Source organism: Humulus lupulus, chromosome 3 (assembly GCF_963169125.1).
Source record: "Humulus lupulus chromosome 3, drHumLupu1.1, whole genome shotgun sequence".
Taxonomy (NCBI): Eukaryota; Viridiplantae; Streptophyta; class Magnoliopsida; order Rosales; family Cannabaceae; genus Humulus; species Humulus lupulus.
The window spans coordinates 251,372,796-251,444,884 of NC_084795.1; the positions used below are offsets into that span (position 1 = coordinate 251,372,796).

General features: G+C 39.2%; 2 protein-coding genes across 6 annotated transcripts; both read right to left on the reverse strand.

Annotated features, from left to right (window-relative positions):
• Positions 1-19,639: 19,639 nt before the first annotated feature.
• LOC133823583 (syntaxin-121) lies at positions 19,640-21,317 on the reverse strand. The gene is made up of 2 exons (XM_062256423.1): positions 20,410-21,317; positions 19,640-20,304 (listed from the first exon to the last, which is right to left on the reverse strand). Exons 1-2 carry the CDS (start codon positions 20,969-20,971, stop codon positions 19,880-19,882), a joined length of 987 nt encoding a protein of 328 aa, XP_062112407.1. The 5' UTR covers positions 20,972-21,317; the 3' UTR covers positions 19,640-19,879.
• A 1,128-nt stretch (positions 21,318-22,445) lies between these two features.
• Positions 22,446-41,343, reverse strand: LOC133823584 (uncharacterized). 5 transcript variants are annotated; one of them, XM_062256425.1, is made up of 28 exons: positions 40,948-41,343; positions 40,744-40,838; positions 39,859-39,958; positions 39,088-39,192; positions 38,768-38,930; positions 38,127-38,244; positions 37,946-38,008; positions 37,742-37,822; positions 37,353-37,447; positions 37,112-37,250; positions 36,816-36,902; positions 36,467-36,586; positions 36,257-36,385; positions 36,079-36,176; positions 35,863-35,986; positions 35,369-35,476; positions 35,041-35,182; positions 34,566-34,676; positions 34,321-34,381; positions 34,091-34,166; positions 27,168-27,356; positions 26,919-27,029; positions 26,393-26,557; positions 26,137-26,295; positions 24,027-24,260; positions 23,755-23,928; positions 23,376-23,485; positions 22,446-23,265 (listed from the first exon to the last, which is right to left on the reverse strand). In XM_062256425.1, the coding sequence occupies exons 1-28, from the start codon at positions 41,108-41,110 to the stop codon at positions 22,743-22,745; spliced, it is 3,843 nt and encodes a 1,280-aa protein (XP_062112409.1). In that variant the 5' UTR covers positions 41,111-41,343; the 3' UTR covers positions 22,446-22,742. The 5 variants fall into 5 exon arrangements, with proteins under 5 accessions (XP_062112409.1, XP_062112408.1, XP_062112410.1 ...); XM_062256424.1 differs by having other exon boundaries at positions 37,112-37,262; XM_062256426.1 differs by lacking the exon at positions 40,948-41,343 and having other exon boundaries at positions 37,112-37,262; positions 39,859-39,954.
• Positions 41,344-72,089: the final 30,746 nt, after the last annotated feature.

Here is a 72,089-nt window from a genome sequence, read left to right on the forward strand (position 1 = left end):
AATACTTTGGATTCACAAAGTTGATCCTTGTTCTCTATATGCCCACCCACATCTTGAGGTGTAGAGAACGTCTTGGAAGATCTAGGTGTGAGTACTCTAGCAAGGACAGGAAGATCGAAATACATACGAAAAGATTCAAGGATTCTTGATAGGCTACAAGAGGTAAATCGTTTCGTATTATTTTTCATATACATATTATATATATTGATTAACATATTTCATATTAAAATATCCTCATATAAATTTGTTTATATGAATTTTTTTGTTATATACCATTACCGTAATTTCTGCTGCGCACTAGGAACCGTTCTTAACAATTGGTACTAGACTCATCTTTAATCCCTGCATGTGTTAATTACTGTGTGGGTATCATATGCATTTTTATATTATGTGTAATATATGAATGGATGGATGTTTGTGTATGAATCGTTTATGTTCTTAAGGGTTGGTTTTCATGGTGTTTTTGGGTTAGGAAATGTTCTTAAATTTTCTATATATACAAAAATTGTAAGCCATTTTGGAGCATAGGAATTTTGTAATTTATTTTTTAAATTCTGAAAAAATCTATAATGACCAGAGCCCCGAGCACAAACCCCGAGGCCCAAGTCTCTGCCCCTGTAGCCATGTGCACGCCTGCGCGCCCAACCACCTGCACACCCTAGGCACCCAGCACCCCCGTGCTCCTACACCGCGTGAGCCTACACTCGCCTCTATCCGCACCCCTGTCAGCCACAGCCCAACCATGGACACACCCATTAGGGTTTGTGTCATGCAAAACCTAATGGATGTGTAATTATCCATTTTGGCATGTTTAAGCCCAATATAATTAAAAGTGTTTTAATTATATATTTTGAGTTAATTGTGATGAGTCCAAATTCCAATTGGGCCTCAATAACTTGTTGGGTATTAAAACTCAAAGTTTGATTGTTTTAAATTTGTTTAAAATAATTAAAAGGTTATTTAACTCATAATGGTTAATTAAAATGGTAATGGCCCAAAGACTAAAGAGAAGGTCCAAGATCAAAGTAGTTCCTCTTTATTAGGCCTTAGTTAGTTTAATTATTTTTGTGTATTTTTTTTATTTGCTTGTAATTTTCTAGAAATACCCAAAACACTCAACCCACATTTATTTATTTGCTTGAACATGATTAAATTGTTTAATACTTTATCATGTATAATAACATGCCATACATATTACCCACATAGTACATATTAAGCATGCATTTTTTTAGAAACATGCTTAGGATTGATTATATGTTTGTATTTGATAACTCATATAATTAATTTAGTCTTAATTAGTTAAGATGATAAAAAGAATTTAAAGTTGTTTATTTTCTTATTTAATAAAATTATTTTATTAAATAAAATGGTATTCTATTTAAAAAGGCAAAATAAAATCTAGGGCACGATTATTTATTATGCATAATTGGATTAGTATTTATTAGAATATCATATGGTAAAATTAATTTAGTTAGTTTTACAACCAAATTGAAAAATATTGATTTTGAGAAAAACACAATTTTAAAATAGTGAGTGGGAGAGGGAATTATCACAATAAGTCTCATGGTCTCTATTATTGGTTGAACACTGAGAGGCATAGGAAGGGTCTCGTGTTGCCTCCGTTTACGGCCTCCCTAAGGAAAGTCTTCCGAATATGTTTATTTTATCTCAAGGTTGACTTCTCATATGAGAATAAGATTAGTGATGTATTTCAAGTTTGACCGACCCTAAGGCACACTCTTGAGTTAAGTCATGGATCGAAAAATAATGGGTTACACTCCGAAGATGTATCTAGGCTTTCGCGTGCGACTAGTGCATCTTGACCAAACTAACGGTAATTCATAGGTCAAAAGAGAAAAATGAGTCTTTAATGTACCGAGAGGGGTAGATGGCAGCAGAGGCTCCCACACTTGATGTTGCACCTCAGGAGCCACCCCAGCCCGTGGTGGCAGCTACAGCAGATGGAGAGGTGGTGGAGGAGATGGCCGAGCCAGCAGTGGACCTAGTGGGTAACGACGAGAGCGATTCAGAGGAGATCAGCCGGACGAGTATTCCGATATAGAGTTGGATATGCTGATGGATAGGGTAGATTAGGTTTTGATGTGAAAGTCTTGTTGACACTTTTGTAAAGACTTTGCAAACCTACTAATTTGTAGAACTTTTAAATAGTGGCAGCAGGCGTATGTAGAAACCCCACGCGTAGTTAGGGTTCTCTTTTGTATTTATCATTCTGCTAACTAAAATTTTATGGCATGGTCTGTCATGATTATTTTGTATTACTAGGTTATCGCCTTGAATGCCATGACTATCTGTTTTGAGTTGAATCGTTGTGATTTACTTTTCCTTCTCCTTTCCTTGTGTATGGGAAACTAGTATACTCTAATGTTTTAAAAATTATTGTATAGAGACTTGTGATGTCTTTTAACACTCAAGCTAGGGGAGGACGAGTTGTTAATCCACCAGACCCAGCTGAGAGAGCGGCCGTTGACCAAGATGTAGGTCGTGGCCGAGGCAGAGGAAGGGGTCGTGGTCGAGGGAGAGGCCACGGAGAAAGAACACAGCCTGAACCAAATCTAACAACTCAGATAGAGGATCTGAGAAGGACTGTGCATGAACAAAATATGGCGAATGCTCAAATGTTTGAGGCATTGATGTGAAGATTTTCGGAAGTGCCACACAACCCAGACCCCCAACACCCCCAGGAGGACGTTCTAGAACAATAGGAAGTTTCGGCGCAAGAAGACCCATCGATGGGAGTGAATCCGCCAATGGATGCACCTAGAGTAGAACTGCCAAAACCGATCTCTGAACGGTTTGGTAGGCAAAACCCAACCGTGTTTAAAGGAACTTCAGACCTCGTGATGGCAGAAGAATAGGTCAGCGTGCTGGAAAGGATCTTCGACTTTGTTGAGGCCACCGAAAGAGAAAAAGTGACATGTGTGGTGTATATGTTGAGGAAGGATGCCCACATCTGGTGGGACATCGCTAAGAAGGGGTGTAATAATGTACAGATGGAATGGACAGAATTCTTAAACCTGGTCAATGCTAAGTACTATAACCAGACGGTGATAGATCGGAAGGTGGTTGAGTTCGCCAACCTAGTCCAAGGGTCATCTAGTGTACAGGAGTACGTGCGCAAGTTTGACCAACTCTCAAGATTTGCTCCGATCTGGTACACACTGAAGGGGCATAATACTGTACAGATGGAATGGACAGAATTCTTAAACCTGTTCAATGCTAAGTACTATAACCAGACGGTGATAGATCAGAAAGGGGTTGAGTTCGCCAACCTAGTCCAAGGGTCATCTAGCATACATGAGTATGTGTGCAAGTTTGACCAACTCTCATGATTTGCTTCGGATCTGGTACACACTGAATCCAACCGGGTACGCAAATTCATGAAGGGGTTGAAAAGAGAGATAGCTCATTTCGTGGATACCGGGAAGACCAACCCATATGCTTATGATGAAGCCATAGAATGAGCAATTCACCAAGAGTCATGGCTGGTACAAGAGAAGAAAGAGTCCTATAGGGCTAAAGAACGAGCATATGTCTCCAATGACTGGGGAAGGTACTCTGGTAACCAAAGCGGCCCTTCTAGAAGGTTTGCATACAAAGGCAATAGAAGTGTGGGGAAGACCAATACTCCAGGAAACTCTCGGTTTTCCAATGATGGAAATAATAAACAAAGAATGGAGCCACCAAATTGAAGTTCGAACTTCAACAAACAGCTAAGGAGAGAAAACAACTATTGGCCGCAGTGCAACAAATGCAATCGACGCCACCGAGGCGAGTGCAACAACAACAACTGCTTCACCTGTGGAAAGTCGGGTATTAGAGACAATATAATTTTAGTTTTTAGTTATTTTAAAGCTTTTTATTACCTTTAATATATTATTAATATTTTATTTGATCTAATTTTCAAATTACTGAAACACCTTTTTAAAAGAAAATTAAATGACATGACATATTTTAATGACTAGGTGGTGACATGGCATTTTCTTATTGACGCAGTCCAATAAAAATTTGACATGTGGCAATTTAAGTGGAAAATAAAAGCGAGGTATCTATGATTGTCAATAAATGGTGACTGAAAGTATTTATGTCGTTAAAAAAAGACTTAAGTATTAAAATGCTAATTTTGAAAAACTTAGGTATATACGCTACCAATTACTCTTTTTATTAACATATTCACAATTTAAAAAAAATGTTATTGACTAACATTTGGATTAATTGTTCAATTTAAAATATGAAAGGTGAGTGAGAAAATTATTTTTCAATTAATTTAAATAATATATATTTTATTTTAATAATTTTTAAATAGTTAATTTTTTTTTTAAAAAAAAAGATAAATTTCAGATTTTAGAAAAAACATTACAATCACACAATTTTAGTAACATTATGCAAATAGTGTGGCTATTTAGTAAAAAGGAAAAGTGATACAAATAACAAGCGTAACTAACAGTAAACTTTAGAAGTTTTACCACAAATAACATTTTTGAAAAATATAAGTGATCTTATATATTTTGAGTGTAAACGGTTTGTGATTATTATTTAGTTTTTTAAACCTCGTTTTTTGAGTTTATAATATCATTACCATTTGAAATTTATAATTGTTAAAATGTAACAATTTAGAGTTAGATACTGATTTTTGTTTTATTTGTAACTAAAATCTATTTATACTGCATTGGTTCCTGTTTAGCATTCCAAGAATATAAATAAATAAAGGTTGTTCTTAACAAGAATGGATCAGCTTAGTTCTACTGATTATGTTTTTTTCTCTCACCCTCTTTTTCAATAAGTTTTTATAAAGTTTTAAATTTCTAAATAATATTCACATCTTATTATTATTCTTTAGTTTTTTTATTTAATATATATTTTCATCTAAAACTTTGATAATAAAAAATATATAAAAATATTTACGACAATTTTCACAATAAAATAGTGAGAAAAGATCATATAACCACCCTAAGTATCCATATAACCACCCTATCTTTCAATGAAGTTTAAATCAAATCATATTGTTCGGAATCGCCCATAAAAAAACTGTTGGCTAAGAATTTGAATTTTGATATTTCAATTTTTATGCTAATGTAAAAATTAGGGATATATCCAGCAAAAAGTTCCTAATGTTTTCATTTTGTTGACAAAAGTCCCTTGACATTATGCTTAGGTGTGACTAAAAAATATTAAAAAAACAAATTCAAAAATGTAAAAATCTAAAATAAATAATTTTGAAATATTTGTAATAATTAAATTCCTAAAAAAATTTAAATATAGTGAATTATTAATTACTAAATCAACAAAAAAGTTCTACAGATTATTTAGCCAATTTTTATTTTGTTAGTTTACACATTAATAATTTAAAATATATAATTTTTTTAAATTATTTATTTATCCAAAAATAATTATTTAAGATCACAGCTAAAACATAATATTAAAAACTTATTAAGAATATAAGTGCAACAAAGCAAAAATATTAAGAACTTTTCCACTAAATATTTCTAAAAATTTATGGAATTTATAGGCAAGCACGAAACATATTTTGTATAAATATATATATATATATATATATTAAGGATTATTACAAAATTAGAAGCACGTATAAGAAGAATTTCTCATATAATAAGGACACTTCTTTTGTCCCTTATTTGGTTTTGAGGGACTAAATCCTTCAACTTTTAACCATTAGATTAAGCTATAAATATTGTTAGCCATCAGATCAATTTATTTTGTAAAAATTTGTTAAAATACCACACTATCCTTAAAAACATGTAACTCGTTAGATTTTTTTTTTTGTGGGGTCTATTACTCGTTATCAATCAATTGCTTAAAATAAAATAACAACTCTTCCTTCTCACTTCAAAAGACCATCTTTGTCTTCTTATTTCAATCTTTGTCAGCATGGTTGCTGTAACCTAGATAATGCAACTCTAATTTAGTGGACCCAGTCGATTCGCTACTCCACCCAACTGCCAAGTCGACTCTAACTCCAAATCTCCCTTTCCTATTGTGCTCGTTGCCATCAGCCACAAGGTAATGTTTATATTTCTGCTCCACTTTCTCTTGTAGTTTCCAACTCCATGTTATTTTCTATACTAACATTAATAATTTCTTCTAGTGATTGGTGCTCTATTTATTTATACGTTAATTTTTTTAAGAGCATAATCGAATAAGCAGAGGGTTTGATCTTAATACGTGTATAGATAGTGCTAGTTTTGTTATTGAATATGTATATATGGTCAATAGAAGAAATAGATTTTAGGAAAGATTTGAGTTTTTAGTTTGTGCATGTATATTGTTTAATGAGATGTCTTATTGGAGTTTTCCTATATAATTCATCATATCCGAGGTTGATTATTTACTAAAAATATCTCAAATAGAATCCCTGAAAATTTGTGGATGATTTGAAGAACTCTTTCCCTAACTATGAAGGCTTTGTCCATCTATGTCAGGAAGATGAATATAGACTTGTCAGAGTAATGTTACAATGTTGTATTGATGATAAGCTTCTATAGATTCAGGATTATGAATTTGCAGGTGCTGGATGCATGTTTCCCCTTGCCTAGGAAATGAGTGAAGCTAAAATAAAGTTGTTTCTGATTGGAGAGAAATATGTTGATGAACTTATCACTTTAAAGTTATTCTTCATGCATTTGGAATTATTAATAATTCTCTTCTTCCATTTTTTTATTACTGAAATGTGTCCTTAGAATTGTGTGAAGAGCTTACAATAATTGCTCATGGACTAAAGGAAGCTTGGATATCATACTAGGTGATTTCTTTGTAGATATTGTTTTTGTTTTATTCTTGTTAATACTTCACTCTGTTTTACACAAGTTTTGGTCTGGTTCTCAATATATTTATGATTATGGATTTGTTTGCAGTCAGTAATAGCTCTCATGTATTTGGATCAACTACTCTTCTCCAAATTATCTTTATTCTTAACTAGATATTATAGAAAAGTTGAGATGATTCGAGATTGTTGGTACTTAATTAGCTTTTGGTAGTATTGAAGGATGTAACAGCCTTGTTTATATGAATGTCAAAAAATGTCTATGTTGTTTCATCTACAGGGTTTGTTGTTCAGTCTTTGAATTGTATATTGCATATGTTGTCTCTGTTAGAACTAGTTAGTCTTCAGTTACATCTACTGTGTGCTGCAGATTAATAAGTACACGTCAGCTATTGTCGGTTTAATTGGAAAACGTGTTAAATCTTGTTAGTTGTTTGTTTAGTTGATTAGTTAGTGGTTAGGGTTGCTATAAATAGATTAATCTATTCCTAACAACCTAACCTCCTTTCTGATAGTTTGTCATTGTGAGAAAACAGAATCTTGTTTTTCTTTCTCTTTGTTTCTTCTTTCTTTCTTCAGTTTTTGAAGGTTCACCATTGTTGGAGGTGAAGCTTGTTGCAGAGCTGTGGGAGGTTCTGATCTGATTCGAAGGAAGTTCGAATCTGGCTAGTAGAGGGATTCAACTAGCTTGCTCGAGGGGATCTTGAGTGTTTGAATCGAGGGATTCGGTTCACAAGTTCCAAGGGATTTGGAAACTGTTCTTGAGTGGTTATTCAAGTTTTTAGGGTAATCTGTAACTTTTGTATTGTAAAGATGTTGATTTCATTTATGAACTGGTTATTGTAATTAACATTGGATTTATTAGTGAAAGTTACATCTTACCCGATCCAAGCACTAGTCGGCTGAAATTCGTTCCCAGTGCAGATGAAGCTTGTAAAATTCTATGTGTGATTTTACTTTGCTTTAAATTGTTTGTTTTGTTGTAGTAGATCAATTCTTGATTCAAGAAGTTAGATATAACACTTTCAATTGGTATCAGAGCCATCTGGTTCTATGAGAAGCAGTGGTTCCCTAGGCTTACTATAAGGTGTTTTTAACCTAGTGTGTATTTCACTCGGTTCTTGATTCTTTTTTTTCTGCATTTATCTACTATTGAACTTTCTATTGCGAATAACCCTCTTGGAGTTCCATCTCGAAGAGTGTCACGAGTTTGTTTGTCTCTTGTATGATGGAAATGTTCAGGGAAGGAGGTTCTACTAGTCGTCCACCCATGCTAAAGGGGGCAAACTACCCTTACTGGAAAACGAAGATGAGAGCCTTTCTCAAGGCAGTGGATGAAAGAGAGTGGATGGTTGTTGAGGAAGGTTGGATCTCACCAAGGGAAAGAGAGGGCGAAATCGAAAAAACCAAACCAATGAGTGCCTGGACACCTGAGGAAATTGAGCTGGCTAACTACAATTCCAAGGCCATTCATGCTTTGTTCAATCCAGTATCCACCAATCAATTAAAGGTGATCGCAAACTGCGAGGTTGCCAAGGATGGTTGGGAGAAATTGAGGATAAAGAACGAAGGTACTGATGCGGTAAAGAAGTCTCGGCTTAGATCTCTTGCAAAGGCATTTGAAAATCTTTTAATGGATGAGGATGAAGCAGTTGCAGAATTTCATGCTAAACTCTGCGACATCTCTAACGAGTCATATGCATTTGGAACGGTTACACGGAACAAAGCACGACTTGTTGGTCAGGGGTTTAAGCAGGTCGAAGGTATCGATTTTGACGAGACATTTGCTCCAGTGGCTCGTCTGGAATCAATTCATCTCTTGCTGGCTGTTGCATGTCATCTCAAGATTAAACTTCACCAAATGGATGTCAAGAGTGCCTTTTGAATGGAGTCCTACAGGAAGAAGTTTATGTCAAACAGCCTCAAGGTTTTGAAGACCCACAGTTCCCCAATCATGTGTACAAACTCAACAAGGCTTTATACGGGTTAAAGCAAGCTCCACGGGCATGGTATGACCGTCTTACTACATTTTTTATGTCACATGGTTTCTCTAGAAGAAATGCAGACAACACCCTGTTCATCAGGTACTTAACTGAAGGTATATTTGTGGCCCAAATATATGTGGACGACATTATTTTTGGTTCAACTTGTGCAAGTGAAATTCCTAAGTTTGTTGACCTCATGACTAGTGAATTCGAAATGAGCTTAATTGGGGATCTTAGCTATTTCCTAGGACTTCAAATCAAACAACTAGAGACTGGTATTTTCATTTCTCAATCCAAGTATACCAGAAACATGTTAGAGAAGTTTGGTCTAGGAAACTCTAAGCATGCCCATACACCCATAGGCACAACTACTAAGTTGACCAAAGATGAAACTGGAGAGTTTGTAGATCCAACTCTGTACAGAAGTATGATAGGAAGTCTCCTCTACTTAACTGCCAGTCGTCCTGACATTAGTTTTAGTGTCGAACTGTGTGCCTGATACCAAGCCAATCCTAAACAATCCCATCTTACTACCGTCAAGCGAATTTTTAAATATTTAGCTGGAACAATAGATTTAGGATTGTGGTACTCATGTGATACCACCATGTCCTTGGTTGGTTATAGTGATTCTGACTGGGCTGGCAGTTTAGATGATAGAAAGAGTACGTCAGGGGGATGTTTCTTTGTAGGAAATAATCTAGTGTCATGGCTAAGCAAAAAACAGAACTCTATCTCTCTTTCCACAGACGAAGCTGAGTATATTGCTGCAGGTAGCTGTTGTACTCAGCTAATTTGGTTGAACAAGATGCTCACAGACTATGGTTTTTCCCAAGATTCATTAGTCCTCTTCTGTGACAGTACAAGTGCAATAAACATGTCAAAAAATCTGGTCCAACACTCAAGAACCAAACATATTGATATCAGGTATCATTTTATAAGAAATATGGTTGAGTCTAAGCTGTTATCCATTTCTCATGTGCCCACAAATGCACAACTGGCTGATTTATTCACCAAGGCTCTTGATGCAAAAACCTACATTCATTTGAGAAAAAGTATAGGTCTCTGTACCGTCTGAGAGTTCTCTTGTTTTGTCTGATCACATTTTTTTTGTCTATGGCTCACAGTTTTTGTCCCCTGCAGTTGTGGTTTCTGGTTTATTGATTCGGTCGGAGTACATCCCTCACTTGCTTATCTAGACAAAGAACTTCAGCCGAGTTCTTCCCAGCTAAAAAGGCTACCCTATCTAGATGCAATGGGAAGAGCTTCCTTTCAGTAAATATGTACCTCGGGTAGTTTGCTCCTTCCACTTGGTACATGCTTGAACCTAAGGAGACGGCTACATCTCTAGATAGGAGTGAAAGCCGTGGTTGGTTGATCTTGAAAAACTCAGAGTGAGCAAATAAAAAGAGTTGTTTTAAAAATTAAAAAAAAATTCAATCAAGAGTGAGTGAGCTTTCTGCTTTATGTGCATCAAAGCTCACATGAGGACATCTTCACACACACATGAAGAATTCTGGTTGATGGTCTTCTGTTTGCAAATCAAAAGTGAGGTATGTGCCTTGATCTTCTCATAAAGCTAAGCTGTCCTATGTTGCTTGGGGTTAATATTGTGATGTTTATAGCATTCTTGTTTGTTCCTCAATGAGCATTCTCATATTGATCAGGCATGCAATTTTTTTTAACAATGTTCCTTTTGCATCAATGGTCTTTGTGTGAGTCATCTGCTTAATTTTTGGTTAAGATACTCAGCTTGGATCTATAATAGTCTCATCTGTCATACACTAATATCAATTTTTTTATTGAGTGTGAGTCCATTTAATTGAGTTGCATGAGTGCCTTTAATTCTTTTTGGGGAAAGCTGTTAGTCTGTTGAGTTCTAAAAAAAAAAAAAAATTTATATTTTAATCAAAGGAAAAGGGTAAATGAGTAATTTCGTTTTTTTTTGTTCACGCCTATATCTTTCAAATGTCTTTTTTTTTTTTTGCCTCATCATTTGTGTTTCAAGTCTGACCTTTCTTCTTCTAGTTTTTTTTTTACAAAAAAAAAATGGTGAAAACAAAAAATGCCAATCGTCCTTTTCGGCCTTCCCCTCCTCCGGCGTCTTCTCCGTCACCGTCCATGGCCATTGTTCCTGTTCAGCCATCACCTACCGTGTCCAAGTCATCCTCGCGTCCTTCGTCATCATCTCCAGTACGGCCACCCTCACAGTCGACCTCCTCCACCACTGGTTCGCCTCCTCCACCCAAAGGTATGAGTTCTCCAACTAGTTCGTTTCCTAAACGTTTTACTAGGTCGTCTCTTGCTTCGTCCAGTCCAGCCACCCCACTATCCTCATCCAATCCCTCCAAACCCTCCACATCCAAACCCACCCCATCGTCAAAAAGAAAAACCCCTCCGTCTTCACCAAAGTCTCAGCCTAAACGACCTAAGCAAAATTCTAGGGATCCAGGTGCCTCCTCTGTCCCTCCAACCACCTGTACACCTGTACACCATCGTCAACCTACCCATCCTTTTTGCTCGGACCATAAACTAATGCGTTATAGGGATGAAGTTTCTCAGAGAAAATTGTGTTTTGAATACAATGTTGCTATTGATGATTTTCCCCTCCATAAAGCCTTGATAGAATCTCGGGGGTGGCTCAACACTGTTACCAATCTTAAACCACCATGTCCTACACTTGTCTGTGAGTTCTATGCCAATATTGATAAAAGGATCATTAGTGAAAAGAGTGTTCTCAAGTACCGAGCCTACATTCGGGGTAAACGTTTTCCTTTTTCCCCCTCCATTGTGTCCAGGGTGTTGTCTGTTCGAAAAGAGTTGTCTCCTGACTTTAATCATCAATTTACACCATCTAAGCTCGAAATGGGGGTTGCTCTTTCTGGTTCTGATTCATTTGAATGGGGTAATGGTGATCTGCCTGTTCCGGCTCTATCTCATTTTTACAAGGTGCTTCATCACATTGCCTTGAATAACTGGTTTCCAAATACTCATACCACTTCCATCACAACTGAGAATGGTAAGTTCCTATTTGTTGTTGGTACTGGGGTCTCTATTGATTTGCCTGCCCTTATTTTTGGAAAGATTGTGGACGCTGCTTTAGCCATGGGAACAAGGAATGTTCTCCCGTTTCCTTGTCTGGTTCATCAAATTGCCTTAAGAGGTGGTCCGACACTGACTCTTCATGAATTGCCTTCAGCTGTTCCGTCGTTTGGAAAGTCTTGCAAAGCTCTTAAGTCCAAACAGGTTCTGCCTCCTACTTCATCCACTCCAGATCCATCTTCTCAACCTCCAGTCGCATCTGGAAAAACGATCAAAGGCCTTGCTCCCTCCAGTTGGCAAGTCCAATTTGTCAATCGGTTGGAAGCATTTGAGAAGAGATATGACGAAGATCAAAAATGTCTGGGGGCATTTGAGGCCTTCATGTCTCAGATGGTATCTTCTATTCGAGAGATTGTATTGGTGCATCTGTTTGGGTCCAAGGCATCTCATCCAGGGTCTGTTCCTCATAATGAGTCTCCTGTGGTCCCTAATGCAGCTCCAGTTGCTCCTGATACAACTTCAGTGGTTCCTGATGCAACAGTTGTACAAACTCAGGGGGAATGTGTTCCACCTCCATCTGCTACTGTCCATCCAGTTGCACATACTCAGGGGGAGTCATCTCATGTTGCTCCTGCTCTGGATGATGTTCCTGCTCCAGCTACTGCTTTTGCTCAAGCTCTTGTTTCTCCAAGTGCTGCTCTGTTTGCTCCAACTGACAGTATACCTACTCTATCTGCTGCTGATGTTCCACAAGTTCAGGGGGAGCTTTCGTCAGAAATCACTCCAGCTGCTTTGTCTGCTGATGGTGTTCCCAAAGTGTTTCAGAGGCGTGTTCCTAAGACTCGTACTGGTAGAAAGAGATATGATCCCTGAAGGGGGAGAGTTTGGGAGTTTCTGTTTAGTTGTTTCTGCTTAATATCATATCAAAGACTGTTTTTCTTTTTCTTTTGTCTCTCATCTTGCTTGGATTTATTTTGAATCATTTCTGACTGTGTTAGTTTTATTTGTGCAAGATTGAGATATTATGGGTCTGTTGGTAGTTTTTTTTTAGTGTTGCTTTGTTTGTTGTTTATCAGTGATCATATTTTGCCAAGGGGGAGAATGTAACAGCCTTGTTTATATGAATGTCAAAATATGTCTGTGTTGTTTCATCTACAGGGTTTGTTGTTTAGTCTTTGAATTGTATATTGCATATGTTGTCTCTGTTAGAACTAGTTAGTCTTCAGTTACATCTACTGTGTGCTGCAGACTAATAAGTACACGTCAGCTATTGTCGGTTTAATTGGAAAACGTGTTAAATCTTGTTAGTTGTTTGTTTAGTTGATTAGTTAGTGGTTAGGGTTGCTATAAATAGATTAATCTATTCCTAACAACCTAACCTCCTTTCAGATAGTTTGTCATTGTGAGAAAACAGAATCTTGTTTTTCTTTCTCTTTGTTTCTTCTTTCTTTCTTCAATTTTTGAAGGTTCACCATTGTTGGAGGTGAAGCTTGTTGCAGAGCTGTGGGAGGTTCTGATCTGATTCGAAGGGAGTTCGAATCTGGCTAGTAGAGGGATTCAACTAGCTTGCTCGAGGGGATCTTGAGTGTTTGAATCGAGGGATTCGGTTCACAAGTTCCAAGGGATTTGGAACTATTCTTGAGTGGTTATTCAAGTTTTTAGGGTAATCTGTAACTTTTGTATTGTAAAGATGTTGATTTCATTTATGAACTGGTTATTGTAATTAACATTTGATTTATTAGTGAAAGTTACATCTTATTCGATCCAAGTACTAGTCGGCTGGAATTCGTTCCCAGTGCAAATGAAGCTTGTAAAATCCTATGTGTGATTTTACTTTGCTTTAAATTGTTTGTTTTGTTCTAGTAGATCAATTCTTGATTCAAGAAGTTAGGTATAACACTTTCAAAGGAAATATTGAAAATAAAAGTGCAATTAAAATCACTTGTGAAGTATTAAAGTTTTTTTTTACACTTTACATTAAAATGGATGTACCCTTGGACTCTGAAGAATATCATCCAAAATGTAAGCATATTCATTCCGAAGATCTATAAATGAGGATGCAATGTTTAGGTATAGTTTGTCAATGATATTTGATGAATTATATATATGTGTTAGTTTTAATAAATTATGCATGTGAGGTAAATACGTAATAAATGTATAAACAATGTTTATTATGTTATTTAACTTCTTATGTCTTTTTTTGTTTTACTTTATTTTGAAATAGGGCTGGTCATGGATGTGTGTCTTAGTTGTGAGCAGTAAAAAAAATGTCATACATACATGCTAGGAACTTTAATTGTTGATCTCACACAATATGTGCATCGACAGTGACTTGGTCTCAAATGATAGAAATGATAGAGATAGATATTGCTAAAAAAAAATGTGGCTTATCTATAGAACATTATTGAGAACTTTAATTGATCAATACAACTTATTTATGAGACTTTCATTTAAAATTTTGAATTTAATTTAATTTGTTATTCCAAATTTAAATTAACTAAAATTTGTAGCTGAATTAGAAAATTAATCTTAATTAAAATTGACTAAGTTTCTAATAAATTAAACTTCTTTCTAAATTCAAATCAATCAATCACATATTCTATTTCTACTCAAAATAAAGTTGATTCACAATTCAACCAATTATGTTTTTAGAAACATGTTTTTCACATACTAAATTTATATTCTTATTTCAAAATCAATCATTTTAAAAAATTTCTAATCACGAATCAATCAGATTTTAAATAACTTTAATTATTTTGCTCTTTTTTGTAGAATTTATTACCCATAATTCATATATTCAAACAAAATTTTGACAACTAATTAGTTTTTTTATTAGTATTCTTTACTAATTAGTTTTAATATAATATATAATGGTAAGAAAAGTTTTAAATGAATAAAAAAATTATACAAAAATATTTGTTTTCGAAATTATATTTTTATTATTTACGTTTTAATTTTTAATTTGAGAATTGAAGTGGTACATTTAAAAATAGTTTAATTTAATCTAAATTGATAGGTCTTTATTATTTAGGTCAAAAGCCTACAATCGGCGTCACTTTGATGTAGTAGCTTACGACAAACTAAGCTAACTATAGAGTATTTTAGACTTAATCAACGGTCGGAATACCACCTGTGGTGTTATAAGATCAACAATCACACTTATAAATAATGTTCTTGTTGACTTTAATGGTCAAAAGACCCCGATCGATATCAATTGACACCAATCGCACCCCAATTTAGTAGTTAATGGAAACCTTAACTAATTATGGGGCATTTTGGATCTAATCAATTGTTGGATTGCCACCTACAGTGTTCCAAGATAAATAGTCGTACTAATAAAGAGTGTTCATGTTGACTTAAGTGGTTAAAATGCTCCGATCAACGTCAATCGCAACCAATCTCACCTGAGGTAGTAGTTTATGGAAACCTTAGATAATTATAAGGTATTTCCCTAATCAATAGTCATATTTTAACGTCTTGGTTACTCCAATACCGTTACTGTGAACTTTAAACCGTGCTTAACTCGCTAAACAAGTCATTTGGTTATAAACGTGCATCTAGGTGTTATTAATAGGCTAAGGTGAAAAATCTTGATAAAAAAGAATGAATATATTTTATTTAAAATATAAAACCGTACATGGGCCCATAAAAGCGTTTACAAGTTATTTACAATCCAAAATGGTTATTACAGTTGTAAACCGCCGACCTAAGCGGCAAAAATAAGGCTAACCCCTAGTTCCCCTGAGAAACACCTTGGTCGTGGTGGTCAAGCGGCCGCATATGTACACATCGCCACCTAAGCTCTCCACTCAAGGCTGGGTGAGCTTTTCTTTCCCTTTACCTGCACCACATAGCACCCGTGAGCCAAGGCTCAGCAAGAAAACTTATTACTGCATGTATACAATATCAATTGATGATTATGATAATCATACTGGGGCTTGTAGCCCTAATCAAACACGTGAAGATCAACAAATGATTATGGTAATCATTCTGGGCTTGCAGCCCAATCAGATAAGTGACTATTGAGTCACACATTGTGCAGGTGTGTGACAGTCAGAATCCCGTGATCCGTAAGGGGAAAGACCGGGTAAGCTGTGCAATCCCACACCACCTGGGGAAGGTCAAGTGTAATGATTCTAAGACTGTGTAGGTATGGGACTACACAGTTGAAGAGGGCTTAAATGGATTGATGGGTACTACCTATATCAGGAAGGTGCATCTTCTTTTCGGTAGCCCATCACTTGAGAATTCCATGGTTAAGCGTGCTTGGCCTGGAGTAATCTAGGGATGGGTGACCCTGGGAAGTTTTCCCAGGAAGTGTGCGAGTGAGGACAAAGCACGCTGGAAAGACTTGTCTTGGTTTGTAGGGCCAGTCGTCATTCCAGAAAGCAGCCATAGTGACGTGGGGCGTCACATAATGGTATTAGAGCCTTGACCTAGCCGGAAGTGTGGCCGACGGGGACGTCGGGCCCGTAAGGGGGGGTGATTATGACAGTCAGAATCCCGTGATCCGTAAGGGGAAAGACCGAGTAAGCTGTGCAATCCCACACCGCCTGGGGAAGGTCAAGTGTAATGATTCTAAGACTGTGTAGGTATGGGACTACACAGTTGAAGAGGGCTTAAAGGGATTGATGGGTACTACCTATATCAGGAAGGTGCATCTTCTTTTCGGTAGCCCATCACTTGAGAATTCCATGGTTAAGCGTGCTTGGCCTGGAGTAATCTAGGGATGGGTGACCTCCTGGGAAGTTTTCCCAGGAAGTGTGCGAGTGAGGACAAAGCACGTTGGAAAGACTTGTCTTGGTTTGTAGGGCCAGTCGTCATTCCAAAAAGCAGCCATAGTGACGTGAGGCGTCACAAGGTGACTATTAAGTCAACCTCTAAGGATCTGTTCCCTGTATAGATGACTAATAAGTCCATCTCTAGGGTTCTGCTCCTTAAATAGATGGCTAATAAGTCCATCTCTAGGGATCCGCTCCCTAAGCCATGTGACATGTCGGTCACCTTAGCCTTTTGGCTCTAGCTCTAAGTAACTAGCATTTAGACTAGACAAGCGCTTTTGTTTTCATCGAACTTAAGGTCGGTCAAGCATTTCATGCTTATGTTGATAATGCTAATGTCGATTAGATCTAATCTTTTCAGCTTGCGTTAAACACACTAATACTGTTTTTGACTCATAAGTCAATACCATATGACCAGTGCTCAATACTACTATTGAACTTGACTAATAAGTCACAACTTCACAATCAATACTGACACCATTGCCGTTTCTGACTAATAAGTCAATACCATTCACAGATAAGCAAGACTGCTAAGCATTTAATATGCAATCAATGTCCACATATAGAGCACTCAACATGCCTCATTAATAACCATGCATGTCACATACTGGGTGCAGTTTTCTTACCTCTGATTCGAGTGTGAAACAAGTTAAAAACGACCATTGAGAACGATCAATCATTTGATCCCTTAGCGGTCACCTAGTCATAACCAAATATGGAGTTCCATCAATAAAATCAATAATAAAAGGATCATGATCTAAACCTCGCTCCCGGGACATTGAATCCTACTAACACGGTTAATAAATTCGATCCCGAGCCTTAAGAATTGAAACCCCGAGCCAAAAACCCTCAAAAGTACCCAAAATAGTACCCTGGAAAAATAGGGTAGCGCTACAGCGCTGCCCCCTAGGCACTACAAGCAGAGCTGCCAAGCCCTGGACAGTGTTGTAGCGCCCATCCCTCGACGCTGTAGCGCCAGAACCAGGGTGTTTCAGCCCTGGTTTTTCCCCTTCGAGTTGTCCAAATTCCAAACTTCAAAATTTGACTCTAAACGTCAACCAAACTCACAAATGAACCCAAAGAACCAATCAATCTTTCCTAAAAACTTCATTGAATTCTCAACTATCCAATCCAAAAATTCCAATTGAAAAACAAAACATAACCAGAGATTTCATGGCTAAAATCTTACCTCAAGCTCAAGATTAAACCCTCTTCAATGGCTGAACACAATCCTAAACCTTCAAAGCTTGATTCCCTAGCTTGAATCCTCAATTGGAGCTTCAAAATTCAAAGGAAAAAGAAGAAGAAAAATGATCGAGAGGAAGAGGAGAAACGTGCTTTTTTTTTTGCTGCCTAGGCTTCCTTCTATAGCTTTCTAGTTCACATATAACCTAAGGTCAAATGACCAAAATGCCCCTAGGTTAAGTAATTTCTTTTCAAAGCTAGCAAGGGCAAAATCGTACTTTTTCGTCTATCTCGTTAATTATAATTAACGCCCTCCAATTCCCGTTATTCCCAATATTCTCAAATTCTAATAAATCATATCTCATTACCCTATAATTTTCGGTAATGTACTAATCATCAAATTACCCTGAAACTCGCCCCGAGCCCGGAAATTAACCATGTTATGACCAAACCGCTAACTTACATTCAAAGATCGTCTCATGCCGAATAGCTCGAACAAATCCACATTATAATGTGATATCATCAATAAATTACCAACATGCATGAAAATATACAAATATGCCCTCAACGAGCCAAATTACCAAAATGTCCTTATAATGAAAAGTGGACCCACATGCATGCATTTATCATCATATAATTCACATAATCATGCATATAATCATTTAATGGCATAATAAATCAATTATGTCCCTCCTAGCCTCCTAATCCAAGCATTAAACCTCATTAAGGGTTTTGGGGCATTACTCATATGCTCCAAGATCAACAATCACACATAAAAAGTATGTTCTCGTTGGCTTTAATGGTCAAAAGTCTTGGATTGGTGTCGATCGATGCCCATCTCACCCCAAAGTAGTTTTTTATGGCAATCTTGGGTAATTATGTGGTATTTCAGACCTTAGATTTTCAACTACTATGAAAATATGTTATCACCGTGATTTTATTATGCACTTAACGTACAGATTAACCAGTACTATACTATTGACAATGACTATGTTACGTAAAAAAAATATCAATCACAAGAAAACTAAAATCAATTAATGCTAAACATGCAATCATCTAATTAATCTTATTTTCAAATATGTTAGCATAAATAATTAATGTTAAATATTCAACCATCTAATTAATTTGATGGTCAAATACCTTGGTAAAAATAATTAATGTTAAACATTCTACTATTTTTTTGTCCATAAACATCTAATTTATCTTATTGTCAAATACATTGGTAAAATTAATTAATACCAAACATTCTACTATTTATAAAGCTTTTTTTTTTTAAAAAAAAATCTAATTAACCTTATTTTCAAATACTTTAGCAAAAATAATTATTATTAAATATTCTACCATCTATAATTTTTTTTAAAGTACCACTTAAAAATTAGAATACACATTTCTTATAACTCATTAACCATAAAATATATTCTCAAATAATTCAATCATTGCAAAACTAAAAACATAAAAACAAAATCAAATCTGTCCAAAAAAAATTTAATGCAAAACACAGATACAAAACAATCATAATATATCAGTTTTTATTACGTTTTATTAATTTCGTGTTACATAACATATTATTTTACCTACATGAAGATTTATTTTTACATAAGTCCCAACTTCATACTAAATTAACTATACACCCCAACTCATACATTCAATTACACTTATGTTCCTATATTCAATCACATCAAATATATTAATTCTATCCGTTCTCATAACTAGTTAGAGCAAGTAAACAAAATATTCCACCAATTTTAAAAATGTGACATTTGGCCAAAAATTGAGTCCGACTTTTAAGGAGTGAGGGAGTGAAGAATTTCTCATATAATAAATATATATTTATATATAAGTAACAAATCTCATGAAAGAATACACAAATAACAACACAAAAAATCCAAAATTCCAAATATAATTACAAACAAAAAAACATAAAATAAACTCTACTATGAGAAAAGAAAAAGAGGCATGTAACGTAATAAAAATAAATAAAAAGAAAAAATAATAACAATAACAATAATAATAACAGGCTAAGTCTAAGACGAGGAATATACTAAGATGCAGCGCGGAGTATGAAAGGAAAGAAGACTCGCATGGTTGACTAATCAGCGTTGGCCAGGAACTGGAGATGGAGTGTTTTGACCGCCGCCGCCGCCGCCACTATTGCCGCCGCCCCAATTCCATGGCTTCAAACTGAGAATCACAATCAAGATGATGATCAGCAATAGAATAATGGCGTAACATGTCCATTTCCGGGTATTCTTCTGGTGTTTCCTCGCTGTCTGCAACTGCTGTGCTCCCGACCTCACGAACGAATTGGCTCTCGCCACGTGGCTCTCTATATCGTCCAGCTGCTCTCCCTGAGCTTGGACCAGAACTGCCATGTCCAGAAACACCTGGTGGAGCTCTTTCAGATTCTTCTCCATGTCCTTCACTGCGTCGTGACGCTCCTGGATCTCCTTTATCGTGTCCAGAACCCTCCCTCGTCCTTGCTCCTGAATTGCTTTTTGCAAAAACGTCTCGCTTTCCCCTGAATCCAATCGTGGAAACAAATTATGAGTTTCGAGTTTTGAATTATGGTTTTTGATAGAAATTTAATGGAGGATTGAGGATTTTGATTTTTTTCTTCAATTACCTGTTGAGATGAGAAGGTCAATGGTTTTCTCGTCAGGATTTTCACCGGTGACAGTGAAATAACGGCGTTGAACGGTGTCTCTATACTCCGACGAGATCTGTTGGCGTAAAGTGTTGAAACTCTCCATGGAGTCTTTGAGCTTCTTACGGAGCCCGTTGACCACGGAGGTTCTAGTCCGGTCCGACGAAGAACCCGGTCCACAACCAGGCACGCTCCGATTGGCGGCGTTGGCTCGGTCTAGGGCTTCGAGACGAACCTTGATGAGCTTAGCCTTCTTAAGAGCGAGGGAAACATCGGAGTCCATTCGAGATCGAAGGTCTTTAATGGCTTTAGCGTTGTGAAGAGTCTTGCTCTGTTGATGAGAAGAATTAAGATTCTCATGAAGCCTCTCGAGTTCTTTAAGCTCTTCCTTGATCGATTCAACATCTTCAAAAAACTTATCGAGATTGACTCCATTAGTAGCCGCCGTGGCCGATGAAGACGACATCTCAATCACGTGGTGGTCCGGCGAGGGGTCCTCGTTCCGGAACCTAGAGAAGGAGCCTGAAAATAAATCATTCATATTGACAAGAGGAAGAAGGATAGTACAAATTGGACGAAATGAATGAGAGAATTAATGGACTGGGGGGTTTTGATGGAGAATTAAAGGGTGGTGTTGTTTGGATGGTGAGAAAATTTGGGGGGTCGAGTTGGTCAAAGAAGGGTCGCTGGTTTGGAGTTCAAATACCTAACCCTGACGAAGAGATTAAAGAGAGGGAGGGACCCAATAACACAGTGAGAGAGAGAGAGAGAGAGAGAGGGGAATGAAAGAGTCAAAGAAGAGAGATAGAGAAGGATGAGGGTAATGGAACTTTCCGGGAAAGTGTGAGAAAATAAAAGAAAGGAGGGAAAGTTATAAATTGGAAAGTTCCATCCTTCTTCTCCGTGTACGCGGGTTTCCATGCGTATACGGTTGCAACTTGTAACTCGGGTTTTTTTTTCATGTTAATATTATTTTAATATCCCTTTTTAAAACTTATTTTGATGATTAAATTTTTCAAAACAAAGGTACACATATAATTTATCAAAGTAATGACTTTAGTTACAAGTAAAGTCATTTTTAAGCAAATAGTCATAGCTTAATAAAGAAAATTGAAATTTTTATGGTTTTTTAGTTATGAATATGTTGATAACTTGATATCATGTTTTTTCTTCTTTCTTGTTTTGAATATCAAATGACTGATTGCATTTTGAGAAAATAAATATTGTTGGAAAATGACTTGCGAAGTATTTATGAGACTTGGTCGTATGTAATTGGAGTTCTCTGATTATTTTTAATAATAATAATAAAATAGTTTTTAATATATATTTTGCAAATTACGAATTTTAATATTTTTTTCTAACTGAATCGTTAATACTTTCCGGACTAATCTTAATATTTACTATTTAACCAGTGAATAATATTTGTTAGGGAGTTAAAATCATAATGCAGAATGCGGATATGAAAGGATGGGTGTTTATTAATTGAGATACTAAATCTTGATAAATGAGATAGTTGATAATTAAGATACTTTTAAACTGAAAATGGCTTCGTTGACCCGAAGCAATATTGAGCTGGATAATAAAGACATCGTTAGGTATTGAAGCGGAAGACTACAAAAATATTTCAACACGATGGCTTTTTAATCCAACCTTCATAAAGATAGATGTGAAATAAATATATAAAATATTATGTTCTTTTTTTCTTTCTAAAATACAGTGTTTGAAAGTTGACACCATTCTATAAAGTACAAATTTCAAATTCAAGCGGACGAATAATTTTTTTGAGAAAGTCGTGGAATTCGAATGAGAGATTCCTTCAACTTCTCCACATATCTTGCTATAGCAGTTGAATAGGGAAAAAAATATCAATTTTCGTTTGACATTATTTTCAATAAAATTTTATATGCACCCAATTGAGTATAAATAATTTCAAAAAAATATAAACCCGGTAAAAAAAAAAAAGGATAATAAGATTTGAAATTACTTTATTTTTTAGAAAAATAAATATTTAGTCGTGTCTAATAAACGTTTACAAATTTAAGTTCCAAAAGACAACAATGCATGAATCGCATTCTGCCGTGTGATTACAAGAGGGGAAAAAATGTTTAGAGTAAAATCTATCCAAAAATGGTATAAAAATTATATTAATCTTCATTGCTCTTATTCTTCAATTGAGCAGGACCAAAAATCAAAATCACCTCCTCCTACAGATCCTAACCCTTTTCATAATTCCTAATGTTGTAAAGAGTAAATTACACATAATAATTTACAGGATAGGCAAAACAAAACAAAACAAAACAAACAAGTGAACCTCAAGCAGATTGGAGCACGGTGAGATAATAGGGATACCCCTGGCATGTACCTGAAGAATCAACATTTTTTTCACCATTGGGCAGTAGAAGATTCCAATGCAACTCATAGTTTGAAATATCATATGTCCCCGATGAAAATACAGAAATCTGAAGGGGAATATCGATCGTTGACATGGGCTCGATACGGACTCTAGTTGAACTTGCAGCAGACCATATGTATGGAGAAACAGATTCAAGAGATGGTGGTTTTCCAGATTGAGTTGCAAGGACATCAGATGTGACTTTTATGTCAGTAACTAGTGAGACATCGTGCCAACCTACTTGATTTTCATAAGTTGTAGCTGATGTTGATTCATTTGAATTGCCACTGGAGTCGTGATTGCTTATGCGCACAGATGCAATGGAGTTGGATGAGTTGTATATTGTCATACTTAGTTTAATTTCACAAAAGGATGCAGAGAAGTTGTGATATAATGTTCGAGGCCCATCTACGTGCCACGATATAGGGCTTCTGCTTGCAATACTATATATAAACCATAAGAGAGAGAACATCAGTCTTCTTAAGCATATTCAATTTCAGATATATTTATGTATACATATAACAAAATCCTTAATTTTAAAACTGGAACTTGCCTGCAATGACATGAATGGTGAGAAAAAAGATGCGATGGATCCGGAATTCCAGAATGAGGATCGCCCTTTAGCAGCTGAGAGATCAATATGAAGTCAACTGTTGAGTGGCTCTGTTCAAAGGTAAAAATAACGATTAAGTCATGAGGGTCCAAGCCAACATAAAAATGTTAAAAAAGAAAAGGCTAAACCACTATTACTAATGTCACATCACCAAAGATCGTACTTTGTTTGCCTCTATAGATCCACTTTTGTAGATCACACAAAAACCCAAGTACGGATAGCACAGGGCTCAGACTATTGATTGATTTGAAGCAGTGATGATGATAAAGATGAAAGGGAATTTGTGCTCTAACTACTGTGTTAGAATAAATTTGTCAACCTGATGTGAAATTTCCTGGTGCATTCTTTCACAATTGTGGAAATCAGCCAGTGGAGAGCTTGATGTATCAAAAAGTAGTCCAGCGCTACCCTGAGGACCCAATCCGACAACATTTCCAAGAGGAATGGAAACAGAAGATGTCTTGTCCTCTGAAGTCACTGTTTTCCTCTGATCCTGGAGCCATCGAAGTGATTTTATCCACAAAACTTTTCACCAACCTTAAACATGAAAATGAAACTAAATTTATCGTTAGTACCAAGTACTATACTAACCTTAAGCATGAAAAAACAAGACAATGATTGACCGGCCATTAGACATTGTGAAGGAAATTCAGTATGAGCAGGCTGAAGCAGGGAGATTGCCCAGTTTTCTCCAACAGACGATAACTGATGGACCTGAAAACTGTCTGCACTGGTTTTGTTGATAATGTCCATCCGCACAAGGAACTCTTGCAATTTTGACGGGCAAGGACTGACTTGGAATGCGATGTCTAAGGATGGCAATACCTATATTGACAAATTTAATATATTACCAGCTATTAGGTTTATATTAATGTAAAATGTCCACACAATTAGAAAAGGGAGTAAATTCAAAAGAAATAACATCACAAGAATACTAAACACTCAAAATTAATAAAACAATATTGGAACCTTTTAAGAAACGAACAAAACAGAGCAAGACATCTTCAAAAAGCACAAACATAATGTGGACCAAAAAAGATTTGCTGGTTTAAGATATTCAGCAATGGTTTACCCAAGACATAAATTCTATTTCAAGTACCAATTTAAACTAACACAAAATGCAAGGAAGATAATTCATTGTAGAAAATACAATTTCAATTCATAAATCTTAGGAATAAAAATATTTATTCTGTTTTATTTTTATAGGTATTTCAAGTTGTAAATAAAAAGATAATGAATTGATTTTTCAGATCCTAATCGTTAAGTTTTTCCTTGCTATATGTATCCATGATTTTTAGGGAGTGCGTTTTATTCAAAGGAGGCTAGTGCCGTATGATGAAGTTAAATACCCTCTGGTTTTCCTCACTGTTTTCATTCCTACTTTCTTTCTATGGTACAAGAGCAATCCACCTATGGTGTACCAAATGGCAAAACACCGTGTAGCCACCTCAGAAATCTCAGATGCATCCTCCACTGAAGAAATTGTACTATTTCCAGTAGTAATGGTAATTTGAATACCTTAGTTTTGCCAATCACCGGCAACTAGTTAACAAGCTAACTACTATTGTGTTGCTATAAATCTGCAGCAAAAGGAAATGTGATAATCTCACCGGAATTGTGAAGGCACATCACACCAAAAGAATTGGAATTCAAAGCCAAGAAACTGAGAATATCATATCAATGCCTTGGTTCCTCTCTCTTCCATGACCAAAAAGAGGCTAGTGAAGATTTTATGATCTACAAAACAAGCAACGAAATGTGGGATTCTACCAAGGAAACATACTCCGACAACAAGAATACCTTGCAACTCTTGGAGGTAAAGGGTCTAAGTGATCTCAAACAAGGAGAATTGACTATCACTCACTACTTAAACAAACTAAATTGGTACTGGCAGCAACTAGATCTCTTTGACAGTAAAAAATTTGGTTGTTCAACCAAAGTGCAGTTAAAAAAACAAACAAATAAAGGATTTCTGTATTCTTGTTTGGCTTTTAATAAGAGTTTGGGTGAACTGAGAGAAAGAATACTTGGCATGAAACCTAATTCCTTCAATCCGAGAAGTTATTTCAGAAGGAGAGAAGAAAGCATGAAGAAGGTTATGGTGGGTAATCAAGGAGACAAGGACCATCAGACCCTAATGAAATTTCAGCTCTTGTCATCACCATTTGTGGACTCAATACACCTCGTGACAACAACCATGATAGCATACATCACGATTGGACTACGCATAAAAAAAGAGTTGAACAAAGAATCATGAGCCTGATTCATAAAACTATGCATCTTCAAGTAGATGATATTCTCACAAAGGTACTCCGAGAGTAAAGTTTGAAGAATTAACATCCAAGTTTGTAATAATTAATATCCATTCCCACCTTGAGGGGAGTAACAAATTTAATACCTATAATTTAGTAAATTAAAAAAAACTATTATGTTTTAATTCAAACAGCTATTTCTGTAAATAAAAAGATGAGGATTTGATTTTTCAGATCCTAATCTTTCTGTTTTCCCTTGCAATATATTCCTTTTTTTTTTTTATTTTAGGATTATTCCTTGTTCAAACAACACAGCTAGTGCCGTATGATTCCCTAGGGTATTAGTGATAAAGAAACAATATCAAAATAACAGAGCTCTCTCTGTTCATTCTATTTTCTTTATTCATGCTATGACATTTTCATCCTATAGCAATGCCAGATATAAACACCTGCAAATTATGATGCATGGCAAGGGTGCGGTATCTCATAGTGCTTGATGTATCTTCTATCTCATAGTATATGGTTATGTATAAGGAAATATTTCCAGGAACAGCAGCCCGAAACCAAAGAGGCCACAATAATGGTGTTTCCCCTTTGATAATTGTGTCCTGAAACAATGAGAGGAAAAAAAACATAAGATCAGAAATGTTGGATTCGTTATATGATAAAGGTAAGACAACAGAAAGGAAGAGATTGGATACTGACCTCTGGAAACAGAAACACAGGTTGAGACGTGTTACCAGGATTAGGTTGTATAGAACTTTGTCCAGAATTTGTCTTCATTTCCAAGCAAGCAGGAAATTCCACATCCAAACTTTCCTGACTCCCAATATTCAGAAATCTTGGATGACTGACCTTCATCTTCAAGTTCTGCCAGAACATCACATCGCATTAAGAACTGCATACGTTTAGAAAAAGACTAACATGCACGTAAAATTTATCTGTTAGCCCAAAATATCGACAACTGCATAAACTGCACTATGCATGCTGCTTCAGAGCACACTAGCTAGAATTTCTGGCAAGTACAAAGGAGTATGAATGTCCAAATCACAACTTCCCAGCAGAGACTAGAAAACACAATTTAAAAGCAATTCCAAACAAAAAGCTCGGTGCCCCACTTCCTGAATTATCAAGAGGAATGGGTCTGGCCAAATAAAAGAAACCTGCTAGAAACTACCAGCAGATAGAGAATTGAAAAGAAAAGAAAAAAGGTTATTGAGTGTTAGTTTACTTTAACAGCAGATTCTGATTGATTTCTCAACTCCAGTACAAGTTGTTGTACATCTCCTGCATACACACTTGTGGGTAATGGCCGAATGACGCCCTCAAGTTTTGGTAGACTCTGAACATTGAAAAGAATAAAGTAAAAAGAAGTCAAGCCAAATCATTTCAGGTAAACCTTTTCTTTTTTCTTTTTTGTTATTATTGTTGGGAGAGGTCTTAACAGGAGAGGGTTGAGACTGGGAGAGAAAATATGCACCTTGATCACCACAAACTTCAGGCTGTCATCAGAAGAACGGCTAGCACTCCGTCTTCTTCCCTTTGAACTTTTTTTCTTGATAGGATATGACTCAAAATTATGAAAACCAACAACAGCACCTGACAGATTCCACCTTATGCCAACAATGTGTAAAATCCCTTCTACTGTTGGAGTAACCGTTAGTTGCACCTAGAAAGTAAATATGAGCTGTCAATAGACAGAATTAATAATACTTGTAAACCAAAGATGCTGTAACAGAGAACATACATAAAATAAATCATGTTCATGGATTAGTAAGGCATCCTTTAATATATCATTTATACACTAATGCTTCATTTGGTGAGTAGAATATTGCATTGGATTGAGAAAAAAAATGATTGAATTAATTCTTTACCATGAGAAAATAAATTAGATAGAAAGTTACAATTTTTTTTTCTTTTTTCAATATGAAGATGGAGGGTTGGATAGAATAAACTTATTCCAAATTTCTCAATGAGACAATTATAGGTTTTCAAAATTTTGATTGGTTAGTATATAAAGATAGATAGATGATAGACCTTCCCTCACTTATGTGTATTCTAGGAAGCACAAGAAGAATACCAGTGGGGTTGCAGCAGGGGATAAAAATTAAGAGTCAGTTATTTGGGTTGAATTAGAGTATGGGTGAGTGCACCGTATTTTCCTAGTCCTTTAGAATAAATAGGCTTTTCCTAGTCCTTTAGAATAAATAGGCTGGTCCGTAGAGAGGAGAGGTTGTCAAGTATTTTGTAAGGTTTAATACTTGTTTGGAGAGAACCAAGCTCTCGAAATCTCGGTAATCAATACAATTCAGAATTTTCTTCTACCCTTTTCTTCTTTTTTCTACTGTGTTATGCTATTTTGACAGGAACTTCCTATCAAACAAATTGGTACCAGAGTCGTAGGATTCAATGGGGCCAAAGAAGGATGCTCAAGTCGACGTGATGGAGGAGAAAATGGAGATGGTTCAAGCGGACCTCAGGCGAGAAATCACAGAGGTGCGATCAGAATTTCGGCAACTTCCCAGGGATATCGACCTGATGAAAGAAGATGTTCAAAAGATTCCATCCATGGAGAAGAAGCTGGACTTGTTAGCAGGCCAGATGTCTGAGATATTCCAGCTACTTCAATCACAAGTTCGGCCATCAATGGAGGCCACTGCTGCGAGTATAGATAGGGAGAAACAGGCTGAGGAAGGAGAGTTCCATCCCAAGTCGGCTCGGGCATCACCAAGTGTTCAATCGGTGCCGAGAATGACTCCTACAGCAAATCCATTTGCTCCGACGTATGGACGAGATTACCGACCGCCGAGAATGGAGCTGCCCTTGTTCTCAGGAGACAACCCCGATGGCTGGGTGTTTAGAGTGGAGAGATATTTTCTTCTGAATCACTTAACTGAGATTCAAATGTTGGAGGCAGCCATTATTGGATTGGAAGGTGATGCTCTCACTTGGTTTCAGTGGGAAAACAAACGGCAACCGATTGGTTCTTGGGCAGTGATGAAACACCAGCTGCTTTCTCGGTTCCGGGCGATTCCGGTGGGCTCGATATAAGAGGAACTTCTTTCAGTACGGCAAGAGGCGACGGTGAGGGAGTACAGGGTGAAGTGGGAAGCATTGGCGTCTCAGGTCCCCGATGTACCCAAACATATTCTGGAAGGGAGTTTTATCAAGGGTTTGAAAGAAGAAATTAAGGCTTCAATCCATATACTACAACCCACGGGCTTGGCCCAAATTATGGAAACAGCCCAACGAATAGAGGAGGGCCAACAATTTTTTAATGCAGCTCAGGTTACGTCTCAACCCACGAAAAGCCCAAACACTAAACCCAACCTTAGCCCACTCACCTCCTTCAGATCCACGACTAACCCATTTAGCCACAAATCGTTTTCCCCCGTTTCATCACCTTCATCCATCGCATCATCTTCTCCGACCACGGTAACCACCAAACCAACCTTGCCAACCTTGCCGTCCTCCCTTCGCATGTCTGAAGCCGAATACAATGACAAGAGAGCTCGTGGGGTTTGCTTCAAGTGTGATAAAAAATATTATCATGGGCATCAATGTGAAAAAAAATCCTTACAAGTCATGTTAATTACTGATGAGGAAGACCTCAATACGCCTACCGATTCCCCGCCAGCGAGTCCGGACTCAGAGGAAATAATAGCGACTGAAGAAACGCTAGCCATGTTATCACTTCATTCACTAACTGGTTTCTCATCCTCTCATACCATGAAATTGGCTGGCCGTATCGGACAGCGACCAGTCACAGTATTGATAGATAGTGGGGCTTCTCATAATTTCATATCTATGGATGTTGTTTCGGCCTCTGAAATACAAATCACTACCACTTCTTGTTATGGAATCTTGCTGGGCACAGGTGATAAGGTTCGTACGAAGGGGATTTGTGCTCAGGTTGAATTGGATTTGGGGCCCCTCAAGGTAGTTACTGATTTTTTGCCCTTGGAACTTGGCAATATGGATGTGGTTCTTGGTGTCAAATGGTTGGAAACATTGGGGAACATCCAAGTTAATTGGAAAACCATGGTGATGAAGTTTCAAATGGGCGGAGCGTGGGTCACTTTACAAGGGGATCCCAGTTTGTGCAAGTCACCAATCACTCTCAAGGCTTTGTTTCACATGGTGGAGCAAGAGGGTTATGGATTTTGGGTGCACCTTGGCGTTTTGGCAGCAGCACCCCCGGAGCTAATCGAGCGTCTACCTCAGGCCGTACTTGACCTTCTCGATCGGTACAGCTCAGTTTTTTCTATGCCATCCGGGTTACCTCCGACACGTTCCCGAGAGCACTCGATTACCCTTCAAGAAGGGGCTGGTCCGATTTCGGTACGTCCATATCAATATGCCCACGCACAGAAAGATGAGATAGAGCGGTTGGTCTATGAAATGCTTCAATTTGGTATTGTACAACCGAGTACAAGTCCGTTTCCAAGTCCGGTTCTCTTGGTGAAAAAGAAAGATGGGAGTTGGCGATTTTGTGTCGATTACCGGGCCTTAAATAGAGAGACGGTCGCTGCTAAATTTCCTATCCCCGTCATTGATGAATTGTTAGATGAATTACACGGAGCTCAAATTTTTTCTAAGTTGGACTTGAAGTCCGATTACCACCAAATCCAGGTAGCGGCTTGGGATGTAGAGAAAACAGCTTTTCGTACGCATGAACGACACTATGAGTTCCTTGTCATGCCATTCGGTCTCACCAATGCTCCGGCGACATTTCAAGCTCTCATGAACGAAGTATTTCGGGACTTTCTACGAAAGTGTGTGCTGGTGTTCTTTGATGACATCCTTGTGTATAGTGCATCCTTGGAGGAGCATTTGCAACACTTAGAGCAAGTGTTAGCCAAGCTGCAGCAACATCGCCTTTATGCCAATCAAAAAAAGTGTCTGTTCGCTCAATCTCAAGTGGAATATTTAGGCCACATCATTTCAGCTCAAGGAGTATCAGCCGATCCAAGCAAGCTGCAAGCTATGACTAGTTGGCCAGCCCCAAAATCCATCAAAGAGCTACGGGGATTTCTCGGTCTCACTGGTTATTATAGAAAGTTTGTTAAGGGGTATGGAGAGTTAGCAAGACCTTTGACAGATCAGCTACGCAAGGATGCCTTCTGCTGGTCCCCAATAGCGCAAGAAGCTTTTGACAAGCTCAAACATGCCATGTGTTCCGTGCCGGTGTTAGCTCTCCCTGATTTTTCAGCACCATTTGTGGTGGAGGCTGATGCTTCCGGATCCAGTTTAGGGGCTATTCTCATGCAAAATCAGCGCCCAATCGCCTTTTACAGCAAGGCTCTATCCCCGCGGGCGAGCGCAAAGTCAGTTTATGAGAGAAAGCTGATGGCCATTGTGCTCGCAATTCAAAAATGGCGTCCATACTTGTTGGGGCGAAGGTTTTTAGTGAGTACGGATCAGCGTAGTTTAAAGTACTTGCTGGAACAACGATTGGTGGCTTCGAAGCATCAAAAATAGCTAACAAAATTGCTGGGGTACGACTTTGAGATACAATATAGGCCAGGATTAGAAAACAAGGCAGCAGACGCCTTATCTCGGATTCCTCACGCACCTGCCCTTGCTGCCATTTCTGTTCCAAGTGTGGTGTCTATTCTAGATTTGCAAGCTCATATTGCTTCCGATCCTATGCATGGCAAGGTGGTCCAGGATTTAAACTCAAGCCGCGATGGTGGGGGGTATTCGTTGCATCATGGCGTTCTTCGCTTTAAAGGGCGGCTGGTTTTGCCCTCCACTTCACCATTTATTCCTTTGTTCCTTCACTAATATCACAGCAGTAATATGGGAGGACATTCGGGTACTTTCAAGACATTTCAGAGAGTGGCCGCAGACTTGTATTGGCCGGGTATGAGGAAGGATGTCCAGAAATTTGTTGAGGAATGCTCAGTTTGCCAACGGAATAAATATATGGCTCAATCCCCAGCCGGGTTACTCCAACCACTCCCTATTCCGGCACAAGTTTGGGAAGATATTTCCATGGATTTTATAGAGGGGTTACCACCTTCGAATGGCTTTGATTCAATTCTCGTGGTGGTGGATCGCTTAAGCAAATATGGTCATTTTATCCCTCTTCGCCATCCTTATTCTGCCATGACAGTTGTTGAGGTGTTTACTCGTGAGATTGTGAAGTTAGATGGTGTGCCTCGCTCGATTGTTTCAGATAGGGACAAGATCTTCCTTAGTGCTTTTTGGAAGGAGCTCTTTCGTTTGCAAGGCACTCTGCTAAAACACAGTACCGCTTACCACCTACAATCAGATGGACAAACTGAGGTAGTCAACTGGGGTTTAGAGACTTACCTCCGCTGTTTTGTTGGGTCTAAACCTCGTCAATGGTCTAAATGGCTCTCATGGGCTGAGTATTGGTACAATACTTCGTTTCATTCTTCAGCAGGCATGACTCCTTTCTGAGCTCTTTATCACCGTGACCCTCCTCCATTGATTCGCTTTGAAGCAGCCACAACTCCAGTCTCAGCAGTAGGGCAGCACCTACACGAGCGGGATGACATTCTTTCCCTGTTGAAAGAAAACCTTCAGCAAGCTCAGCAGCGGATGAAAGTTCAAGCGGATCGTAAACGTCGGGATGTTGAGTTCAAAGTTGGCGATTTGGTCTATGTAAAGCTTCGACCGTATCATCAAAGATCGGTGGCCAAACGTCACAATGAGAAGCTCTCTCCTCGTTTTTTTGGCCCATTTCCAGTGCTGGCACGAGTTGGGGCAGCTGCCTACCGCCTCAAGCTCCCACCACAGGCTGTCATCCATTCTGTTTTCCATGTCTCTCTTCTACGGGCAGCACTCAGGCCACAACAGCAGGCTACTAGTATTCCTCCTGGGTTGACAACAGAACTGGAATGGACATTGGAACCTGAAGATATCCTGGATTTTCGTCCTGGAACACACAAGATTCAGCCACAAGCTCTCATCAAATGGGTCAACCTTCCTGAATTTGAGGCTACTTGGGAAGATTTTCAAGTCATACAGAAGCAATTCCCTCATTTCCACCTTGAGGACAAGGTGAGACTTTTGGCCGGGGGTATTGATAGACCTTCCGTCACTTATGTGTATTCTAGGAAGCACAGGAAGAATACCAGTAGGGTTGCAGCAGGGGATAAAAATTAAGAGTTAGTTATTTGGGTTGTATTAGAGTATGGGTGAGTGCACCGTATTTTCCTAGTCCTTTAGAATAAATAGGCTGGTCTGTAGAGAGGAGAGGTTGTCAAGTATTTTGTAAGGTTTAATACCTGTTTGGAGAGAACCAAGCTCTCGAAATCTTGGTAATCAATACAATTCAGAATTTTCTTCTACCCTTTTCTTCTTTTTTCTACTGTGTTATGCTATTTGGACAGGAACTTCCTATCAATAGACATAAATAAGAGTATAGAAAAAACTACAAAACATTGTTTTTAACATTTTTCAAAATAGATAACCAATCAATTTTTTTTAGTAGGTCCAACCTGTTTAATTAATTTGGATTTGTAAAATCATTTTCAAACACTAAACAAATCACACTCCCAAATTTTTGGCTTAATTCTTTCTACTTGCTCTATTATAGAGCCAAATCACATGATAAAGTTTATCCAATCTAATTCAAGCATATCCTATTTTTCAAACATGACAAAGCATTATGTCAATACCATTTATACACTAAAGTGTCTATTGTCGGCATGTGCTTGGTTGAATTAGATTTAAAATATATATATCTTTTATGAATATGAAAAGATTACAATAAAAGAAATGCGGTTGAAACCACAAAACAAGACAACAAAACTAGAATTTTATGCTTGGATAAGTTATATTATGTTCTAAGCATATCTATTTTTTCAACATACAATACAGTTCATGTTATAAGGTATTTATATAAAAATCTAGGACAAGAAAAATCTTTTGTAATTAAAGATCTTAAGACCTGAGCAATATAGAACTTTAAGCAAGCATGTCATAACCTCTTTACAGAGAGTTGAAAACTTAAAATTTGCTTGATCTATGCAAGTAGCTGTTCTTATAAGTTGTTCAGCACAAGTTCTTCTGTTGCCCTTCCTTTCTATTGTTTATTACATGAATGAAAGTCTTATCTGAGCTGAATTTCCATTTATACACATACAACAGTTATCACATTAATCCCATCCTAGAACAGACTTGGAACATATCATAGAAAAATATTTAAAAATAGAAAATGGATTGAAAGATGCATAGGAAACAACTACTGAGAAATGAGAATTGATCAAACAGAATAGACTATCTCCAATAAAAGAAAAAAAAATTAAAATTTAATTGCATTCATACCATATTCTAACAATTTTAGAACATCCACTTCTTTCTTAAAAAACAAACCAAAAAAAGGGGAGGGGGGGTTATTTTGTTCCTTTGCCTCAATAAAGCACTTACCATGATTGTTTTACCTCCTTCTAATGAAAAGTTAACCTTTGACAAAGAAAAGGAGGAATCATTTCGACTTGTTTCCCTGCCAAAAGAAAACAAGAATTCTAGCTTCACAAAGTAAACATGATCTGTGAGGAATTACCAAGATATAGAAGCTTGCTAATCAGAAAACATTCAAGGTAAGAACTACATAATTACCCATCATCGGTAAGAACTATAAAGCTTGAAATACATACCTGCTGGTTATCTCAATAGATTCATCATTGTTCTGAACCTCCTGTGCTGGGCTATTAGCATCTGCATCAGCACAAACTGTTTAGCTATTCTGGTTAACATAATTACCCTTTTTTTTTTAAATTGGGCTCCTCGCCTAACTCCTTACAATATTTTTATTTACCAACTTTTACTTATGAAAGAAACTAAATAAATAAATAATAGTGAACACACAAGAAGAAAATAGGCAAACATGAGGTCCACTTACCAGATGTTGTCTCATCTGAACTTGTGGAAAGCTCACACATCAGGGATACACTAGATACAGTTATGGGAATTTGCAAAGGATTTTTTAATTCAATATCAACCCTCACTGCTTCTGCAAAAGGATGAGGGTGCATAACAAGCATCTATTAGATAAATTAAACAAATCTGTACAAATACCTCGTTTGAAGGCATACAAAAAATTAAGAGAAAAACAAGATTTCTCATTCAGCAGAGTTTACATAAGATTCTAGCAAAAAGACTTCAAACCTAAATTAGTCTGTTAAAAAATATGGAGAGAGAGAGAGAGAGACTGGTGGAGAACTAGAAGGTGAAGAGAAGACGAGTTATAAATGCAGTAAACGGACAAGTATTTTCATTTTCTTTCATTCTTAAGAACATCTCAGTTCTATCACAAGAGTACAAAGGTAAATTAATCAAATTAATTTATGATAAATGATATTCCATCACCTACATACCTCCAGCAACACAAACATTTGAATCTTTAAGCTTTTTGGGGAGAATCTTTGAGTGTATCTCTAGCCAATTAGTCCTGACAGTAGTCAGTGATGGAACCAAGTCCTCTTCTAATGAACGCCATATGCTTTCATTAACACTGGCCTAACATATTTTGGAAATGCAATACATCAATATAAGCCAGAAGGCAAGGTTTAAACTCTAACTAAGAAAATATTTGTGCTATTATGGCAGCAGAAGGGAGGGGGAGAAAGAAGACCACACCAGAAGAAAAAAAACAACCTATGCACGTGTTTGCACCAACATGTATTCAAATCTAATGTAACTTACTGCTGTAGGTGATGCATATGTTCGATGATCTTCAAAAATGACCTTAAGGGATGAGACGTTAATCTCAGGCAATCGAAGTTTCGAAACTTCAATCGTCTTTCCTGTTTTCTGTATTATTTGTAAAAAAAAATAAAAAAAAACCAGAATACATACAGTTAACTTTCAAGAGAGCTTGTTTTAAAGAACGAAGATAAAATAAGAACATTGGATTACAGCAACATGACATAGTAGAATATTTTCTCCCGTTTCTTTGTTTAGTTCCAGAAGTTATGCACTTATCCAGCCTCATATTCTTTCTGTTGTCTCATCAAATCAGGCTTATTTTAAAGAAGCTTTGACTTTTTAACAAGTAATTAAGGTAAGTGGAAAGAATCAAAGCCCAGATAAGATGAAGTACTACAGACTGGCAAATGATTTTTCTTCAAGAACCAGACAGTTCTTACAAGTTACAAACTCTATTGATGAAAAAAATAAATAAATATCACCAGTGTCACCTGAACAATTTGAAGAAAGTGCTTAAGAAATATGTCCTGTGTTGCCTTGGACTGATGACTACAGGCCAGAACCTCCAATACATGAGAGGCAGCCAAGTCATAATTCCCAAGATTCGCATACCATCTGAGACAAAAGTTTAGCAAAGGGTTTGCAACTTTAAAACAATATAAAGTAAAGCTTGAAAAGTAAAACAAAAACATGTTGGTGCAACTTACTGTCCAATATTGAAATGCACATGGTCCTTAATATGGCTCCATGTAGTTTCTTTGTAAACTGAAATGGCATTTTTATATGTACGTATTGCATGTTTAATCTGGCCAAGAAAAAGTAAGCCAGTTGTTAGCAAACACAACTTCCCTTGCTAACTTTCAAATTTGTTTTCGGTATCATTACCTGATCACTTTTTTTGTAACGCTCGCCGGAAAGAACAAGATGAAATCCATATTTGTGCGACATCGGTGGCTTGGACAACAAGTAGCAATAAGATGCTTGCTCAAGCATTACAGCAGAATGTAGTGGTTCCTAAAAAACAATTTGTTTATCAGAAGCATACGATCAAATTTTCTCACCCATTGTTGTTCAAAGAAAATGTGCTTTACTTACCTCACCACAAACACGAAAGTAAACCGTGGCAGCCTCTTTAAACTGATCTCTTGTCTTCAGCATTTCTACCCACCAAAGACCACACCGTGTTGCGTTTTGCTGACCAGATGGCCCAATTTTCTGCATGAATACCAATTCAAATAATCACACACAATTCTTAGGGAGAAAAGAAACAAACAGATTTTAGAATACGCAGAATACTGACTAGGTAAAAATAGATTCTGGGAGGATATTCAGTTGAATGTTTTATGAGGCTTGGTCTTCTCTTATTGTAGAATACTTTTCATACAGTTTTTCCCTTAAATAATAATTAAAAATAAATAATAAATAAAAAGTAAGAGGTACGTACTAAATAAGTATTAAACGCATTTTCCATGCAATACTCTGCCTCCTTTCTCGATTGATCTAGCATGAAGTATGTAAGCCCCGTCATTTCCTACAATAACATGAAAAATCCCAAGGCTCTTACAAGACAATCCACTTCCCAAATTAGAGATAGCAACTAGAAAAAACTTTAAAAAGAAGAACTATTTATAAAGGGGAAAAACAGAAACTGAAGATTTACAAGTACTAAAAAACACTAGGGCTGAGAATCAAATCCCAAATTAAACAAAATGAAATCACTAAAATACAAGTTTCAGCTACCTGCACACCAGCGTAGCGCTTCCACGCTTTATCAAGCTTGTAATCCATTGAAATTAAACGATAGTTTGACAATGCAAGTTCATAATCTCTCAGCATGAAGGCATAATCACCCAATACTCTAATCTGAGATTCAATGGAACTGAAGGTGTACCTTAAACAGCAAAATATAGAAACCAAATCAGGATAACAAGGGGAGAGAATAACCATACAATTAACAAGTAAAATATTTTGTTCAACATACGTCGAACCATTGGACGATTCTACAACTTCATCTTTGCCTTTTCTCCACCACAAGTTTTTAATTTGGTTTTTAAATCCCTTCCTTGTTGCAGAAACCTGATTAAAACAGAAAATGAGACAAAGAAGAAACAAGGACAATGAATTGGAAGAAAGACCATAAGTAATTATTTTTACTTTTCGTTTATCAGAAATATTATATAATTAAAATGCAATGTTCCCATCACTATGAACACCAAGCAATATGATGAAAATCACATATCTATTTTTCATAAGAAACAATAAGTTGTGTATTAATAAAAAGGAGAGGTCTCATCCATGTTTACAACCTTAGAAGACAGTCATAGACTATTAAAGAAATAATATTACACCCAAAGACGTGAATTGTCATACCTGTTGATTGAGTAGACGTATCTTCTGCTCCATGTAAGGAATGATGTGTTTTGTTGACAAATCTTGCATGATATCTTTCATCTGTTCCCAGTTGTAAAAATTGGATATCATGGTCAAAATTCTGATGTAAGCAAAAACCATTCGAATCATCAATTGCACGTAACCTTTTGATGGTATTGAAAACAATGAGAAACAGAAATTTACCTCATTAAGATCATCAACATCAAGGAAGCAACCGAGTTTCTGACCAGGGGATGCATCAGATTTCTGTCATTGTGAGAAAATTAGCTAGAGCAGATTCACTGTACCTTATCAACTATTAATAAACTTAAAAAGGGAGGGAACACAAAATAATAATAAAATAAAATCCTTAAACGTAACTTACATAAAGCCCCCAAGGATTATCCTGATGTTCAACCACACCACATTCAGAGGAATTTATGCAAAGTAATTGACAGTCAGAACCAAAGGTGCTCCTCATCTCAGTTAAAATCCTAGCTGCTCTGCACAGATAACCCCAAGAGCTCCCACATTATTTTCAATTCATAATTGTTGCTTAGTCTTATTTTAAAATCCAGAAATGCTGAACATGAAAGTAGACAAGAAATCATCAGGGAATCTATGGAAACGTCTGATGGAGTTGAAAGAGCAAAATTAAACTTGACAAGGGATATATATCCCTTGATCTAGACACCAACAAATCCTCATCAGGTTCATGATCTGAACACACACACCCAACTAATCCTTTTCATTCACAGTAAAGAATGAAAGTTGATTTTTAATTTATCATGATCTGATAACAAGAAATTTTCAGTTTCCAATCAAAATCCAGCTTAGGACAACAATGAGGTAGTTATTTAGCTGGAATTTTCACAAAGATAGCTAATAGAAATTCAATATACAATTTTTAGCTGAATAAATTAGCATCAGGGTGAAAGTTACCAAGTCTCACTTTGAAACATAAACATACAGTAAAACAATGATTACAAATTACAAGTTCTAAGAAATCAGAAAATATGTTTATACTTCTCAGAAGTGCCGTCTTGATTATCATGAACCAATAAATAATGCTTTAAAATCTTCGGGTCCATTGCACCATCATTAAGAAGAGATGGCAGTTTGTTGGTGTTGAAGAGATCAACAAACTTGTTGATAGGCTGTTCATCCTTTGAAGAAACAACCAAAAGACCTGGAAGTAAATTTTGGAAAGAGGGAGAAAAGAATCAAATGAAAAAGTAATAATCAACAATTCTAAATAACTACACTTGACATGGGAAGCTATATATTGAGCCTAAGATTATAAAGGCACAAGTCAAACATAAGACTAAAACGTTCCAACACCTTACATGCCACAGGATGGTCAAAAGCTTCATGATCTGAAAAAGATGCACTTCGCACAAGCTCTTTATTGAAGACCTGAAACCATGACGGTAGATTTTCAACAGCAGAGCCTGCAGAGAAAAGCCACAACTCATCAGCAACTAAAACCTATGACCTTCCAATATTGTAAGAAGTGATACAGAGGCAATTACAAATGATTAAAAACAGTGAATGCAACTAACAAGGTTACTTGAGCTTCCTTAATTCGCACTCCTTTTTTTCCCTCTCATATAGGTTACCCATTGCTGCACATGTCAACTAAAAATTCCTCCCTCCTTCCTTGTTTTAAGATCCTTTGTCAAACAACAAATTGCTACACATCCAACAAGGCTAACATCCTCATGCTCATCTCTCTACCCCTAATTTTCTTCTTAGTAATATAATTCAGAAGTAAACTTGCTAATTAGAAAGCTGCACAAACATATATATGTTTCATAAAAAAATAAATCAAAAGATAACCTCCTTACTGTTTTCATGACATAGCAAGAAGCCCCTGATTAATTTAAAAATTAACAACTTTATAAAGTAATATAATATAAGGGGCACTCATTTGTAATGTTTTTTACCATTTTATCATTTGTGACATTCTTACTTCCCTTTTCATCAGTAGAAAAATATCCAATAACATGTCCAAATGAATTGACAAAAACTAGACACAGCAAATATTTTCTACTAGAATGTTACTAACTTTAAACAAGTAATTGCTTCTGGGTAACTATGAAAGACAAATCACTTACGAGAATGTTCATTATTTATTAGAGGATGATCTGAACTCAATTCAGATAGATCTTTTTCCCCAGCCTGCGTAATGACCTGTTTCAACCGCTCTCTTGCTACCTTATTGGAACAAGAATGCACAATCTCAAATTCAGGCTCAGAGAAAACATAATTAATAAGGGTCTGGTACAATTTAAAAATTGCTAAACCTGTACTCCAAAAACCAATGTGCAACTAAACAGGGATCATAAAGATTCCCTGAGACAAAAACATGCTTTAGCAAGCTAGAACCATCACTGTTTCAAGTAAAGCAAAGTCTTAACAAGTTTACCCTGCAGTCCTACCATGTGTATCCAAAATCATTTTTTCCCCTTCGCTGTATGCCTAAAGTGGTGAAAATCCAACCATAAGGCAGTATATAGCCAACACATCCGAATTCCACAATTGAGATATAGTAACGTCTTTTCAAAGAGAAAGCGGAGAACATACTATATTGTCGTGGAGTTAAGTTTTGAGTAGCTTTGTGCATAGTTGATGCAAAGGAACTAAGAACAAAATGTTTTACTAATTATGTAAGGAATTGGATTCCTTTTTGGAGTTATGTTTTAGGGGTTCTCTCATTCCCTTGGTATACATGGTTTCCAGTAATAATATTGAGTGTTCTGTATATTATCAACAAATCAGATCTCCCTCCAATGCTCAATCTAGTAAGATAATCAGATACCTACAGAACCCAAATCCTATTGCCATAAAAATTGAGACAATTATACTTGATAATGCCAGGGAAAAAAACAAAAGGTAATTTCGATAAAAGTGAACGTTGCTGATTCTTTCTTCTAATCATTTTTCCACATTTCATTAGAAAGATTGGGTTGGCGTGGGAATTAACACATTCAGTGAAGTACCTCCAAATTTGGTTGCCCAATATCCGAAGCATAAAACAATCGTAACTTGAATTTCTGAAGCCTGTAAGATTGATCACTAGCTGTCCGTACTGGTACTGCAACAAAATGAACTCAAGCCATCAAATTTCCCCTTCCAAACCCTAGAAACGCATATATGTACTTATGCTGATACAAATATATATATATATATATAAAAAGCTTTACCGTCGATGTTGTTGAAGCTGCAAAAGGGGCTGAGCATTTGAACGAAGTTGACGCCATTCTTGAGACAAGCTTCTTCGACGAGCGGTGTGCCGAGCACCATCACAACCGGAGTGATCTCGTCCAATAGCATTTGGCCAAGTGGCGTGTTCGCCGGATCCGCCATTGTTTTTTTCGATTTTAATTGCCTTAATTCGGAAAAGTGTGGCTTCTTTTCCGTTGCGATTCGATAGCCAAACTGAGCTACTCACTGAGTCGAATCGGCTCGTTGCGTGAGTCACTCGGGATTAGGCTCGCTCAGATCTCCGACTACGTCAATGGCGGATGGAGTGGACTGGAAGAGCCTGCTTTGAGTGATCGTATCTCTCTGGATTAAACAAAAGGGGCTGTCTACGACATGGCTGTTAACGGGCCATGTAGTTCTCATTTCGGGCTGTTATTTTAATGGGCCTATTGGGAAGCTGCAAGCATTGTTGCTTTAGATTTTCTTAGGAATATGGAACTTGAGGGTGTTTGGCACATTAACTAAAAAATTGTTTTTTGTTTTTAAAAGTTAAAAACTGTTTTTTGAAAACAAGTGTGGGTGTTTGGCATTGTTTTCAGAAAACAATTTTTAAAAACAAAGTTACAAAAAACAGAAAATTTTGAGAACAAGGAAAAGTTGTTTTCTATTGTTCTCAAATTTTCTCACTTCTTATTTTTCATCATTTTTTCTTTTAAATTATTTTATCTCATTATTTATTGTAAACTTTTAAAATATTTTTCTCTTTATAAATATATTTGTTAATTTTTTATTTAAGATTCTAAAACAATTTTTTAGTTTTATTTTTTTAAAATCTTAAATAAAAAATTAACAAATATATTTACAAAGAGAAAAATATTTTAAAAGTTTGCAATAAATAATGAGATAAAATAATTTAAAAGAAAAAATGATGAAAAATAAGAAGTGAGAAAATTTGAGAACAACAGAAAACAACTTTTCCTTGTTCTCAAAATTTTCTGTTTTTTGTAACTTTGTTTTTAAAAATTGTTTTCTAAAAACAATGCCAAACACCCACACTTGTTTTCAAAAAACAGTTTTTAGCTTTTAAAAACAAAAAACAGTTTTTTAGTTAAGGTGCCAAACACCCTCAACTTTTTGTTGTTCTCAAAATTTTCTGTTTTTTGTAACTTTGTTTTTAAAAATTGTTTTCTGAAAACAATGCCAAACACCCCTACTTGTTTTCAAAAAACAGTTTTTAGCTTTTAAAAACAAAAAACAGTTTTTTAGTTAAGGTGCCAAACACCCTCTTACTTTCTTTTTTTTTCCATTTTTATGCAATTAACTTTTAAAAAATCTCATATTGCAAGATGAATTCAAGGCTGCAATACCTTCTCCAAATTAGCACTCGAGTTCAACATAATGAAGCTCATCTCTAGTGAGTGTTCGCCAGCAAACACATAGAACTTGGAGTATTCAATCAATGCGGGATCATATTACGCTACTATAAAATTGAGATCATATTACACTACTATAAAATTGAAATTTTGTGACATTTAAAAACTGTCGTTGTTGATTAAAACGACAATTAATTAATTGTTGTCATTGCCTATGCTATAAGCTTTGCTGATAGTTATTAACTGTCGTTGTTGCTGTCAACGCTGTACGCCCTGATTTTCCACGGGCTATTAGCGAGCTGAGATATAGCCTAATTATATCAGCCACGTGGATACCACATGACCGGAGCTTCTGTCGTCAGGTCCTACCTCTTTAGCTCGAGGTAACCAAAGGTTCACCAAGATTGTTTAAAAGACTGTAGGTCAGGAAGGCGTCCAGCTCGGGGCACGAGCTGGAGGTGGAAGCCGTGACTCCTTATAAAGTCAACCACGCAATGTAAACGTGCATATATCAGACATCACGTGTCTGATATATCCCTGAATTCTCGGACACGTAGCATGAACGTGCGTATTCAGGCACCCACGATTGGGTTGGGCCGTGCGGCCCATTATCCCCCTTACCTGTTGATTAGACCACACTTCATTTGTCAAGTTTTAGGAATTAATCATGAATGTCACAGAAGTGACATGACGGGTAAGAAGGTCACGGGATGACCCCCCTTACCAACTCCCAGGTGCCCTCTCCTATAAATATGGAGACCTTGGGAGTTGGAAAGGGATGGATTCGATTATGTAACGAAATACTCTGTAAAGAATACCATAAATATGGCAATAATATTGGCTGGTGGAGTAGAAGGATTTTAACCTTTGAACCACCTAAAAACGTAGTTGTGTCATCAGTCCATTTTAAGATCATTTATCTATTTCGGTTCATTATTAAGCACTAATCTCTTTCTCTTATTTTCTTAATTACCTGTTGGCGAAGAACCGCGTCAACAGTTTGGTGCTTTCGTTGAGAGCTAGTCAGATTGGTGCTATCGCAAACATCCAACTATGGTGACCACTCGATCAAGGCACGGTAACGAGGCGGAACAACATGATGGGCAGAAGGCCCATCATGCCACCATCTCCGGTGAGCAGAACCTTGAAGTTCAGTAGCGGCCGGGCAAGCAGCCAGTAGGCCAGGATGACACTGGAAGTTCGGCACCCCGGCCGCCTAATCCAAACCCGGACTTTTACACAACGGTAGAGATGGAGAATGCTCAGCTGAGGAGTCAACTGGCGAAAGCTAATCAGCAGATTAAGGAGGTGTTGGCCCGACTACCCCATCTTACAACCGACGCTAACGTCGAAAAGAGGCAAGGCGAGACTCATAAGTCCCGCCGGGGTAATCGGTCCAGGCCTAGCCGCTCGGTCAGACTTCCGACGTCCAACTCTACTCCCTCATCGCACCGCCGAGAAGCAAACTTCGCAGAAATACCCAGAGCCGAACAACAGTATAGCCGCTCGGTCCGAACTTCAACTCCCAGCTCACTGCCAGCCTCGAGCGTGCCCAGGAGGGCTCGAGGGGATTCTAGAAGGAGATCCGGGGAGGGCTCACAGCACCAGCCCGTCCCGGCCAGCCGTCCTGCGCCTCGTCCAGATTGCCAGGCGCAAGGCCCGCAAGTTGGCAAATCCGAAAGGCCACCACCTAACCTGATCCGCCCTGACGGAACCAGGATTGCATCCCCGGTCAGCATCCTCCGTCACCAATAAGATATCAGTCTCCTCCTCGGCCTATCCGAGATATTCTAGCTTATGGAAGCAGCAGGAGAAACCCGCCATCCGCAGGACCTTCCCATCGTGGCAAGGCACCCAGAGGAAGCCCGGATCCTCACCCCCAGAGGCGAGCTCCAAGCTTCTCTAACGGGAGCTACTGGACCGGAAGTCACCGGAGTGACCTTTCTGGCGGAGACCTGCGTCAACGCCTAAGCTCGGCGCAAAGTCCTCAAGCCACCCCGAGGGGCGACCTACGAGATCGCCTTTACTCTTATAGGGGGGACCCGGTAGGAGGTGGTAGCCATGCTCGCTCAGGGGGAGACCTGTCCGAGGTACGTAACGGCGGGAATGTCCCAAATAACCTATCTCAAGATAGGAGGGGCAATAACCCAACAAATGTATGCAACGGATCCGGAGCTATTGAACAGCCCCGGAATAACCAAGGAGATCAGGACAAAACCCTTGAGCGCCTGGCCCAGATGGAGGAGCTGATGAGGAAGCTCATGTCGGAGAAAGAAAAAGACGAATATGATTTGGGGGACGAGCTTGAGCTCTTCGCCCCCAGCATAGCCGCAACAGCATACCCGCCCGGTTTCCGTATGTCGCACCTGTCCAAATTCAACGGAGACGGAGATCCGTCGGATCATTTGGGTCTGTTCAATACCCTGATGATGGCCCACAACATCGGCCCCGAGCTGAGGTGTCTGATATTTCCCTCCACACTGACTGGGCCAGCCAGACAATGGTTCAAAAAAAGCAAGAAGCAATCAATCAGCTCCTAGAAAACTTTCTCTGCTGACTTCAAAAGGGCATTCCGAGCCTCCCAGGCTGCCCGCGTCAAGGCCGACTCCCTAGCTAACGTGAGGCAACAACCCGACGAGCCTCTGAAGGCTTACCTGAGCAGGTTCGTGAACGTCGCCGCTCGGGCCAGAGACGCAGATGACAGCTCCAAGCTCATGGCTTTGAGGACTGGAATCCTCGTCGGAGGGGGACTCTGGAATGAAATACAAAGGAAGGGAGTCAGCTCAGTAAACGAATTCCTAAATAGGGCCCAAGGGTGGATCAACTTGGAGGAAGCCCAAGCCTCAGCTGCAGGAACCAGCCAGGTCCCTGAGAAGCCCGCTGGAGTGGGAACGGAGGTCGTGACAGCGACCTAGAACGTTACACAGAATAACCAGTTCGGTGGAGGCAAGAGAAAAGGGAACGACGAGGGCAACCAACACGGCCCAAAGAAGAATAAGTCCATGGAAAAATTCAAGCCAGTCTACGCAAATTATACGGAGCTCACCCACTCTAGGGAGAACATCTTCCTAGCGAACTATGCTCGCCTCCCCTGGAAGAAGCCAGAGTCGTTAAAGCACCAAAAGGGGAAGAGAGACACCTCCAAGTTTTGCCGTTTCCACAACAACGTTGGCCACAATACCGATGATTGTAGACACCTGAAAGATGAGATCGAGACTCTCATCAGAGCCGGCCCCTTGGCTCAGTATGCGTGGAACAGGGTTCCAACAAGCCGACCTGCTCCGGAAGTCCCGGTCAGTGTAACAACCCCAATTTCGCTAATAAGGCTTAAGGGCCTTGATTAGCGTGCCAGGAGGGCATGATGGGATTTATGTGTGATTTTTTATGAATTAAATGCATGGTTATGATTTAAAGCATGTTATATGACTATTTGTTTATCTGAGATGCACGACTATGTATATTAGTATGCATGTAGGCCCGGATCGTGTTAGAAGGGCATAATTGTAATTTTGGCCATGTTGGGCATAACTGCATTGATATGTGATGATTTTTGAGACCACAGTGGTATGTGGGTGTATCAGTGATTTGTGACTCGAGGCGATCCCAGTGAGCAGGCTGGCGGAAAGTCATGACGGGAATTTATACCCGGCTTGGGGCGAGCCTGGGGGTATAAGCAGGAATTTAGAGAATAGATTGAGATTAATTTTGATGATGGGGAATATTTATTTGGTGGTTTATCAGGTGTTGGAAAGCAACGGGAAAATATTAGAGACACTTGAGGATTAGCGGGAATTGGGTAAAATGACTAAAATGGCCCTACTTGGATAAAAGGGTTTAGAATTTATGGGGAGGGCATTTTGGTCATTTGGCTTTTTGGAGATAGATTAAATGAGGCTTTATACACTTAGTGGGATTTATAGAGAAAGAGTGTTGGCTGTGGAGAGAAAGAAAGAAAGAAAAAAAAAGGAAAGAAAGAAAAGAGAGAAAACAGAGGGGTTTTCCAAAGGATCGGTTTGTGCATTTTTGCACCATTCCTCTCCATTTTTCTTGGAGCAAAGCTTAGTGGAGAGCAATGATAGGCTGAGCATCATGGATCTTGGGTTAGACTTGAAGATTTGGCAAGAACACATCAACTTTTGAGGTAAGTTTTAGAGATTTCAGTTTTAAGGGTTTTGATGGTTTGAGCTGTGTTTTGAGCTGAGTTTATGGGAATTTTAGGGAATTTCTGGGCAAGCTTTGATGATGAACAAGCTAAGGAGGTCTAGGGTTGAATCAAGGTCAAAATTTGCATCAATGGTAAGAATTCTATGCCTTTAACTTTGTTATTGATTGAATTTCTGGGTTTAGGGTTGTTCATGGTGAATTTTGAGATTTGGGTTGAATGTGCTTGGGTTTTGAGTTCTTGGGATGCTTGGGATGAGTGTGAGGTGTTTATAAGCTTTATTTTGGGTTTGGAAAAGGTTTGGACAAGTTTGGGGTTGAATTGGTTGAGGGAAATCGCAAGATGCGATTTTCGGGTTCTGCTGGGCTGCAACTAGCGCTAGCCCCTGTTCTGGGGGGGGGGGGGGGGGGTGTGTTCTGCTTGTAGCGCTACAGCGCCCTCTTTAGAGCGCTGTAGCGTTACACTGTTCACAGAGGTGAATTTTTGGGTTTTTGATGAGGGATTTTGACCTAGGGTTCGGGGCTCGATTCCGCCACTTTGTTTTGGGGATTTAGGACTTCCCGGGGGCTCGGGATTGGTCCCGAGGCTAGGTAATCGGACTTGGGGTTCGGTGTTGACTTTGACCTATGTTTGTGCCTAGGTGTGCGCTAAGGCTCGAGTGGGATCGTGCTCAAGGAGTCAGGTGATCTAAGCTATTGAATGGAAAGGTAAGAAAACTATAACACCCGTAGGATAGGGCGTGGGCCCATAGTGTGATTGCGAGGCACGGCCCTATATTGCATGATGAGATGATTGTCGGGCACGGCCCTATATTGCATTACATGTTAGGGTGCAGATTTAAATGAATTGATATTTGTTTGAATGTTGTTTGATTTATGCTATATATGATTATAGTGAAATGAACGGCTATGGCCAAGGGCGGCAAGGCCGAGAACGGCAGCGGGGCCGGAAGTAACACTTAGCACATGGGATGCTTATAGTCAGGGTAGGACCTAGAGGATATATGTGAGATCCTTACGGTGAGGACCGAGACCCCAGGCTGTGGTAAGGGTTCTGGGGCGGCATGGCCGTGTTTGCTTAGTCTAATGATTGACTTGTTTATCTGTGGACTATCTGATATGATTAACTGTATATTTTGCATATGTTATGAACTGCATGAGTTTTCTTGCTGGGCTTTGGCTCACGGGTGCTCCGTGTTGCAGGTAAGGGCAAAGACTGAGTCAACCAACCATGAGTACGGAGAGCGTGAAGCGACGCGTACATGTTTGGCCTGCCCGACTGCTTTGGTTGGGGGTTTATTCGAAAATGGCTGTAATAATCTATGATTTTTATAACTGATCAATTGTAAACTTATTTTAAGAAGTAAATAGTTTTCAAACCTTATTTTGGGATCCCAAATGTTTAATACTAGAAGTTTTATTGAAACAACGCGTTTTTCTAAGATTACAGCCTTAACTTTTAATTAGTCACACTTTTGTTTCAAAACCTCGGTTAGCGAGTTCATTGCACACTGTTTTGTCTTAAAACTCACTTAGTAACGGCTCTAAGGAAGTAGGGCATTACAGTCAGTCAGCCCGGGTCTCGGGTAGATCAAGACGTCCCTCCTCCAATGATAGGAGGAGAGATATCCACAATCTCTGGAGGTCCGCACTTGGCTAGCACGAGCAGGGGTGCCCAAAAAAGGTACGTAAACGAACTCAAGACTCATAATGGAGTAGAGTTCGTCCCTGAGCAGCATCTGCCAAAGCAGCAGCGATGGGAGAGGCAACCAATCATTTTTACTGAAGAAGATGCTGGCCATGTTCAGTTCCCTCATAACGATCCTCTGGTCGTAGCAGTGCAGCTCGCTAATCGGAGGGTTAGGAGAGTGCTGATCGATAATGGGAGCTCGGTAAACCTTCTATTCCGGTCCACGCTGGAGATGATGGGTTTGACTATCGCCGAGCTGAAGGCGACCTCCATGATGCTGTATGGTTTTTCAGGAGAAGGATCAACGGTTATAGGGACGATCGAGCTGGTGATCACCCTGGGAGAGGGACCTCGGACAGTCTCAAAACTCCTTGAGTTCGTGGTCATCGACTGCCCCACTGCATACAATGCCATTTTGGGCCGACCTACACTTATAGCTTTTGAAGCCATCACCTCCATTCGCCACTTCGCGCTGAAACTCCCCTCTTCCACGGGGATATGCACGGTCCGTGGCGAGCAGCTTGCTGCCAGGGAATGCTACAGCATTTCCATGAAGGGAAAGTCGAAACCCGGGCAGCTAACAATGGCCATCCAAGGTGAAGGAGAGGAATCTCAGGAACCCTTGACTAATCCTGAGATTGAAAAACCTCAGAGCGCCGAAGGGGAAAGTATCATCCTAAGTGAGGATATTGACGCCCGAATAGGCGAGGACAAGTCCGAGCTCCAAGCTATTGAAGAGCTCGAGGAAGTAAACATCGATCCACAAAATCCTTCACGGATGGTCAAGCTCGGGAAAAACCTCTGTGGCCAGAGGAAGGCGGAGCTGATCAAATTTCTGCAGGATAACCTGGATGTGTTTGCATGGTCACACGAGGACATGGTGGGAATCAGTCCAAATGTCATCATGCACACCCTTCATTTGGATAAGAGTGTTCTTGCAAAGTCCCAGAAGCAGAGGCGCCTGGGAACAACTCAGGCTGAGGCCTTAGAAGAAGAGGTAGCTCGGCTCAAGAAATACGGATTTATTCGTGAAGCCAAGTTTCTGGTTTGGGTCGCCAACCCCGTGCTGGTCCCGAAGCCCAACGGGAAATGGCGAACCTGCATCGACTTCTCCGACCTGAATAAAGCCTGCCCCAAAGATTGTTTTCCCTTGCCAAAGATCGACCAATTAGTGGATGCCACGGCGGGGCACGAGCTCATGTCCTTTATGGACACGTACTCAGGCTATAATCAGATCGCCATGAACCCAGCGGACCAGGAGCACACCAGCTTCATGACCCCAACTAACGTCTATTGTTACAAGGTCATGCCATTCGGGCTGAAGAACGCCGGTGCTACATACCAGAGATTAGTGAATATAATGTTCGCCAACCAGATCGGGAAGAACATGGAAGTGTACGTTGATGACATGCTGGTCAAGTCAAAGACTGTCGATAACCATGTTTCCGACCTAGAAGAATGCTTCAAGATACTAAGAGAATACGGCATGAGGCTTAACCCTCAGAAGTGCACTTTCGGGGTCACGTCTGGGAAATTCCTGGGTTTCATTGTCAACACTAGAGAAATCGAGGCGAACCTCGATAAGATCAGGTCGTTGCTCGAGCTTCCCTCACCTAGGTCGCGTAAGGACGTTCAAGGCCTGACAGGAAGGGTGGTAGCCCTTAATCGGTTTATTTCAAAATCCACCGACAAGTGCCTGCCGTTCTACAACCTGTTCCGAGGAAATAAGAAATTCGAATGGACAGAGGAGTGCGAAAGTGCTTTCCTCGACCTGAAAGCACATCTGTCCAAGTCGCCCGTATTGTCTAAACCAAAGGCAGGAGAGCCTCTTTTCCTCTACCTAGCTGTCACAGAGGATGCAGCTAGTGCCGTATTGGTCCGTGAAGAAGACCGGGTTCAGAAACCGGTCTACTACATCAGTAAGAGACTTCTCGGGGCTGAATCCCGATACCCGTTGATGGAAAAATTGGCGTTCTGTCTTATCACAGCCTCCCGAAAGCTCAGGCCGTATTTCCAGTCCCACTCAATACACGTCATGACCGATCAGCCTTTAAGGCAGGTGATGGACCCAAAACGGGTATGTTTAAAAATTTATAATTCGCAAGCGCACGAATCGTTCATATAGAATAGTGATCGTGTAAGCAAGGATGTCGAACCCAAAGGAGTTGTCTAAAATAAAAAAGAAAACTATTTTAAATCAAAAGTAATAAATTCTAACCCAGCTCCAAAAATTGATGAGTTTTAATATTAGGAACATAAAATAAAAGATTGAAAAATAAAGCTATTTAAGAAATTAAAAATAAACCAATAATAATTTGAAAATAAGTATTAAAAGAAAAAATTATTAAGATACTAGAATCCACAAAATGTAAGTTTAATAATATTTATTAGTATATTGATTCCCAAGTTTTAGTGATAGTTAAAATAATTCAAACTATCATTTTCCAAATAGGTTTATAATTTTAAGCACAAATTACTTCTAAAAAGATAGGATTTTTCTTCACTTTTCAAAATTATAATTTCAAAGCATTTAGTGTAAATCAATCTAATGAAATAAAAAATAAATCAATGAACATTATTTATAAGGCAAAACATAATATTTTTGTTCTAAGCATGGATGTGTACAATTTAATGACACATCTTACACAAAGAATATTATGTTTTTGCACTAATGAAGAACAAAGTGTAAATATTATCTAACAATCCAAAATATGAGATATTAAAGATGAAAGACATATATGAAGAAGAAAAATCCACAAACTTTGTTGCATTACAAGGGAAATCAACATACAACATAAATATTACATAGTTACAAGTTGCTTCATCATGATCTTAATAATCTTATGAAAAAGATTAGAAGCACATAACTAGAGTAGAAATTACAAAATAAATGACATACATACTTGCAAAATGCTCTTGAAAAACCCAAAATGGAAGAGAGGATGGTAGAGAGAAAATGGGAGAAAATAAGATAGTAACCAAAAATTAAGCACCCTAAAATGGTCTTGAAAGTTCATATTTATAGCCAAAGTGAGTTTATTAAAATAATCAATTTAAATTAATTAAATTGATTAGATTAATTAAATAAAATAAATATGGTATGTAGGTCGAGGCTGTAAATAAGACGCTAAAGGCGAGCCTTAAGAAGAGACTAGACGAAGCCATGGGGGTCTGGCCAGAACAACTCCCTCAGGTTCTGTGGGCATACCGGACCTCGCATCGGACTCCTACTGGGCATACTCTTTTCTCCCTGGCTTTTGGGAGCGAGGCGGTCCTTCCTGTTGAGTTAAAGGTATATTCTCATAGAGTCCAGGCATATGACCAGGATCGCAATCATGAACTACTTTGCTCATCCCTCGACCTGATTGATGAAAGGCGAGAAGAGTCACAACTCCAGCTCGCACTTTACCAGCAAAAAATTACGCGTTACTTCAACTCAAAGGCCCGAAAATGCTATTTTGGCATTGGCGACCTGGTCCTCAAGAGAGTCTTCTTAGCCGACAAGGATCCCAAAGATGGAATACTGGGACCGAACTGGGAAGGGCCTTATCAAATAGCCGAGGTCATAAAGGAAGGACCTACAAGTTAGCCCGGCTTAATGGAGAAGCGGTCCCACGAGCTTGGAACGCCATCCACTTGAAGAAGTATTATCAGTAGCACCCTTGTAAGGCTTAAAGGCTACTTTTTTTTTAGCAATGAGAATTAAATCTTTGTTTACTATTGTGTATATTTGTGGGTGTAATCTCAAGTAACCACGAAAGACCCTTTCCTAGTTACTTGGGGGGCATATGGTGCCTGGATATAACCAGGTCACCTTAAAGGCTTAGAAGTTAATTCAAATTGATTGATCGTCATTTTTCTTAAAAAACACGAGATATTGATAAGGGATTAACGTGAACTAAGTCCTATCCTGGATATAACCAGGTCGGCTCAAAACTTAGAAGTTGATTCAAATTGATTAATCGGTGTTTTTCTTAAAAAGCATAAGATATTAGTCAAGAATTAACACGAACTAAGTTTTCAAACTAACGTCCTGGACATAACCAGGTCCTAAAACTTAGAAGTTGATTCAAATTGATTGATCAGTGTTTTTCTTAAAAAGCACAAGATATTAGTCAAAGAATTAACGCGAACTAAGTTTTCAAACTAACGTCCTGGACATAACCAGGTCCTAAAACTTAGAAGTTGATTCAAATTGATTGATCAGTGTTTTTCTTAAAAAGCACGAGATATCAATACAAATTAACGCGAACTAAGTTTTTAAAGCGAGGTCCGGGATTCAACCAGGATTTGTCTTAAAAATTGGATCAAGATTGGTTAATATGTTTTTCCCAGAAAAATATAAGAGTATCAATCAAGGCCCCCCAAAAAGAAAAAAAAACTAAGGTGCATAGAATAAAAAATTGACTAAAACCAATTGTCTCGAGGTGAAAAAACCTCATGCAAAGTTACAAAAAATATATATATATGTAAAAAGAAAATGAAAGGCCCTAGGCTCCACCGGGCTGCCCCGTTGAGGTCGCTGTCTCGCCCTCCTGCTCGGCCACTGTGGAGGCCTCCCCAGTCTCAGAAGGCGCCTCTTGCTGGAGGCGAGCTTTGAACCCTTCCCGGAAGTCCTCCCAGTCCGCTCCTAAAAAGGAGAAGTCGTCGTCCAAGTTGAAGACCCAACAATGGTAGAGCATGTCCTCCATGGCGGAGCTGGAAGTTGCCTTCTCCGCTGCCAGGGCGGCCTTGGCTTCCTCGGCTCCAGTCTTTGCAGAGTCCAACTCGGCCATCGCGGCAGCAAGGGTGGCCTTGGTAGCCTCGGCCTCTTGAAGCTTAGGACGGGCTGCATCCAGCTCAGCCCGCACGGCCACCAAGGCATCCTTGGCCTCTTTTTCCTGCTGTTGGGCCGCATGCAGGGCGGCCAAAACTGCCTAGTGCTCGCCCTTCATGTCCTCGAGCCGAGCCTTAGACTTGGATATGCTCCGGTGAAGAGCCAGAGCGCCCTATAAAAGAAAGAGGCAACTGCCTTAGAAAAAAAAGAGAGACAAGGCAAAGCATGGTAACCAAAGTATAAAAGAGCAAAGCTAGCTTACCGTTAGAGCCATTCCCAGTGAAGACTCCATCACACTCTCCGGGCTCCTTGTCTCGATTGCCCGCAGGTCCCTTTCGGTGGCCCCGTAGTAGTGATCGACGGTGTAGGTCGCCGTCTCGTACACCGTCCCCCGAAAGACGTCAGGAATTTTCTCCAAGGCCTGGGGGTCCACCGGAATGCGCACCTCGGTGGCGGCAGCTGCCAAAGTCCCGGGCTCCATCTCCATATCCCGAACGAAGGCGAGAGCTCGTGGAGGGGGCGGGGGCATCTTCTCCATTGCTGCAGGAGGTGGAGGTACCTTGGCCTGGGCAGCTGGGGTCTGGTCTTTCCCCTTTGCAGGGGACTTGGTTGGTGTCCCAGCGGCCTTCTTTGCCACCCGAAGCTTCTTCACCATGGGCCCGGAGGTCCCGGCGGAGGAGTTCCCTCCGGTGAACCTAGCTCGCAAATCCTTGTTCCCAGGCTGAGACATCTCTTCTGGCAAAACAAAGACAACAATAGTATACAAGTTAACATTTATTCAAGAACAACAAGGATAAGGAGAAAACATAATTCAAAAAAATATATCATAAGGGATCCTACCCCTCGAGCTAGAAGAGGAATCTATGGTCACGACCATCGGCCTCGGAGCTTCTGCGGGGAAATCTAAGACAATGACTTCGCGGGCTGGCACGGGTTCTGGGTTCGAAATTGGCTCAGGACTAGACTCTTCTACGTACTGCCTAAGACCCGAAGCTACGATACCCTCCCGGAGCGAGGGCCATGACCGAAGGTTGGTCCCATACTCCTCAAATAAGGCCGACCTAAAGGCTAGGGTGTTGTCTACGACTACGGTACCCCTAGGGCAGCTACTTTCGTAATCCAGCACAAGTCGGTCGACATAATGGAGCAGGGTTATGTCAAGGTCTGGGTCACTTCGATGGCGTTGGACGGGCTGGTTGGGATTGAACCTAGCTAGCCAGGGGTCTGTGGTGGCCCTATCTAAGCCCCTAAATAGATATGGGTTACCTTGGCCGGAGGGGCCGGCTGCTGCCCCGGACTAGGCCCTCTCCATGTTAGCTTCTTGGGCGACCTCCCGCGCCCTCTTCCGCCTCACGAGGGGCACCTCATCCTCGTCTCCTCCCTCGGCCTCCTCCTCGGGAATGGGCCTCATCTCACGAGCTGGGGGAGGCCCCCGCGGTCTCCTCAGGTTCAAAGTCTGGCCTGGGGAGATCAGTTTGCATGTCAGCATCGTCTCGTCTGTCACGAGCTGGCGGTAGTCCTTTTCACTAGGGGGCAGACCCACTAGCGTCTCATATTGACTCCCGAGGATCACAGACTTGTCTGTCCTCGCGAAAATGGCTGCAGAATTATTCTAAGTAAGAAATGGATAAAGGGGGAGCTAATCAATACTTAACTTACGAGCTAAGAGTAAAAGGTACTTACAAGGACGGTTGAAGTAATGAAGTTCGCAGTTGTGAAACCCCTTGGACATAAAGAACTGGTCTTTGAAGTCGTTGGGGTGGCTGGGCAGCTCGATGACCGCAGCCGTGTTTGGGAAGCGGGTCAGGTAGTAAATATAGATTCCAAAGATGCTTCAAGAGTCGTTAAGATTGGGAAAAATCTTGGTGATGATAGGAAAAAGGAGCTGGTTAAATTTATACAGGGGAGTCTAGATGTTTTCGCCTGGTCACATGAAGACATAGTGGGAATAAGCCCGAGTGTGATCATGCACACCCTAAACTTGGATAAAAGCGTGCCTGCGAAATCCCAAAAACAGAGACGTTTGGGAACAGTCCGAGCTGAGGCATTGGAAGAAGAAGTGGCTCGGCTATTAAAGTGCAGGTTCAATCGTGAAGCAAAATATCTGATTTGGGTCACGAATCCTGTCCTGGTCCCGAAGCCGAATGTAAAGTGTCAGACCTGCATCGATTTCTCCGACCTGAATAAAGCTTGTCCTAAGGATTGCTTCCCATTGCCGAGAATTGATCAGTTGGTAGATGCCACCGCAAGGCACGAGCTCATGTCCTTTATGGATGCGTACTCTGGATATAACCAGATCGCGATGAATCCTGCGGACCAGGAGCATACTAGCTTTATGACTCCAATGAATATATAATGTTATAAAGTTATGCCCTTCAGGCTGAAGAACGCCGGGGCTACCTACCAACGGTTAGTCAACAGAATGTTCATTGGTCACATCGGGAAAAATATGGAAGCGTATGTCGATGATATGCTAGTCAAATCCAAGACTGCCGATAACCATGTTTCTGATCTAAAGGAATGTTTTGAAATCTTAAGGAAATACATTATGAGGCTGAATCCCCAGAAATGTACTTTTGGAGTGGCGTCAGGAAAGTTTCTGGGATTCACAGTCAATACAAGGGGGATAGAGGCGAACCCAGATAAAAGCAAGTCATTATTGGAGATGCCTTCGCCCAGCTCGCGTAAAGAAGTTCAGAGCCTGATTGGAAAGGTGGCAGCGCTAAACCGATTTATTTCAAAGTCCACTGACAAGTGTTTGCCCTTCTACAACTTGCTCAGAGGAAACAAGAAATTTGAATGGACTGAGGAGTGCGAGCAGGCATTCCTCGGTCTAAAGACGCATTTGGCCAAACCCCCAGTATTGTCTAAGCCTGTATCTGGAGAGCCCCTGTTCCTTTATTTGGCCGCGACAAAAAATGCAGCCAGCACCGTGTTAGTTCGGGAAGAAGATTGTGCTAAAAAACCGGTGTACTATATAAGCAAAAGACTTCTCAGGGCTGAATCACGGTATCCACTGATAGAAAAGATAGCATTCTGCCTGATATTAGCTTCCAAGAAGCTTAGACCATACTTTCAGTCCCATTCAATCCACGTCATGACCAACCAACCTCTAAGGCAGGTATTGCAAAAACCTGAAACGTCGGGACATCTTTTAAAATGGGCTGTTGAACTTAACCAGTTCGAGATACTGTACATACCATGGACCTCGATCAAGAGCCAGACCCTTGCTGATTTTGTGGCTGAATGCACCAGATTTCAAGAGGAGCTTTTGAAGGAACTGGTGAGGAGTGTGAAAAATATTCGTGGACGGCTCATCTAACAAGAATGGGTCCGGAGCTGGGATCATATTGATCTCTCCAGAGGGGCATCGATTCCATACAGCTCTGGGATTCAGATTCGAAGCATCTAACAACGAAGCCATATATGAGGCTTTGTTAGCTGGGCTTAGAGTGGCAAAGGAATTGAAAGCAAGGGTTATCTAGTGTTATAGCGATTCCCAGCTCGTGGTCAATCAAGTGTTGGGGGAATATCAAGCGTGTGGTACCAAGATGGCGGCTTATCTAGCTAAGGTGAAGGGAGAGCTATCAGAATTTGAGTACAGTATTGTTGAACAGATCCCTCGTGAGCAGAACTCTAATGTTGACGCTTTGGCAAGGCTTGCTACCACCAAGGAAGCTGAGACTTTGAACGTAGTACTAGTGGAATTCTTGGAGAGTCCAAGCGTGGTAGAGAAAATGGTAGAGGTCGAGATGATTGACAAAAGGTCGACCTGGATGACCCTCATAGTGGAGTATCTTACAATAGGAAGGCTACTTGAAGAAAGAAAGAATGCGAGAAAAATACTCTATCAAGCTCCGAGGTATGTGATAGTGGATGGAACATTATACCGATGCGGTCAATCACTACCTCTTCTACGGTGTGTTCTATCTGAGGAGGCTAAAACCATTCTGCAAGAGGTGCATGAAGGCTTTTGTGGAGATCATGCTGGGGGGCAAAACTTAGCCTTAAAAATATTAAGGCAGGGTTATTTTTGGCCCACTTTAACAAAAGATTCCATCTCCCATGTTCAGAAATGCGACGAATGCCAGCGCTTCGCCACAGTCGCCCGAGCTGCGCCAGTCGAGCTGACAATGATCTCATCCCCGTGGCCATTTGCAGTGTGGTGAATTGACTTAATAGGATCCTTACCTATGGGAAAGGGAGGAGTTCGTTACGCGGTGGTGGCAATTGATTATTTCACGAAGTGGGTAGAGGCTGAGCCTTTGGCAACCATCACTTCAAAGAGAGTCCTGGGCTTTGTAGTGAAAAACATTGTATGTCGATTCGAGCTTCCTAAAAAGATCGTTTCAGATAATGGAACCCAGTTTGACAGTGATCTCTTCACCGACTTCTGTAAAAAGCACGACGTTATTAAAAGTTTTTCTTTGGTAGCATATCCGCAGGCCAATGGGCAAGTCGAGGCTGTGAATAAGACCCTAAAGGCGAGCCTTAAGAAAAGGTTAGATGAGGCCAAAGGAGTTTGGCCCGAGCAGCTCCCGCAGGTACTTTGGGCATATCGAACTTCCCACAGGACTTCCACCGGACACACTCCTTTCTCCTTGACCTTTGGAAGTGAGGTCGTCCTTCCCATCGAAGCAAAGGTAGCCACGCACAAACTAAGGACATTCAGCCAGGAGCGGAATGATGAGTTACTTAACACGTCTCTCAACCTGATTGATGAAAAACAAGAGGATTCATAGTTACAGCTCGCGCACTATCAACAGAAAATCACTCATTATTTTAATTCTAAGGTCAAAAGACATAGTTTTGGACTAGGCGACCTAGTTCTCCAAAGGGTCTTTTTGGCAAACAAGGATCCTAAGGACGAGGCTTTAGGCCTGAACTGGGAAGGACCTTATCAGATCATGGAAGTTTTGCATGAGGGAACTTTCAAGTTATCTCGGCTTAGTGGAGAAACAGTCCCACAGACCTAGAACGCCATGCACTTAAAGAAGTATTACCAGTAGTATTACCAACCACCTATGTAAGGCTTAGTTATGAAAGCCATTTAATTAAATAACGGGGGATTATTATGTAATTTTTCTTGTTGGCGTGGTTTTAAATAATTTTTCTTTATAAATAAGCTCGTGTATCGATGTTTATAAAAGCAACCAAGAAAGTTTTTACATTCTGGTTACTTGGGGGGCATATAACCTGAGGTAGATCAGAACAGGGTTGCCAATTGAGTTTAAATTTTTAAACTACTTAAAATCCTGGATACAACCAGGTATAAAACTATCCTGGATACAACCAGGTCAGAAACTTAGAAGCTTGAAAAATTGAATATTCGACGGCTTTTTAAGAGCTCGAGGTGTCAATAAACTTAGCACGAACTAAGTTCAAATCACTTAAAAACATGGATACAACTAGGTCCAAAACTTAGAAGTTAGCAAAATTGAATATTCGATGGCTTTTTTTAGAAGCTCGATGTGTCAATAAACCTAACACGAACTAAGTATAAAATATTTAAAATCCTGGATATAACCGGGTCCAAGGCCTGACACTTAACAAGTATGATATAAATCAACACATTAAATTTAGATATAACCAAACTCAAAATATCTATCCCGATCAAAAAATTGATTCCTAAAATCTCGAATGTGCAAGTATAAGAAAGCATAAACATGAGGGATAATCAAGGAAAAGATAAATAGATTAAGAGTTAGATATATGAATTGAAAGTTAAGTTGTCCAGAGGAGAAAAACCTCGAACTGAGCCCAAGGGCAATTGTTTACAAACGTATAAAAAAAGGGAAAGAATAAAACAACGAAGGCTTCATTAAGCCCCTCCAGGACGTTCTGAGGACGTGACCTCCTCGATCTCCTGCTCGCCCGCTGTAGAAGCGTCCCCTATCTCTGACGACTCTTGCAAGATCCGGGCCTTGAATTTTTCGAGGTATGGATCCCACAGCTCGGGAGCCATGAAAGAAAAGTTTCCATTCTGGTTAAAAGCCCAACAATGATACAACACGTCTTCCATGAAGGACAGTGAGGCTGCCTTCTCTTCTTTAACCGCAGCCTCAGCCTCTAGCTGCTTTGTTTTGGCCTTAGCAACCTCAACCTAAAGAACAACCAAGGCAATCTTTGTGGCCTGCTCGCTTTCTTGAGATGATGCAAGGGCAAACTTGGCATCGTACTCGCTCTTTTGAGCAGTTGCAAAGGCAGCTTTGGTAGCTTGCTCGCCTTCTTGAGCAGCGGTCAGGGCGGTTTTGGCGGTTTTGAGCTCAGCTTGGAGTTCGTCATTTCTAGCCCTAGCTCGGGCTATACTGTGGTGCTGAGCCAAGGCAGACTGCAAAAATAAATAGGCAAGTTAGATGTATACTTTGGCAAGATGAAGAGAAATATTTCACTAAGGAATGATATCTTACTGTGAGGGTCATCGCCAAGGCTGACTCCAGGACGTTCTCCGGGCTCCGCTCTTTTATCGTCCTCAGGTCCCTCGGGTTGGCTTTATAAGCATGCCCCACCATGTGGCTCGCTGTCTCGTAGAGAATCTCCCGAAAGGCATCGAGGATCTTCTCCAGATCCTGGGGATCGGCTGGGATGCGCATAGTTGCGGCGGGGACAGGAGGAGCTAGGGGATCAACTTGTATTACCTGATCCCGAGCAAGCGTGAACCGAGGAGGAGGGGGAGGATGAAAAATCCTTTTTTTCGTCACGGTAGACGCCGGAGCTGTTGAGCTCGTGCCTTTCTCCTTAGCAGGGGATTTGGAGGTGTTTCCTGCCATAGGAGGGGTTTTCTTTGCAATTCGGGGCCTCTTTACGACCGGACTCGAGCCAGACTTTCCGCCCTGGAAAGCTATACGGAGGTTAGGAGCTCTGGATCGTTCCATCTCTTCGCCTGAAAAGAATAAGAAAGGAGTTAATTCACAAGTAAAGTCGGAAACTTACACAAAAGAAATAAATAACGGTCCTACCCTCCGGGCTGGGGGAAAAGTCTATTATCACGACCTCTAGCCTTGGGACTACTGGAGGAGAAGGGGAATCTAAGTCTAAAATTTCTTGGTTTATAGGAAATTCAGGCTCAGGGTCCACCTTGGGGTTAGACTCATCTACGTATTGCCTAAATCCAGGGGCAAAAGCCCCCTGGAGCAAAGAAGGCCATGACCTATGATTGGCCCCATACTCCTAAAAAATGGCTGACTTAAAGGCTAAGGTGTTATCTACAACAATAGTGCCTCTAGGGTAACTCATATCATGGCGCAACACTAAGTGATCCACGCACTGGAGTAGGGTAATGTTACGATTTGGATTGTTAGGGTGGAGGTGGACGAGCTGATTTGGGTTAAATCTAACTAGCCTAAAGTCAGTGACATCCCTATCTAATTCCTTATAAGGGTATGGGTTACCTTGGCCGAAGGGGCCAGTTGCTGCCTCGTGCTTCAAAAAGAGATATTTCAGCCCCGCCAGAAGTCTGTATGAATTTGGGGCGAGCTGAAAAGGTGCCAACTTCACGTAGTTCAGGAAGTCAGTAAAGTATTGATGTAGGGGAAGGAAGGCCCCCACCTTTAAATGCTCGTCACTCCAAGCCATGAAGTTGTCTTGTAGAAGCGTGCAGCTCTGTTCCCCTTCGAACGGAGGTCGGGCAATAAGGACTTCGGACCCGACCTCTATATTATGGCTCAGCATAATTTTATTGACCCTTCCTTGGGTCGTAATCTTGGAGACGATCGTCTCTGCCTCGAACAATGCATTGGGGTCAACCACAAACTCCCTCTCCACCACTTGGTCGAAGTGAGGAATGGGAGATTCGGAGGCAATCTCTTTTCCCTTGTTTGTTTGTTGAGCAGACGAGATAGATGCATTCTTCTTGGGTGCACTTTTCTTGGGTGCCATTAGATCTCCTAATGAATAAGAATGATGAGTTACTTAGTAGGCAACCTAAGATTTTGTAAAGGTTATGACACAGATATACGGGGGATAATGATATCTCTGATATATGAGCTGAGTTAGTCTCAGCCCGTTGTGTGATCCCACGCGCTAACCTACGCTATGCGCCTCGATTTCCCAACAGACCCCTGACATTTAGGGATCCGTGTGTCAGAAAATCCAGCCACTATTATCCTTGGGGGGCGGTTTAGAGCAAAACCACCCAAGAAGCGTGTTCCTTAATTAATCTGGTTTCGAACCCTAACCTTTCATCTTCTATATCCCGAATGGATATTTCCTAAAAATCACCATAAGCTACCCAAACTTACCCAGAAATTACCCAATTCTATGAATATCATAGTTTTAAGAGATATTCTAAGACCTTCTTAGTAAACCTAAGTTGAAGCATATGTGCCAAAAACATTGAGAAAACAACCTAATATTGATTACGGTGAAGCATGGGTGAGCATGATAAATAAAACACATAAATCAGTAAAGAAAAAGTTTCTTCAAAACGATAAGACTTACACTGTGTTCGTCAATAGAAGAAGTATATTTCGCAAGGGAGAGTTCCTAGAAGACTCCTGAGTAATTGAGCAACTGGGTTTCAGAGAGATTTTGCAATAAAAGGTTTTACGCAGAAGAGAGAAGATGAAGAAAGATTTCAAATAAAAGGTGATGAACTGTGGAAATTGTCTACCGACTTCAAAGGACAAAACGACGGCAAAAAGTTGACAAGACAATTATTACTGTAACGACCCATAATTCGCTAATGAGGCTTAAGGGCCTTGATTAGTGTGCCAGGAGGGCATAATTGGGTTAAATATGGTTTGCATGAATATATTGATTTAAATGCATAACTTATATGATTAATAATGTTTGTGTGATTATATTGGTATTAATGTGATATGTATATATGGTATTTGTGAGAACCACATTATTATGTGGGTAGGTCTGCAGAGCACGACTCGAGGCGATCCTAGGGCTAGATAGCGGGGAAAAGACACAACGGGGCTTAGCAGTTGACTTTGGATAAGTCAGGGGTGTTTTAAGTATCGGGTAGTTATTTAGACTATCGGGTTATGAAAATAAATATATGGAGATATATTTGAGGTTAGGAAGTCTAGGCGGGAATATTAGGGAATTTTACCGTTTTGCCCTCGGGGACGTTTCCGACACCCCGAGCCTCGGGATTGACTTAACCGGATAAGATTAGACTGAAGCTTTAGGAAAACAGTAGACAAAAAATCAAACCGACCCTTTATTCAACCTTTCCTCTCTATTCTCTCTCAAGGAAAACACAAGGAAGAAAACACTGAAATCTTAGGGGAATTCAGCTGGGAACTCAGAGGAATTCAGGGGTGATTTAGAGGCTTAGCTTAGGAATCAATCAAGAACTTAATCAGGACTAAGGTAAGCACTGGATTTCCTTTTCTGTGGTTAGAAATTCTGGGTTTTGGCTGGCTATTGAGGTAATTGTGGTTTTGATGTTTAAGGGCAGAATTAAGGAGGAAAGCTTGGGAATTAGCTTGGATTTGGCTTGGAGAAGTGGTTCAGCAGAAGAGGTAAGTCTCAATTCATGATTTAGAGGTTTTAATTTGAGTTTGAATGGTTGGTTTGAGTGTTTGAGGTTCTTGAGTTTCAGAAATTGGAAATGGGATTCTAGTAGGTTTTTGGGCTGTATTTCTGTTGGGATGTGTTGTTAGAATCATGATAACGGTGTTGTGATTAAAGGGTTTTGAATTGGGGAGCTTTGGGGTGATATTGGGTAAGGTTTTAAGCTTGGAAATGGTGGGTTTTCTGGACACGAAGGGAAGGGTCGCGACTCTGTTCTAGAGCGCTGCGGCCCTAGGATGAAGATGAGCCAGGAGGGCTCGGCCAAGGGTGAGCACCGTGGCGCCTAAAGCAAGGGTCGCGGCGCGTGTCTTCTCTCAGGCTTGCCCTTGGTTCTGTTTTGAGGGCATGGTCGCGACTTGAACATTTGGGGATCTTAGGCATGGGAATGTGGTCTAGAATGCTCGGGATCGACTCCACCACCGTGCTTGGTGGAATTCGAATTCCCGAAAGTTAGTTTTGTATCCAGAAACCCTTATTTTGAATATTAATGGAACCCTACACCTTGGTTGTGACTAGGTGATAAAAGCTTAGGCTCGGGAACGGATTGTGCTTGAGGAGCGTTGCTCGTAAACCGAAACCGCAAAGATCAAAGGTAAGAAAACTGCACCTGGTTGAATATTTGTGATGGGACTAAGGGTTCCCTATTGTGTATGCTTGAAAAGATGGTATTATGTCATGCAAGCTAATTAGTGAACCAATGACCTAAGGGTGCCAAGGGTTACACTAGCGCACAGGGCACGGCTTGGCCACTGGTAGCCGAGGACAGCTTAATATGCACTGAGCTCGGTTTAAGCGGGCCGAAGTCAGTGGGGTAAACAGAGGGTGCGGCCTAAGTTGTCGGCCCTGATTATTATGTGATATGAATGTTATTAGTGTTTGATTACATCCATGATTCTGAATATATGTTGAATGATTAATGTGGATTGTATGACGAGGGTTCATGCTTAGTGAGTTTGTTATCTATTATTACTGTTTGTGTTGCACATCATGTTTTCTTGTTGGGCCTTGGCTCACGAGTGCTATGATTAATGTATGACGAGGGTTCATGCTTAGTGAGTTTGTTATCTTTTATTACTGTTTGTGTTGCACATCATGTTTTCTTGCTGGGCCTTGGCTCACGGGTGCTACGTGGTGCAAGTAAAGGCAAGGGCAAACTTGATCAGCCTTGATTAGGAGAGCTCTACGAGCGGAATGTACATGGCCAGCTGCTCAGCCGCCACGGTTAAGGTTTAGGCAGGGACGCGAGACCCAAAGATTGTCCATTTTGCCTTAGTATGACTAACAGTTGTTTGTATTATTTTGGGAGTCTGTAATCCAACTTTTAAACTTAGTTTCTTTTGGGATCCCATGTATATAACTGCTTAATTATATAAAAATGAAACTTTTGAGACCAAAACCTTTTTAACCCTAGCTCGTACATGTTTAGTGACACGTTTTTAAACTAATGACTTGATTAGCAAGTCTTGCACTTTTATAAGTACACAGTGTAGCGGTCTTGGCTATCCAGGGCGTTACAATTACAGTCCTCGAAGCCCAAACAAACGCCAATTGTAGTGTTCCATGTGTCCAGTACTCGAATAGTGGGCAAGCATGGTTTGTTGCAATAGAGGTCTAAAAGTCCCTACTGTGTAGGTCAAAAGGTGATGTCATAAACCATGAGCAGGGACTTGGGAGGCAAATGTGTATCCTAATTTCAGCATAAGTCTTTCACTTAGATCGTGTACAACTGGCAAATAAATTCATGGAAGAAATAGCTAAGGAGTCCATGTATTCTCCACGTAGACAACACGGTTTTCATGATGGTTGTACGAGCTAGGGATGCATAAATTGATAAGCGTGAGCTTATAATATTTATAAGGCACGACCTCCACAGTACGAGCTCAACGGTATATCCAGCAACAACCATTAATTATATTCATTATATATTATCTTAATTCTCTTGTACACATACAAGATCTTGCTGCTGTCTTAGGAGACGAAGCTCCTCTCCCTGTTTTATCACTATAGCCTGCAAATCACTAAACATCTGCTGCCAGTTTGTAGGTGCTGGCTGTGGAACCTGAGATTGGTCATTCACTTGACCCTGACTATTGTCATTATTCTGACCCTGACCATTCTGGCCAGCTGAGGTGCCTGTCTGTTCTGGGTTCATTCTGTCACTGATACCTTACTGAAACAACAATCAACACGGCCAGTCAGGTAGTAATAACTAAACCTCTTGCCGCCTTACGGTCCAAGAACAAACAGATAATAATCACATTCCACAGTCATTCAATATTCACAATCAGATACATGTTCATGGCATTCAGCACTCAGCATGTATCACATGATAACCCATAAACAACCATACTAATAAGCAGGTGCCAGCAATCTCAGTACTAATTAGTACACATTCGCTGAAGATATGATATTTCAGGGCACAGGCTCAACACAGTATCTCATGCACACATGTAAAGCATATATATCACATTTAAACAATTATACATATAACCACATAAATAGTTACCAAACCGTGAGTTGAGCTTGTCTTCGGTGATGTGTGTACATACCCAGCCAGTCTACAAGAACCCTAACCTTGGCATTGCTTTAATACCAAGTTGTAACGCCCTGGTTACCCCAGAACAGTTACGGTGAATAGTGAACCGGAAATTTGACTCGCTACCCGAGTCCTTTGGTTAAAAACGTGATCTAGGTACCATTAACAGGTTAAGGTGAAAAACCAATAAAAAGGAAAGGGTACATTTCATTAAGTAAATAAACTGCTCATGAGCCTTTTAAAATGTTTACAAGTAGTTTGTATTACAAAAGAGTTGCTACAGTTCCAAATATACAATCCCCGCCGGCCTAAGCGGCAAAAATAGGGTAAACCCCTAGTCCCTCTGAGAACTCCTTGACCGTGGCAGTCAAGCGGCCTTGTATGTACATCACATCGCCCAAGCTCTCCACTCAAGGCTGGCCAAGCTTTTCCTTTCCTTTACCTGCACCACATAGCACCCATGAGCCAAGGCCCAGCAAGAAAACACAATAAAGCATGATATAATATCAACAACGATCATAGTAACCATTCAGGACTATGAGTCCAACAAATAGCTGACAATAGCCAAAAGTCACAGTAATGAGCATCGCTCCCACTAGCCATGTGACGATAGGGTCACCAGGGCTCAACTGATAGGTGATTTCCTTCATAAGCTTGTTCAGGACAGGTGCATGGTGATTGGTCACCAACATAACCTTCCTCACGACTCTAGAGTCGAAACTATGGACAACGTCCCTTAGCCACGTGACAAACGGTCACCGGGGTCATATACCTTGGCTATAGTCATCTGGTCATAAACCAGGCAAGCGCTTATAAGTTCTTCGACCTTAGGGTCGGTCCCGCATTAATGCCATAGAGCCATTCAATGCGTGATCATCGACTTTAGAGTCGGTCCCTGACTAGTCAGTGTCTCAAACAGGTAATCAGCGTTCACTAGCATTTAACATGCAATCCATGTCCACATATATCAATCAGCATGCCCCAATATCAAACCATGCATGTCATATACCTATACAGGGTGCAACTGTAATCATACATCGTTTTCTTACCTCTGGTTCGAGTGAGAATTATTATATGAACGACCCCTGAGAACGATCAACCTTTAAATTCCTTGACGGTCACCTGGTCATAACCAAAATATAGGATGCATCAATAAAAATGATAACTGAGGGTTCCCAAACCAAGATCTAGCCTCCGGGACATCAAACATAACTCAACTAGGTTCTAGGTTCAACCCCAAGGCCTAAGGTTTGAATCCCCAAGCTAAAAACATGCTTTTGGCTAAATCTGCCCTGATGGGTCGCGGCTCACCCTCCTGACAGGGCCATTTTCACATTTTAAGCCATCATAGGCCGCGGCACGCCATAGACAGGCCGCGGCTCATTACGCAAAACAGCCAAGAACCAGCACGCACCAGCCAACTCTCCCCTGCGTTTTCCCTTGGAACTAACCCTTCAAACCAACTCCAAACCTCCTCCAAACACTCAATTAAACCCCCAAATAACACCCATAGCTCACCCTCATCAAACCCCAATCAAAACAACACAAAAACCCCCTATGATTCTCACTTCCCACATCAAAAACCATGAATTGAAAACTAAAACGAAAACAGAGCACTAGCTGAAACCAAAGGCTAAAACTCACCTTGAAACCGGTTTTGGACCTCCCTCATAAGCTAAATCAAGTCTCCAATCCAGCCCTTAAGTTTCCCTAGCTTAAATCTCCACCAAGAACTCAAAACCCTCAAAGGAGAAGTGAAGAAGATGATGTACGGGAATGGAGGAAGCAAACCCCTGTTTTGTTCTGTTTATTCCACCACCTTCTACAGCCACTAAACATCATATATATCCTCCCTAAAAAGACCAAAATACCCTTGTGCCATCCAAAGCCTCTTAAACCAACTCAAGGACAAAATTGGTACATTCCGCTAAACCCGTTAATTATAATAAACGCTTCCCAATTCCCGCTAATCTCAATATCCTCAAACATCAACAATTCATAACCTATTACCCTAAAATCCCCGGTAACGCTATAATCATTAATAACACCCCGAGACTCACCCCGAGCCCCGAGCTCAAACCTATTATGACCAAACCGATAAATCATGTTATAAAGATCGTCTCATGTCGAAATACTCGAACCAATCCACATTATAATGTGGTATCACAATATATCATTAACACGCAAACAAATATACAATTATACCCTCAACGGGCCAAATTACCAAAATACCCCCCTATAAACAAATGTGGACTCACATGCAGGCATTTAACATCATATTATAATATAATTATCATAAACATGCATAAACACATTTAATGGCATAATTAAACAGTTATGGCCCTCCCGGCCTACTAATCTGGCCATTAACCATAGTAGGGAATCCGGGGCATTACACCGACGGTCTTATATAAGTTTGTCTCTGATATTAAAAAAGTATAATCATTAGTTTTCCTTTTTCAAAGTATGGGGAAACGTGATGGCCGTCAAAATCGTTTCTGGGGAACTGAAAGGACATGATTAGACGGAAGTGAGTTGCTTTTTTCAAGAGCACATGAAGGGTCCTGACACGTCAGGAGGGGTTACCGAAGAGTCGTTCGTTCAAAGTTTATTTACTGTTCGTAGTAAATAAACTTTGGGGGGCAAATGTTATCCAATAAATTAGCATTTGTGACGTGGCAAATAATCTCTGGACACGTGGCTGATACTTGGAAGCGTCTGCTAGGGTATCGACCAGGAGACACAGTAGAAGCTGGGTAAGCCTGTCTTACCCGCGACCAGTCTGGTCGGTAGTTCCGCGTACAAGGCAACATTTATGGGAAGATCTTTATGAATTCCGAATTTATCTCATACAATCTTCTGGATATCCGATTATTCAGGGAAGAATATCTGTAACAATCTCTTGTAACCCTCCTTAAGCCTATAAATAAGAATAGATAGCTCAAAGGAGGGGACTTTTGGCTTTTGAATCATAGGAAACGATAGTAATTCTCCAAGTAAATCTGTATTGTTCTTTAAAGGAGAGTGAAACTCATTGAACCCTGGTTCTTTGATCACCCTTCTGATTTTATATCAAGATCATTCTAAGTGGACGTAGGTCATTACCAAATCTTGGGGCCGAACCACTATAAATTACTGTGTTTTCTTTACTTTTGTCATTGCGTTCTTCTCTATACATCTGTCCACATCAATCACGTTTTGACTCCGTGTTAGTTGGCCAATTCTTGGGTCAACAATTATAATAAATAATTAAAATAAAAATCTAACATATCAGTTTTGAATTAATTAAATTTAAAAAGAAATCATTTTTTTTTATCTTTATAAGTTTAAAAAAGATGCGACCTTTATTCAGATGCATAAGTCAGATAAGTAGATAGAATTTTATAGGCTTGAAAAATTCTTTAGAACTCTCTAAAGCCTTCTATTCTCCAAACTCTCTAGTTCTCGTTTGTTGAGAACATCTAGAAAGCCTAAATAATCAAACAAGTGAATCTGACGTGCCCACACACGTCCTTGTGTGTTTAAGGAACGACTTGGAAGACTTTGGTGTGAGTTTTCGCATGGATAGGAATATCGTTTGATTATACAAAAAGACTCAAGGACTATTGATAGGCTACAAGATGTATTCTTCTGTTCTTATTTGTGTGTAGATTTAATGTATAAATATATGTATTGATCTTGACTCGGTATTAATGAATTTTAAAACCACCACCCCAGTTTTGCGACATCCCTGGTTTTCTAAATTAATACCAACAACATGTATCACTTTAGACCCATTAAAGTCAATTATAGATGTCTACTGGCTACTATAAAATCTCATATTTTCACTTCAACTTAAGTAAAAATCGTTAAGTGTTTTGCACCATATTACGTAAACAACTAAACCATTATATTTAATAAATTTCAACACATATTATTTACTCTCTCAATGCCTATTAAAGTAAAAAAAAAAATGTACATAAGGTGATATTTACTCTCTCTATGCCTTTAAAAGTAAAAACATCTTCTACTAGTTCAACACGTTTGAAAGATGCCAAGTGGTAGCAACGAAATGGTTAGACTAAACTAAATAACTAACATATTTTCAGGAGGGCTTGATAATTGAACATGTAATTGTTAGATCAATGGTTGAGTGAGCCTTATAATTTTAACAAAAAAGAAAGATGTAGGGTTTCTGACAGAAAAATTGGAGTGAGAATTACCATTACACCAAGTTTAATGATATTAAAATGAACTAAAATATATATTTATCAAATTCCAGGTGTAGGCTACAGTCTACACACATCACCATGTGGCTTCGTCCCTGCCACCAACTGCATAGTTAAGAGGACATAAAATTATGCAACCAAATAAATATTCAATTAAATTGTAAATAAATAAACCCCCTATGATGTGTGTTATTGTGACTGAGAAGGAAAAAAATATGGTATGCAACATATATAAATGATTAAGCAAGAAGTTGTTCTTGTTACTTTTAAAACTGATTACCAATCTTGAAATACAAAAAGCAAACTTGATAAAAAATAAATTAATGTTTTATATCACCTTTAAAAAACCGTGAAGATTTGTCATATTCCCTGTGCGATGAAGGCTTTGCAACCTATGAAAGTAAATATTACATTTTTATTTAAATTTAATAACAAAATACAATTTTAAACTTTCTAAAGAACAATTCTTATTTGAAGTAGAAAACATATTTTTTGATAGAAGCAAAGATAAATATAATTGATTCTGCCCAAATGTACTATTACCTGTCGTGTGCGACATACCATAGAAAAATATGACATAAGTATGACGAAATAATTGTTTGCGAAAATCCAAACTGCAAACAGCGAGGGACCCATACACCACAGTGAGTAGTTTTTATTTAAATTTGTAAATAAATTATAAATTTTAAAAAGCTAATATTCGCATTAAGACCAATATATTTAAATACATTTTAAGTGTTAGGGCATATGTGCAACTAAAAGATGATACTGGAAAACTTGATGTTGTTATGTTCGAATAAGTAGTAGAAGAGACATTTGATTTTTCTGTAGTCCAGTAGATGGAATATTCTACAGAAGTAAGAATAAATATTACTACATTTCAAAATAATACATATGAAAAAAACCATTATTTATATAAAGTAACTCTAATTTGTTCTTGCAGGAAAATCCTTAATACATGAAAACTTATACATGATCTTTATTTATTTTCATGTATATCTAATATTAAACAAATTAATACGAGATAGCCTAAAACATGTTTCTAAAATTGAATTCAAAGAGAAACAAATAATAGAATACTTACAGTATACACAGCGAAATGAAAGAGTCATTCCTTCAGTTTCTCTAACTCTTGTATCCTCTTTGTCGCAGAGTATTATCAAGAAACTGAACCGATCTTCTATTTTCTTCACAACCTTCCAATGTATCCTTAGAATCACCTAGACTAGTGTGGGCGATTCTCAACACATGAGATAGATACAGAGAAGAAGAATAGAAAATAATCAAAGATGCTTAGAAAATGACTTGTGTTTAAAGAGAATTTAAAACTATCAGAAAACCAGTGATTAAACTTATTTGTCGTCAGTCTTGACTTCTCTCTAAGCACTCACTTTATAGGCTCAATTAGGCTATTTAATTTAATTAAAAAATCAATAAAGTAATAGCCATTTTAAAGCCATAGGTCGAAATTATCATGGGCTTTAGGTCCGTGAAATTTCCCATTTGATTATAAGTCCATTGGACTTAAAATCAAGGCCTGTATTATTTTCTATTCATTTAATTAATTAAATAATTTATCAAATTAATTATTTATAATTTGAACATTGATTTAAACTTATTTATTAATTTAGATACCAATTTATCTTAATTAATAAATCTGCCATAATTTCTTTTTTCTTATCAAAATTACACAACTCTGTGAAACTATCCAAAATTGTCCTGGTCAACTTTGATAATTCTAATTGATAATTAAATCAAGTAATTGAGATTATCTAGATGATTTTACCCAAGGTACAATGGGGACCATGGGCCTATGAAATCAAGCTCCAATAAGTTATCATAAATCTAACAAATAAATTTACTAACTTATTAATTTCTCGTGACTCCACTATAGACTCGGAATTGCACTCTTGAATTCATAGAACGCTCTATAACAAATATAGATACGCTATTAATTATCCATTGTTACAACCATAATTGTCACTCAATCCTCTATAGACGGTCTACAATGAGATAAGACTAAAATACTGTTTTACCCCTCATTGTATTTTATCTTTAAAACATTTAGTTCCTTATAAATGATATTTCAGTAAACTAATTTAATTAATGAAATGAGATCTCTATTATTTAACACATTGAACCAAACTAAAAGGAAACCATCGTTTCACTTGTTTATCAGAAGCTATAGATGTTTATATCTATGATTAACACTCCCACTCAATTATACTACCGAGTTCCCAAGATGTAAGTATGGGCTAGTCCGTAAGGTAATCTGGTAACAAACAAGTCAAATAACTCAAATAATATAATCAGTTAGAATACTAACCACTCAGAATTGAACTCGTATACCGTTCACTAGCAAAATCACTCGCTCGAAAACAAAACTACCAAATACTTATCAACAATTTATTGCTTACATTCCAACAATATTTTTAGTAATATCTTTATGTCATACATTATATTAAATATTGTCTTTTAAAATATATGACACTGAATGTAGGAAATTTACTCATTTGGTACCCGTGTTTTTGCAAAGTATCATTTTGATATATTTTTTTTCAATAATCAATAATATGGTACCCTAAACTCAAATTTGATAAATAAAATTTGATCAATATGACCAAATTATCATCAGCTATATGTAATTAAGTAATTAAATTTAAATTTGGAACTTGTATAATTGAGAGAAGTTTAATTAAATTGGTAAAATTCTATCAATTAAATTTTAATTCAGGGTATCAAATATGTACGATTTCAAATTACAGGAGACCAAATATGCATGATTTTAAAATATAGTGTACCAAATGACAATTAATGTAAATATAGGAT

What these genes read in the sequence shown, in the direction of transcription:
- LOC133823583 (XM_062256423.1), bottom strand. Translation starts at nt 20,971, where the DNA reads ATGAATGATTTATTTTCAGGCTCCTTCTCTAGGTTCCGGAACGAGGAC. An exon ending in TGACCTTCTCATCTCAACAG is followed by an intron (nt 20,305 to 20,409) that starts GTAATTGAAGAA and finishes GATTGGATTCAG; the next exon opens with GGGAAAGCGAGACGTTTTTG.
- LOC133823584 (XM_062256424.1), bottom strand. Translation starts at nt 41,110, where the DNA reads ATGGCGGATCCGGCGAACACGCCACTTGGCCAAATGCTATTGGACGAG. An exon ending in AGCGCTACGCTGGTGTGCAG is followed by an intron (nt 36,903 to 37,111) that starts GTAGCTGAAACT and finishes ATGTTATTGTAG; the next exon opens with GAAATGACGGGGCTTACATA. An exon ending in CATATGCATCACCTACAGCA is followed by an intron (nt 35,183 to 35,368) that starts GTAAGTTACATT and finishes AAAATATGTTAG; the next exon opens with GCCAGTGTTAATGAAAGCAT.